Raw genomic sequence first — 60,861 nt, forward strand, 5'->3', positions numbered from 1 at the left:
ATTCAAAAATATTGTATTGCTCCCAAAGGGAAATATATAGATAAGAATATACTGAGGAAGTGCTACTCTTATTTTAGTACAATTATTTAGTAGGCAAAATGTGCAAATACTTCTGTATAATAGAGCTTGAATATCTGCATAATAGGAATAAATCTGCAGACTTCTGCATGTTAGTGTGTCAGTGTTTCATAAAAGTAGGAGGAAATCTTGTCAGATTGAGTTTATGTGTCAGTCACGTTTAAAAAATATTTTAAAAAATTATAGGTCTTTGAAAGGAGCGTTGGTCTGTGCCGCACTGTTTGCTATCAATTTAATCACGATTTGGAGCGATCGTGACGTTACCTGTTCTGATGGGCGGGGCTTGGCCTCAGAGCCAATAGTATACGCCATTGACTTGATTGACAGCCGTGACACCCAATCAGTGTTATTTCTATTACGACAACTCCGCTCTTGGACCCTGGCGCTGGAGTTTTTGTGGCTGTGAGAAATCTGTCGGCCTCTGGGAGTCTGTTGGCCACCAACATCCTGGAGACGTGAGAGGAGGATATCATCCTGTGTGGATTATATTCACTGAGTTGTCGCAGAGACTCTGCGTTCATCTCGGAGCTACCAGGTTATGAAAGCAGGGAGCTGCTCGCGCCTCCTAACCCCGTTTAAGCTAGCTGTCTCCAGTAACAAACGTCTGTCATATCAGTGGGTTTTGCAACCAAACCCTCTGAGGATGAACTAGCTTAGCTGGGGTTTCTTTATATGGACCTGGAGTAGCTGTGCTGGATATTTCTCATCGGATAATCCAACCGTTACCCAGACTGGCACACCCTCAGCCGGGTCCGGATTCCTGGCCGCTGGAAGCCCTCTCAGGTGAGGTGAATGATTAGCCGGCAGCTAGCCAAGGCTAACACCTGGGTAGCTTACGGCTAACGGCAGCTCAGGGTGCAGCGTAAAAACCGAATGAGCTTAACGGTGTGTATGTGTTGTCGGTATTTTAAAGTGACTCCCAGCAACGTCGAAACGTGTCTCTATTTTGTCGTAAAGGACTGTGTAATCACGGCTGTCTCCACCCTTATTTTTACAGCATAATTACCCACATCGATTCCTTAATGATTGGATAAACATTATTTAAGAATAATATTGATTCCGTTGGCCAATTTTCCTGTCATCCCAGAGTAACATCCGCACCCCACGGCCCACTGTGGGCGTCGCTGTAGTTTGCGCACATAAAAAATCCATCCAATTCCTTCAATCAAACACGGATCTTTTTTATTATTACATATTTATTGTTTATTTTTCTATCCAGAAACGTGATAGAAATCGCTGGAGCATCTGGATGATCCTATATTTAGGCCCCATCAGCAGATGAAGCCACCTGGTTCATGAGAGATCTGAATTGATCAAATCTGACAAGGAATTTTGCTGAGTTGTGAAATATTTTAGAGCACTTTGCAGTGTTTTTCCTCAGCTGATGAGTAAAAAGTAACCGCTGTCGATGGTAGCAGGAACCTCCACTGCTTCTAAAATGAACTGTTCAGAGTTCAAGAGTCATTGGACAGGAGCACCAACACACACCTAGTCCTGTCACGGCAAATTGTCCCAGAAGTTATTGCGATAAACAATAATATTGTTGTTTTGAGACCATTTTCAAGTAATATAATGGTGGTGGCATAATAATGCAAGAACATTTTATTCTCCAAGATCAATAACATTTTAATTCTAATGAATATTTAACACTAAAACTGGCATACCTTTTATAGATCCAAAATAGACAAACAAAACAACAGAAATGACCAATAAAATTAATTAAGCCTCTGAAAACAAAAAGGTGCAAGTTGAGACCAAAGAAGACCTGTATCATCAAGTTTTCGGTAGAAAGAGAAAAACAATAAATTATGAAAATGGAAGTTATTGAGCATGTTTTAATTTATGCAATTAATTGATTTATTTTGACACACTTACACACACCTAATGTGAATTTGGAGCCAAGCTGATGATGCTGTGGACTTCTTCACATGTAAGAAGGTAACCACAGTATTAGAGAATGAATAGCTATGTAATCAATCATGGATGGCGGTATAATTGTTTCTTAATATGCGTAAGAAATATTACGCATATTAATATTTGCATAATATTAATATGCAATAGATTAGATAGAATAGATAGATCGATATGAATTTTAGAATATCAATCTAAAATTGATATTCAGAATCAGCTTTATTGGCCATTATCATGTACAGAAACAGAATTTGGCTGGGTCTGCACATGGACATAAAGAATAAATATATATAATTTACAGGAATGAAAGAAAGCTAGTATAGGTGGACAATATGGCTGAAAAATATATCACTGTATCAATCAATATTGATAATTATTGATTAAATTTTTGTTTTAAATATGTGAAATACTGCCAAAAGGCTGATGTGGCCTTTCCTGTTTTATCCAGTTTCCTTTTAAGCCGTTTTACTCTTTTCTACTGTCACTCCATGCTGTTGTTGTTTATTTTCAAGCTGTTAAGAGGTATTTTGGTGACACTGCAACTGCAAAGTTACTGAACAGGTTGTCGCTCGGTAACCAAAGCATAAATGAGTTAGTTAATGACATGACTAAAGCCTTTCCTCTGCCTACATCCCCCAGAATGCTGTGCAGTTCTGGATCAAACTTCACTGAAATTATTGAGCATTCTATTGATTGCATTTTCTATTGGTACTGATCGCTTCTCTATTGTGATTTTAGTTGGGTTTTTTTCATGTTACAATTTTTCTGTATAATGTTTTCCACTTTTCTGTCGTCACATCCTTGCCTCTGTAGCAAATCAGTAATTTCTCCGCCATGCATCTCGGCTGAGTGAGCACTATTTAGATGAAACTTCAGGAGCTTTCCGAGTGTTGATATTTTAAAACGAAACCACATAAAGTGGATCCTCCAGAGGCTTGCGGTGCATGAACCTACTATTCGGCCACCCCTAACCAGAGCTCACAAGCAGAAACGGTCACAGTGGACCCAGCGATACGTGAAGATTCATTTTCAAACAGACTTGTTCACTGATGACTGATGTGCAACCCTGGATGGTCCAGATGGACGCAGTAGTGGATTGGTGATGGATGGCCACCACGTCCCAACACGGCTGTGACATCAGCAAGGAGGTGGTGGAGTCATGCTTTGGGCTGAAATCATGGGGAGAGAATCATTGGTCGGCCCCTTCAGAGTCTCTGAAGGTGTAAAAATTACCTCAACAAAGTATATGGACTTTCTGACTGATCACTTTCTTTCATGGTTCAAAAAGAAGAGCCGTGCTTCCGTAGCAAAATCATCTTCATGCATGACAATGAATGCTGCAAGGAATACCACTGTGTCATTGGCTGATGTGGGCATGAAAGGGGAGAAACTGATGGTGTGGTCACCGTCCTCCTCTGACCTCAACCCTATTGAGAACCTTTGGAGTTTCCCCAAGCAGAAGATCTGAGGATGGAACGCAGTTCATATCAAAACAGCAGCTCTGGGAAGGTTTTCTGACATCCTGCAAAGAAATTCAAGCAGAAACTTTCCACAAACTCACAAGTTCAATGAATGCAAGAATTTTGCAGGTGGTATCAAAGAAGGGGTCAAATGTTAACATGTAACTCTGTGTGTTAAGATGTTTTTGATTGAAATAGCTTTTGATTTTAGTACATGTGACCACTTAATGCTGCATATTCAATAAATGACCGTTTGCAGTTCTTTTTAATCCATAAAATGTTTAGAAAATCTGCTGTGCATAATAATTTGGAACATTTTGAGTTTTTGTTTTTGGAAAAAAATACTGTTCTCATGGGGAGCTTTGTTCAGGAAAATTTGATTTATACTGTAATAGTTCATGACTTGAAAATTATACTGACCATCATTTGCATTAACCATTTAAGGAAATCTGAGAAAATGTCACTTACATAATAATTTGGAACATGGTGTAATTCTAAACTAAAATAGTATTAATTGGGAATTAATTGTTTGCATCCCTACTGTAAATCTAAAATTCATATTCAGAACCGTTTTATTGATTAATATTGTGTGCACAATCAGGAAATTTGACTTTGGTTTTCAACTGCTCAAATACAAACATAAAGAAAACATCTGTAAACTTTTTACAGGAATAAAATAAAGATAGGAACGATATGCACTTATATTTGCAGCCATTTTTTCACATATATAAGTAAAATAAAGCCCAGAATGATTGTTGAAGCATTGCATTAAAATTACTTACTTTTTTTCCCAAGAGAGAAGAATAAATCAACGCAGGCTGTAAGGGGAGAGAAACTCTCTGTTTCCTTAAACCTTCTGATATGAAGGTTTAAGTTTAAAGTGTCCAGAATGTGTAGGATCAGCAGATATGGTAGCTCCCCTCTTCCTGATCTCAAACCTATGAAAGTGCTCGATGGAGGGGAGGCCGGCCGTTGTAGTTTGGACCTGTCTTTTCTAGTACATGAGCCAAACCACACAGCGATGGACGAACACAGAACAGACAGAATAATGGCCGTGTAGAAGATGATCTGCAGCTCCGTTGGCTGTGCTTTTTGTGTTGCCGCAGGAAATACAGCATCACCTCAAATCCTAAGACTCCCTTATGTTGGCTCAGATCAGTCATCACTTCACCGCTTGCTCATTGTACAAAATGCTGCTTCTTCTCTGTGACCAGAAACTATAAAACAGGAACATAGAAATCCATTTCCATCTGGAGAACTCTTCATTATGGGCAATATCATTATGAATACGATAGAAATACACTTTATTGTACTTGGTAGAAATGGAGAAAAGAGAAAAACGATAAATCATGCAAATGGAAATTATTGAACTCGTTTTAATTTATTATGTGATTAATTGATTTATTACTTATTGTGACAGGCCGAGTATCTCATGTTTTCTCATTGTGTTTTATTGCTGTAGGTGGAGCATCCTGACCAACCATCAGAGTACGGGATTGAACGAGGAAGGAGGGAATCCCTTTGTCCTGTTTTTCAAGAGGAAACTCTGAACCCATCTGTCAGGAATCTCTTCTTCTAATTTTGTTGCAGTTCGTTTTAGCACTTTCCTCCAGAGAGGCGTATTCCCTAAGGGTCAAGTTTGTAGCGCTGTTATCCAAGCCTCAGTTCTCTCTGAAGGGCCGAGCGAGTAGAGGGAAGTCCCTGGAGAAGGAGGCAAAGAGGAAAACTGCCTATAGCTGTTACATAACCAACAGCCACGGTCAAGCACACCGTCATCAGCGACGGCTTCAGTCCTGCCATATTCCTACTCTGAAATGAGATAATTACCCTACATCATCACTGAGTGTAACGACTCAGCAGCTGCACGTGCATGGATACTAATGGATGGTCTGCCGGATATAGCCCTGTGTGTTTTGGGAAGAAGCGCTCGGTGGCTTCCTGCTTTTTGCCCTGCGATCGCCTCGGGAATGTAGCCGGCAGGTGAGGTGGTTTCAGCCGGCCACCGCTGGGGTTTAGGGATGCCCCGACACAGGAAAACCAGACTCCTCCCGCACTGGCCCGCGTACAGACTGCTCTGTCTGACACACGTCCTGGACTGAAGCTCCAACACGCTGAGAAAAGGGGGGTTGGCATAAGTTTTATTTTTAACTTTTGCAACCGTTTTGTTTTGCTGCACTTCTTTTTTGCTGTTTTTTTTTTATGCGGATGTGTGGAGCTGTCGATGTAATCTGAAGAAGACCACAGAGAAGAAGAACACAGCGCGCCTCAGCAAATCATTCCTCTCCTTTCTTTGTTTCTGCCTCACTTGGTTTATTTTTTTTTCTCTCTTTTGTTTCCATCTGAACAGGTCTACCTCTGCCTACATACCTCATTTATATTCCCAATCAAGCTACATCTGGCCACATCAGGGTGATGCTCTGCTGGAATGACTTTCATTCAAAGGGTCCAAACACTTTTTTAAAAAGAAATTTTATTCCACCACAAAGATTTCTGCCAAGCTTGTGATCATTGAGTTGCAGATCATTCCCTTCGACTCACTTCTACTGCTAGAAGAATAGTTTCTATTCTTTGACATGTTTGTTTGCATTGTTTCGGGCAAAAACACAAATTCCTTTGGATAATCTGTGACTTTTGCAGTCGGGAAAGTAAAAACACCCAGAGGAAAAAGAAGCGTCCACTTTGCTTTTCATGCTGGATGTGGTGCTACCTAAAAGTCAGACCCCTCCTCTCCTTTGCATCCACCCTGTCCCTGTTTTTGCTCTAGAGTCCGCTTAGCGTTAATGACGGACTCCTTAACGTAGTGGTTGGCGAGCGAAAGCACCAATCGCAGCACACAGGAAGTGATGCCAGGTAGCAGCAGTAAGACCGGAGGGCGGGGTCCATCCTCGTCGCCTCTGCCGCACGCTGTGGTCACACCCACTAGGCCCCTCAGACCTTCCCGCTACGTCCCAGTTGCAGCCGCCACTTTCTTCCTTGTTGGGTCCACCACGCTTTTCTTCTGCTTCACGTAAGTCACATTAATACACACGCAGAGCACCCAAAAAATTATACTTTAGTAAAAGTAAAAAGTAGCCGTCCAAGAAATTACTCATGTAAGAGTAAAAAAAGTATTTGGTAAAAAGTCTACTAAAGTACTGAGTAACTAATCAAATTATCAATCATTTAACATTTAAAAATTGTATTATCAGACGGACCAAAATATAAAGTTAAGTGGGAATTTTGGTATTTTGAGGACGAAATGACAATAATTTTCATAAGTAACAAAGTTACACAAAATAATTTTTTTCCAAATCAGTTTATTTAAAAAAAAAAGAAAAAGAAAAGAAAACATATGAAACTTTAACAAAAATTGCAGTGATTACTGTGTCTGGTGAATTTTTGGTTAAAACATGTTTGTTTTTCATTCAGAGGGTAGAAAATCCAGAAATTTTAGTCAAGTAAGAGTAAAAATACTTCATAGTAAAATTACTCAAGTAAAAAGTACAGCGTAGTAAAAATACTCCTAAAAGTAAATTTTTTAAAATAAAAGTTGTAAAAAAAATAAAAATGTATGTTGTTAGTACACTACTCTGGCAACAAGGCAGTTCAAAAAGCTTTACATCATAAAAACACAAGAATACAAAGTCATAGAAAACACCACACAGTCAACAATTGACAAACCTAGTAAACATTATATTTTGCCATCATTACACATCAAATCATTGGTCAATGTTTAATTTTTATGGTTCAAAAGCAACTTTAGTCTAGATTTAAAGGAACTCAGCGTTTCAGCTGGTTTGCAGTTTTCTGGAAGTTTGTTGCAGATTTGTGATGCACAGAGGCTGAAAGCTTCTATTTATGGCTGAAAGTGTTTGTTTAATAGCAGAATTCATATAGTTTAGTTTTTGTTACAAGAATAAAGTCATAATATTATGAGAATAAAGTCGAAATATTTCAAGTATAAAGCCCTTATTACGTTAGCAAAAATATAATCACAATAATGTTTTTTTTTCTTTTTTTAACTACACATCATTAAACGAAGTATGAACTATTTAATCGAGAATAACCATAGTATGCTTTAATAATATTTTACCAATCAATTGGAAGCAGTTTTCAATGGAAGAGGATTAGGGTCACAAAAAAAATATTTCTTACAGTTTTGACTTTTTTTTCTCAGAATTTTGACAATTTGAAAAACTAAAAGAATTCTGACTTTAATAATTTAAGATAAAAAAAAGTCAAAATTCTGTCAAAAAAAATCTAAATTTTGAGGAAAAAAGTCAAAATTCTGAAATTTTTCTCAGATTTTTGACTTTTGATGTCAGAAAATTAAAGCCAGAATTGTATTATTTTTTCAGTGGCCACAATCTTCTCCTGTAGTTTTCATATGTATTCTGACGAAATACAATGTGAAATGATGTTCACACTTTTTTTTTTAACTTTAATAAGTATTCATTGAGTGCAGAGGTAGCTTTTATTCAGGCTTTAGAGGTTTGTTAACAGGTTTTATCAACCCGTTTTACCACAACCGACCCTTTGAGGACATTCATAATGTTGATTTAGCCCAAAGTTAAAATGAGTTTTTCTCCCTGCTCTGAAGGAATCAGGAGTAACCATTTCAGACAGTTTTATGGGGTTTGCAAACATGATCGGTTTAATCTTTTTGATGATTTCCCACTCCCTGCTGCCGTTTCTGGTGGCACAAAGCTAAAACCCAAACACTCGTTCTCCACTGCTCTCTGCAGTTCAGCTCGGCTGCTTGTCACAAAGTGAGAATGTGGAGAAAAGAGGCAAAAGAGCAGCAGTGGGGAAAACGTGAGAAAATCTGCTGGAAAGGTGTGATTGTGTACGCAGAGACGTGCCTCTCTGCATGAATACATGTGTGTGTGAGATGTAATCTGTGTGTGGTCAGTGCGGTGGCCGGTCAGATCTGTGGATTAGTGAAGGGAAAATAGGCCAACATCTGTCACCCTGACAAAAGCCCATCATCCAGTCTGTCACTCCGTCTCTGTTCCTGCAGCCCGTCTCGGTCTCAGGTGAACACTGAACATCGGAAATAAAAAATTAAACTTCTGCTTACAGCTAGGCTTGTCGCAATAAATCATGTGACAAATTAAAATAAAAATCAATAATTTCTATTTCTTTCCAACAAAAACTGGGTGATAAAAGTTTAAAGATAAAAGCTCCTGTATGTTGCTGAGAGGTTTTCTATTAGTTAGTTTTGTCTTATTTCAAGTGTACTGAGATATTTGCATTAGAAACTGGAACTTGATAAGATTTTATGTTTTTGCAGTGATTGGAAACAAATAGCGCACTGAAAACAGTAGTTGAGCTGAAAGTATTTTATCCACTATTTTCCTAATTTAATTGGTCGATTATTTTTTTCCCTTATTTCATTAGTTTTATCTTGTTTAATTTATGCTCGTGTCTTTAAACTCTTACTCTTGATTTTTCTGTGAAGCACTTTGAATGATTTTCTACATAAAATGTGCTATATAAATAAATTTTCCTTGCCTTACCGAACCGCACCGACCCATTCTGCATCAGTCAGAGAAAACGTGTGGTATTTTGGTTTTGACGCGGTGCTGTCGGCGTTTCAGGTGTCCGTGGCTTTCTGAGCAGTTCTCTGTCGCCGTTCCCATCTACAATGGAGTCATTTTCCTGTTTGTGTTGGCTAACTTCTGCATGGCCACATTCATGGACCCTGGCATTTTCCCAAGAGGTGAGCGAATGAAAGTAGTCATAGAGGAGACGGTAGCCTCCAAACTTAACTTACTGGTTTCATTTTTAAATCTAAAAACGTGCGCTGTCCCTGCAGCGGACGAAGACGAGGACAAAGAGGATGATTTCCGCGCTCCGCTCTACAAAACGGTGGAAATCAGAGGGATTCAGGTCCGGATGAAATGGTGCTCAACTTGTCGTTTCTACAGACCGCCGCGCTGCTCCCACTGCTCAGTCTGTGACAACTGTGTGGAGGTGCGTTCAAGGACACAAACACTCATAAAAGCTGTTCTTATTGTTTATCATCATCCGTCTCTGTCTAAATCAGAGTGATCGAGTCAAAAGTACTAAAAATAAAACTAAAATCAATCAAAAAAAGTAGTTTGGTTTCAAAGGGATGTTGTTCATTGTAGATCCAAAACTTAAAAATTATTTTTCATGTATACTCTGTTAAAAGAAAGGAATTTAGTTTTTAAATTCTTAATTGCTTATTTCATTCTCAGTTATATGACAAGATTTAATTCAAAAGGCTTGTTAGTTTGGCCAGGTTTATAGATGAAATAAAATTCGTTTTGGTTGCAGCAAAGTTGACTTTTCAGTAAAATCTCTGGCTTGACAAGGTTTATGCTCATTATAAAAGCGTTGTTATTAAAAAGACAAATTCTTTGTTTTGTACTTATAAGCAATAAATAAATTTATCCCATGAAAAATTTAAACAAACTCAATTTCCATTTGCATGATTTATTGTTTTCCCTTTTATCTCTTTTTCTACCAAAATCTGAATGATAAAAGTTTTCAATCTGGTGCTTTGGTCACAACTAACCTTTATTTTGAAGGAAAACTTTGTTTATAGAGACTTCAGAATTTATTTTATATGTTGTTTCTGTTCTTTTATTTATTTCAAAATGTTTCAGTGTTACATGTTCATCATTATTTAAAGTTTGACAATATTTGAAAATGTATTTTTGCATTATTATGCCATTACTTGAAAATGGTCTCAAAACAACAATATTATTGTTTATCGCAATAACTTCTGGGATAATTTATCGTCCAGCAAAATTTGTTAATAAAGTTGTACTTAACATTTTCCACTGTAAGAAAATTGTGTCAGTAGTAATTTTACCCTGATTACAAATACAAGTCTCAGTTTATATCATATACTTGTGCTGGTGGGGCCAAACAAAGTTAGTCCAGGGGCCACAATAGGCCCATGAGCCACACTTTGGACACCCTGAATAATTTGACACCATTCTGATTTAGAGATTAAAACCGAAGCAACATGAGGAGCCTCCAGGACAAGTTCACCTTTCCTCTGAGGCTCAGTTTGGAACAGGAGTGTCAGATTTGGTAAATCTCTCAGTGGAAGATTTTAATGCTGCAGAGCAAAACGTGTAAAAACTATTTTTATCCTGAGGAGGATATTTACCATTCAGAGTTTTAAGAACAGGGATCAGCTTATAGGGTCACAGTGTGAAGCATCGGTAATTTTAACAAATCAGTGGTATGAATATGATTAGACAGTACGGTGAAATAACAAACTGTGTTACATGTGAAATATTTTTATTACAGTGGGCAAAACGCAGCAGATTTTTAAAGTTCTCCCAATGAGGGGAGATGTTTGTAATTTTCATTATAGTTGCACTTCAACTGTGAGGGACAGAATCCAAAAGAAAAACCCAGAAAATCAAATTATTATTATTAATCGAATGAAATAAATATTTAATACAGTTTTGTTGAGGCAAAGGTGGATCAGCCTGCTTCTTCAAGCAGATCTAAATGTGTTATTCCAACTATTTATTTTCACAGCTATAAACTCAACACTTTAATAGCTCTAACCAACGATAACTGAGGGAATCCTGTTTTATTTGTGACTCTTCAGGAGTTTGACCATCACTGTCCGTGGGTGAACAACTGCATCGGCAGGAGGAACTACCGCTACTTCTTCCTGTTCCTGCTGTCTCTGACGGCTCACATCATGGCCGTGTTTGGGTTTGGCCTGCTCTTTATTCTCTATCACCGGCAGAACATCAACCACCTGCACGCCATCGTTACGTATCCTTTAACGGTGATCCAGAAAGCTTCCTTAAACAGGTTAAGATAAGTCGATGCACGATACAGAACATGTTCAGTACATTTTCTGCACAAAATCATTCTTAGATAATGAGATTTTAGTTGTTTTAGGACATCTTGTCACTTTAAATCCAAATAAGCTGCTGCTGGCCACAGCCCCAACTCAAAGTTTCACTCGCATGTGAAAATTATTGCAAACAAATGCACAACTATACAACCATACATCTTTGAAAAGCAGAAGTGTAGCCTTCTGCACAAACAACAAGAATGCAGAAAGTGATTCTGGGTGGTAAGTCAACAACAAAACTTAAAACTTTTCCAGCAGCCATTGTACAGCAGTAAAACCAGCTCACAAATGTGCTGGAGATCTGCTTGGGTTGCTAGGTAACGGCACAGTGCCTGTGGAATGTGACCCAACAATCAGGAAGTTTTTAAAACGGCTCATTTTCTAGACAGTGAAAAACATTAACTTGAGTTTTTTCTTTCTCTTTTTAAAACACTTGGGCTGTTTTTAGAAGTAGTTGAGACCCAAATTGAAATAATAGAAACATGCAAAATGCTAATTTTGCATAATAGGTCCTGTTTCCTTAAATGAAGTCTGGATTTTGCCAGATGTCCTGGTGAAGTTTTTTTTTTTAACTGTTCCATTTATTCACCGATTGGTCTGTAATTTTTGGTTTATATGCACTAACAAACAGGTATTGCTCTACCAAAAAAATGACTAATTATATAAGAGAAGGATTAATGTCAACAACAAAAATAAAATAAACACAACAAAAGTAGGCACACATTGAAATGAATACATTTAGGACAAAGACGAACCAACATATCATAACATGGTGTCACAACAAAAACAATGAAATTATTAAACATGTGTTGATTAGGATAATATAAAAGGTGCTTTAGTGTGCTATGGGGACATTTTGCTTCATGTCCTTGCATATTTATTGAAACTAAATGAAAAACTAAAGTATAATCCAGTGTGTGCTCCACTTTAGGCCTGTGTTGTTCATCCTCCTTGACCCGCTGTGCTGCCAGGCTGGCTGTAATGTGTGTTGCAGGCTTATTCCTCATTCCTGTCGCCGGGCTCACCGGTTTCCACGTCGTGCTCGTGGCCAGAGGCAGAACAACCAACGAGCAGGTAGAAAACACGGAGGATTGTTCCCACTGTTGGCTTCAGAGATTACTCACCAGAACATTCACAAGGTTTTCAGTTCTGACGCTGCGGTTTTGACGACCTGTCGCTTCGACTTTAGGTGACAGGAAAGTTTCGAGGGGGAGTGAATCCTTTCACTAATGGCTGCTGGAGGAACGTCTCTCATGTTCTCTGCAGCTCCCAGGCACCAAGGTGAGTTAGTAGAGTTTCTGTAGGTACAGTGTAAAATCTGTGGAGAGGCCGAATCCATATGTACCCGGACATTTGAGAAAACGAATAATTTTTTTTTATGTCTTTTGACCTTGCAAAAGCAGAGATTTTGTGTGGGTGTTTCTTTTTATAACAAGATGCAAAATTCCTTAAAACAAAGTACCTCATTATAACAAAGCGACTTTTAAATCTAGATATAACAAGAAAGTTTCTTCTTTTAAGGAGATAAAAATACACGCCACTGACAGGTTGACTTGTTAAAAAGGCATAAAGTCTCACTTATGACTCTCCTTTTCACCCCAATTCTTCTAGACAATGTGTAAGAATCCCAAAAGGTGTTGCTGTTTTTCTGTTACAACCTTTCTTATTTAAAAGAGAATATATATACTGTATATATATATAATATATATTTGTTTTAATAAATAATAAATGTTAAGTGACAAATGTTCTCCTCACACTTCAATGTGAGGAGAACATTGAAGTGAGTTCTCCTTTCAATGAGTTTTGCATCTTGCTATAATACGGTTTTCTCGTTTTTAACACGTTTTTTTTATTTGGCTAGAAAATTTTCTTGTTTTAACAAGTTTTGCATCTTGTTAAAACTATGACTTTTTTTTCTAATTTCATCAATTTTTTTTAATCTCTAAAATATGAAAGTTTTCTTGTTTCAAGTTTTGCATCTTGTTAAAATAACATTTTTTCTTATTTAAAGAAGCCTTCTATTTTTTTCTAATTTTTCTAAACTGAAAGTTTTCTTGTTTCAATGAGTTTTGTACTTTGCACTAAATTTTCTTTTTTTAGTTTGGCTAAAACATGAAAGCTTTCTTTGAGTGATTTTTGAATCTTGCTGAAAAAAGGTTTTTCTTGTTTTAAACACTTTTTTAAAAATTTGGTCAAAAATGTAAAAAAAAAAAAAAAAAAAAAAGGTTTTCTCATTTCAGCGAGTTTTGCATCTTGTTAAAACAACCAAATTTTTTACGTTTGAACAAGCTACTGCTCCTGGATTTATTATCAGTCTCTGGCAATTAAACTGTAAAATGTCCAAACAGGTTAATTTCTCTAAATGTCTCAGACCTCCCTGATGTTGAACAGAATCTCTGCTACTCCTTGTAACATAAGCTCGCCTCCTGTGTGCTGGTTAGCTTCACCGCCATGCTGTCTCTACAGGTACTTGGGCAGGAAGAAGTGCGTGCAGAAAGTCAGTGTGCAGCCTCCGTTTCTGCGGCTGCAGCTCACCGAGGCTCAACTGGCAGCCAAGATCCTGGACAACGGCATCCAGGGAGACCTGCACCGGGTGAGAGCGACACGCCTCCTGCTGGGGAAGCGCCTCCATCTTTAGCTAATTGTTTAGTTTGGTGCTGAACAGATGCTTTGCATGTGTGGGTAGTAGATAGCTTTGCATACAGGATGGCAGCAGGAGGTTTAATCATTTAGTTCTGCAGGTTTAAATGACTTATTGTATGGACGTGGCACACATGAACATCTTGCAGCCTTACTATACACGAGTGGAAAGGGAGGAGGAAGAAGAAAAATCTTTTATAAACCGGACCCTTTCTCAATAATTACACAATTTTCTGGGCCACATATACATTAAATTAACAATATAAACTCCTCACTGTTGACTCAGAAGTGTAAAAGACTTCATATATTTGTATTATGAAATATTTTTGATTTATAGTAGAGCATAATTTCCAACTCCTCATCCAAACTACTCCATCATTTTACTCCATTTGTTTTAAAGTAGCATGCAGTTTTACTTTTGAAATAACATTTCCTTCTTTTATTTCTGTCACTTGAGTTTAAGACAAAGAATATTTGTAAATTAATTGGAAATGATCTCTTTCTAGCTTTAAACGTAACATCTTTAAATTAATCAGGCTATTTAAACAATTTATTGGTATGTACTCTAGCAAAAAATTCTCATAGCTTCTGGTTTAGTGTTTTTATAGATGTTGCTCCATACATCTAAACAATAAGTCAGATATGGAACAACAAATGAATAATATAATGTTTCAAAATTATATTTTGAGACAAGTTTCTTATCATCATGTGTGCTCTGGTTCTGCAGTCCAAGTCCAGTCTTGAGATGATGGAGAGTCAGTCATGTGACGCCGAGCCGCCTCCGCCTCCGAAACCAGAGCTGCGTTACCCTGGAATCGGCCAAAGGAACGCCGAAGGTAACGAAACATCACCGACCTCTGACTGCAACTTTTCCTCTTCCATAAATAAAGAAGACATTAATCTCAGTTTTAATTGAATTTTTGGTTTTTAACAGATTAATTTTTGGAAAATAAGAATCTTTTTCTCAGTCTGAGCTAGTGAAGCCAGCATGCTCAAGGCCTACCATCTTGTTTGACGTGTGTGTTTCACAGATTTTATTTATTTGAAATTTGAATTAAGATCAACTCTATGATGAAATATTAGTGACATTTACTAAAAAGTCAAAATATTACAATAATATAGTTGTACTTTCAATGTGAGAAAGTAGGAGTAATACAAGAAAAAAGCCACTATTACAGAATAAAATCGGAATTTTATGAGAACTGCTTCACGGAAAATAGCAAAAAATTAAAAGAGCCTGTTTTGAAGTTGCACGTTGATTCTGGTTTTACAGATAAATAAATACTTCATTTTTTAACACATCAGCATCAAATTGTTATCAGTAGCAGGACTTTGAAATGATTATGCAAACAACTGAATCACAGACTGAGGTTTCAATTCATTGAAGTAACTTTTTCTATTAATTTCTAAGACGTTCTTCTGGAAAAATCGCATCTTTGTTCTGCTAATATAATTATATTCTCATAATTAAACAAAAAAAATCTTGTAGCTTGGTCATAATACTTCATCATGATTGAAATAAAAGCCACTTTTTCAGATTTTCTTTTTAAGAAAAGACGGGGAGAATTTCTTTTTATTAAAATCGGATCTGGTATTAAAAATGAAAGATTTTATTCACATTTTTCGCTGCGACGTGTTTCTGATGACCTGTGTTGATGCCTTCCTGCAGAGTGCAGCCTGCTGGGCAAAGCTCCTCCCACCCCCACCATGTATAAGTACCGGCCCACCTACAGCCCGGGGAAGAACCACACGACGCTCACTCATGCTTACGCCAACCAGGTAACGCTGTGCCAGCGGACAGGCAGAAACCAGGGAGAACCTGCTGTCTGTTTCTGCTCCATTTCTCTTTGTTTCTGCTTCTTTTATCGCATCAATTTAATGCATTTCCATTTTTTATTTTATTTTTTTCCTTTCGATTTTCCGTTGGCCATCTTGGTTTCAGTGGCTTACATTTGATCAGTATCAGTAAGTGATTATTTTAAAATCATTTTTCTCTCTTCGTTTGGAGCGTGGTTTTCCTGTTCCCTTCCTGTTTGATCTGGACATGGGTCAAATACTGAACAGAACCTTTTCCCAGATGAAAATGGCTGCCTCTAGTAGTACACTGCAAAAGCACACATTATCTTTATCTAGTTTCTCGTGCAAATGTCTTAGTACACTTAAAATAATACAAAACTAACTTATCTGGGAGAAATATGAGCTTTTTTTAACTCAATATATTTTTTTTATATTGATGAAAAAGTATTTGTTCCATTGGCAGATTAATTTGTGTTTCTGCATTTAGCTTCTACATCTTACCGAAAGGTTATTTCAAGTGTATTAAGCTGTTTGGAGTAGAAACTGGACCGAAATTACTTGGCACCATTTTCAGTTTTTACAGTGTAGCTGCGTTTCCATTGACCATATAGTTGCTCAAATACAAATTACGGAAATAAATTTGCGTAATTGAAACACGCCAATTTAGAAAAATCTCATGTTTTTTGCTAAAACCAACCAGCTATGTTAAAATAAATGTATTTCTCAAAACGCCAATTTAAACACTTTTTTGTATCATGTGAGTCACATGATCAACAACCAGATATTACAACTACAGGTGAGTTTCAACCTTCATTTAGTTGAAGGAGCTAAGTGTTTCAGCAGTTTTTCAGTTTTCTGTAGGTTTGTTTCAGATTAAAGGAGCATAGAAGCTGAATGCTACTTCTCCATGTTTGGTTCTGGTTCTAGGAATGGAGGGCAGAACCAGAAGACCTGAGAGGTCTGGAAGGTTGCTACGACAACGACAGGTGTTTAATGTGCTTTGGTGCCAAGCCATTCAGTGATTTATAAGCTAACTGAAGTATTTAAGTCTTTTAGATTGTCTCTAATGGTTGTACCTACAATGAAAAGTTATCAGCTGCCTCTGTACATTAATTTGGATTTATTCTCAGTAATTTAACTCAGTATTTGTCCCCATGTCTGGTCCAGATCCACCCGACTCTCCAGCAGTATCCAGAACTCCTCTCCTGTTTCTCCAAAATAAAAAGTTTTTCTTTCTGATTAGAACCAGTCTGTCTCTTGTTGCTGTCATCATCAGTTTATTATTAATGTGTCATCAATGTCCTAACAGCCTCCATCTTGTCTGTCTACTTCTGCTGTCGTCTTCCTCTGCTGCAAATGCAGAGAATATTTAACTAAATCAGATTGTCCTCACATCATTAAAAAGCTTTAAATACAATGTATCTTAAATTAAGGCCTTAAAATGTCTTAAATGCATTTAAAAGGTTTCTCTTTAGCATCTTATTAGCATTATGTTATTTAAAAATGGTCTCAAAACAATAATATTATCATTTATCACAATAACTTTTGGGTAAATTTATCGTCCAGCAGAATTTATCGTGACAGGCCCACATGTGTCAGTGAAGCGCTGGTAAAAACGTTCTTAAAGGGTTAATGGAGGATAAATGGTGAGTTTCAGAAACAGCAGGAGTTTTTAAAGAGCATAATCACAATTTAAGGTGATAAATCAGGGGAAAAAAATATTTTAAATCATATTTAATAAAAATATCATTTTAAAAACGAATAAAAGTGACATAATTACTTGATTTTTTTTCTTTATAAGTTCATTATATATATTACAAGTTTCTAGCTGTAATAACTGAAGCTGTGCATTGACTCTAGATCTATCACAAAGATAATAACTTCAGTTTTGTTTCTGTACATCCACACATTTATCTGTCCAGTTTTTGGATGGGTTCAGAGTCACCTGTTAAAATCGTAATGCAGAGTAGGTCTCATCTGCTCAGATTATTTCCTATATAATCTGAGCTACTGGGAACGTACAGATATTAAATATTAAGGGTCCCAGGATTGAACCTTGTGGAACCCCACACGTGATTTCTGATGAGACGTTATCCATCGACACAAAGAAATCCCTGATCTTTAGGTAAGATTATAACCAATTAAGTTCTGGACTAGAGTCGCAGTCGCTTCAATATATATCATAATTAACAAAGTCAAATGCTTCATTTGGCAGTTAAAAGATTATGCTATAAAATGAAACTGTGCACCCAGAGTTGGGTAGTAACTAGTTACATTTAGTCAATTACAATTTACCTGAGTGACCTTTTTTGGAAAAAAATTTACTTTTAGGAGTATTTTTACTACGCTGTACTTCTTGCTTTTACATAAATAATTTATTATGAGTTATTTTTACTTACTAGAGTAAAATCTCTGCATTTTCTACCCACTGAATGAAGAACAAACATGTTTTAACCATAAACTCACCAGACACAGACACACACCTGCAGTTTTTGTTAGTTTCAAAAGTTTTTCATTAAAGTAAAAATTTTGTTTTGCTTGACTTTTATTTTTTTTTACTAATATGAATTATTGTCATTTTGCTCCTTAAAATCTCAAAATTTAAACTTAACTTTCTATTTTTGTCTGTCATTTTCTTAAACATTAAATGATTGATGATTTGATCAGTTACTCAGTACCTGAGTAACTTTTTACCAAATACTTTATATTCTTACTCGAGTAATTTCTTGGATGGCTGCATTTTACTTTTACTCCAGTAAAAACATGTCGAAGTAGAGCTACCTCTCCTGAAAACATGACGCCGGCCCTTTAAGTTCCTCCTCCTTTCTGTCTCCTCCCTCTTCTGCCTCCTCCAGTTGAGTCGAGGGGAGAGCGTTGGCAGCGCCAGGGACTCCTCCTCCTCCACCTCCTCGCTCCTCCAGGCCAGCCAGCAGCCTGGTTTCCGCTCGCAGCCCAGCCTGGACCGCCGGGACGTGCCGTCGGACCGGGCGGTGGGCGGTGGCGGCGAACGGAGGGAGGCTGGGCGGGAGGCCGGTGGTGGCGGCGGCATTCCTGGCTACTCGCTGGGCGGCCGCTCCTACCCGTCCTTCTCAGACCCCACTGTGCTGTCGGCGGTGGCGTCCCGGTCCTCCAGCTCGGCTGGCGCCGCCCACATCTCCGAGGCGACCACCACTTCCACCAGCTTCAAAAGCTTGGCCAATCAGACGCCGCCGCCTCACCACCCGTCACGTAACGGCAGCTTGTCGTACGACAGCCTGCTGGCGGGCGAGGACTTTGACAAAGCGGCGGCGGCCCCTGAGCCCCCCGCGGGGAGACCCTGTACACCAGCAACAGGCGGCTACGGCTCGCCCTTCCTGTCCCAGCAGAGAGAGGCCGACCTGCCGTCCCAGTCCTCCCAGTCTCCCCATCACCATCACCGCTCCTCCCACCACCACCATCCCTTCCTTCATCGCTCCTCCTCCTCGTCTTCCTCCCCGCCTCCTCCGCCGGAGCGGGACCGCCTCCTTGGCGACCCCCACACCGCCCCGGCCACCAACTCCTCAGCCCCGCACCATCACCACCATCACCATCACCACCACTCCCACCATCATCACCACCATTCCTCATCCTCTTCCTCATCCTCGCGCCCGCCGCGCTTTGCTGCCCCCCACCACGCCTATCCGTACCGGACCCGCTCCACCGACGTCCCGCTGGGCTCCGGCAGCGCTTCCGCTCGCTCGCCGCTCTCCGCCCACCCCCCGCCGCTGGGCAAGTCGCTGTCGTACTCGAGCGCAGCGGCGGCTGAAATGCAGTACCGTCTGGTCCGCAAGGCGTCGGCATCGGCCGGCGCGAACGCCGCGGGCGTAGGAGGAGGAGGGGAAGGCGGAGGGATGGGAGGAGCCATACAAGCACCAAAGTGAGTATGACTTTCACCTTTGACCCTGACGATTGGTTTGCTGCTAACTCAGAGAAGCTACATGCCTGCCAGAAACTGGACTGACTGCTCCTCCTGCTCTTCCTCCTTTTCTCCCTCTCTCCTCCTCTTCCTCCTGCCAGATTTCCTGTGAGTTCCTCCTCCTCTTCCTTTGCTCATCTTCCTCTCGTTTGTGGACGTTTTCAAACTGAGTGAATTTGGTGCCTCCATTTTCTTCAAATCTAACAGAATTGCTGTCAAACATTTGTGCAGCAAATATGAAAATTTCTGCCGCTATAATTTTAAAGATATATAATAAAAGTTCCCAGAGGTCATGTAAGGTCAACCAGTTCCCCATTTCCTTCAACTCAGACAATATTGGTGTCAGTTAACTCAACTAAGTGTGTGCAGCAATTTTTTTTTGTTTGTGCTGCTTTTGCTTTGAAGAGATTAATGAAAGTTTAAAGGTCCAAAGGTCAACCATTAGATTTGAAGGCGTGGGGTCAACTTCACTCGAGTTTGTTTTCATCGTTGTGTTTGATGCTGTTGTTCTTGTGCAGATCTGTGTTTTTTTTTTTTATGAGAATGCATTCAGCGTTCTCACTTCTTAAGGTTTTATTTCTCTTTAGAATCAGTGAGAATGCACTGATTCTAAATGGCAGCAACGGATGTAAACGGTTACATAAGATGTATTTGTAATTCAGCCATGGCACTAACATCATCTATCAGCCAATCAGAAGAGACGTCAGGTCTTATTAAGGTGTTGGAGCGACAAACTCCTGAAATCTAAATCACGATTTAGCAATCTCATTCCTTAAGATTGTTTCTCTTTACGTTTATTATTCCACGTTCCTTAAGTTTTACTGCATTTAACTACTTCCACGTACTTCAACCGATGTCAACAATTCATATTTCAAAACATTCAGCTTCTGCTGGAGACTTATGTAGCAACTTTTGGTAATTTCAGCTTTCAAACTTCTTAAAATATTGTAACTTTCTGCCCCATTGAAATACAGTAAAATTCTTAAGAATTCTACAAAATTTTGCCCACTTCTGGAATTTGATTAGGAAACACTTTTGCTGATGTATCACAGAAATTACAGCATCTCTGATTTGTTTGGAGTCTGCATGACCTTTTCTTCATATCAACATTCGTTTTGAGTCCTTTTCCTTTTCACCGTTCCACCCTGCACACCGCAGAATTTGTCTCTCATTAGCGTGCTTCAGAGCAGCTGTTCACCATTTCTACTTAAAACAAACAATTTATATTTGAATATTAGCTCATTAGCGGAGCGCTGTAGAGCTTGACTGCATGTTAGTGAAGCTGTTTCACCACTTAACCGTCTCACTGTCTTAGCGTAACGGTTGGACAGCGATGAGGCAGAGTCTGGGTTGTCCTGTTAGACTGTCAGTTCCCAAAAGCACACAAAATAATTAGTAAAAGCGCACGCAGGGTCACTGCGACCCTGCCGCACTGCGCGCAAAGTAAAAAACTTAAGAGTCCATCTCTTAAGGTCAATTCTTGGTGTAGCGCCACCACAAGTGAGGAGGGGAATAGGTTTTTTAATTAGGCTGGATCCTTTGACACTGCAGTGTGAAAGTGAACCGCAGCAGCTGAAAATGTAACAAATGTTGCAACTTTGGTCCCCAATCAAACCGAATCTACCAGACTATCAGGTGTGAAAACACTCTAAGTGAATGGTTTTAGCTAATTTTTATTCTAGTGACAGTAGCGGCGTTTCCTTTAAAAATGTGGGCAAATCTTTCTCTATGTTCTTCTAAGGTTAAAAAAACCCAACACAATTTCCAAAGTGCGTTGTTTCTATTGAATAAGAATTTAAATAAAAATTACATGTAAATAAGTTTGCAGCTAGTCATCAAAAATTATGGCAGCAACGGATGTAAACGGTTACATAAGCTGTATTTGTAATTCAGCTATGGCACCTTAATTCAGACATCACGTCTTATCAGGTGTTGGAACAACAAACTCCTTATACCTGGGAGCGGCTACGTATCCAGCGTTTTGGGGAAATTGTAGTCAAAAGAGCATTAGATTCAACATGTTATGAACTGAGCAGTACTGAGAGATGGAGCCAGCCGCTCATTTTCTGAAATCAAACTAAACAAAAACAAACCATCATCCTCTTACCACTTCCTGTCGTCGTCTTTGTTGTTTCCGCCAGTAGTAACATCTGGGTATTGATCAGGTGACTTTGTGTGATGTGAAGAAGAGTTTCTGTTGCAGATTTAGCACAAAAACGTCTTATTGACATTGCTGTGTTTCCATATACAATTCCAATTTGCGCAGTTGTATATGTTTTAGCAGAACAGGAATGAAATAGTCGATTATCCTGATCCTCCTCTGAGGAACTTCCATCATACCCTAGGCTCTAAATCCTGGTGTTTTTATATATTTTTCTCATGAACCCAGAGGTGAGCTGATCCAGAGGAAACCTCGGAGTCGGACCAATGGTGGCCAGCTCTTCTCCTCCTCTTCCTCCTCCTGCTCCGCCCCTTCCTCCCCTTGTCACCTGGTCTCCTCACCCAGCAGACCTGCCGCAGACCACCTGAGCTCGCCGGTGACTCAGAGTCCGGCCCACAAGCCTCCGGCCGGCGGCGTAAAGAAGGTAACCGGCGTCGGGGGAACCACCTACGAGATCTCCGTATGATTTCCACTTGACTGTTCGCCTGAGGAATCCAACTGGATCGTCCTGCCGCCCCCCTTACCTGAAACCATGAATCTGATTTTAAAAAAAACATTTAACTCATTTCTTGAGTTTTCATCCTTTCAGGAGCTTTAGTTTTTTGGATCCGGATTCATTTTGGGCCTCCAAGAACCTCCTAACATAGGTTTACAAGTGTAGCTTTTCCTATGGTTCAGATGAGCACTTTGGACTTTGTTTAGATCAAATTTGTTTTTTTTAATATTTTAATAAAAACGTCTGGTTTGAGTGACGGTAATCCTGCGCAGACGGTAGGAACCTCATCGGATCGAGTCGAAGGGCTTCTGCGGGAACTAGACGTAAGATCAGTCGGACGATTATCGGCAGAATCTCCCTCCGTAAATGCAGTGGACTCAGAGCGGGAAACACTCATGTCGCCACATGTTGCCTGATGCAGGAGAGTCCCTGTAACCTCTGACCCCTGACTCTATCACACAGAGAAAAAAAAGGTGCAGCTCTCTGAACTCTTGATTCCAGGGAACGCGACATGTTAGCATTGAGGGAGTAAAACAAAAAAAAAAAAAAGAGACTATGTTCTGATTGCCAGTGTTTTGCTATTTTACTGATTTGCTCATTGTGAATTTAATTCCATGTCTGTACAGGATGATGTGTTTTATTATTTTTTTAAATGTGGATTTTTTTTTGGTAAAACGTTCTTGACAGACTGGAGCATGCACTGTTTGCCACCATAGGCTGCTGTTATCAGACTGAGGAACATTTCGTCTGTTTTTGAACAAACTAAAGTGAATATGGAAACTATGTCTTGGCTCTTGAAGGAGCAAAGTTTTATAGAAAAATCTGAGCATTTGCCTTGAAAATGAACATTTCAAGTTATTCTGTTCCTTTTTTAATTTTATTTCTTGTATTTAATTTGACCCCTGTTTTATATCAATTTATATGGAGACATAGCTGTTGATAAATGAAGAGTTTTTAAATATTGAAGCGAATGAAAGGAAGAAAGCGTCCCTTCTGATTGGCTGATTTGCTTCAGCTGCTTTTTTCCCAGAATCTCAGCTGGAAAATGATCTGGATCCCTGTGAACGATTCAACACGGAACCATTTGGGGGAAAATAATCCCAGCCACATTTAGAAGAAGACGCCTCACCGGAGGATTTCGGTGGAAATTTGGATTTTACATCAAATGGTTCTAAGCAAAGTTGATATTTTGTGTGTATGTGTGTGTTGGGAGGGACAAAAACATTTCAGATAGAAAGTAATGTGTCAACCTGAGTCTGAAAATAAATGGTTAAATGTGGACAACACCAGGACATAGTACCTGTGTTATCACGGTTATTTTTAGTGCTTTACAACGTTTAGAATGATGCTTCACAGAAGCAGAATTTGCTGGATGATAAATTGTCCCAGAAATTAGTGCGATAATTGATAATGTTTTGAGACCATTTTCAAGCAAGTTTGCCATCTCAAAGACCAATAAACTTTAATTTAGTAAAAAAAGAAACAAAACACTGGAACTGGATGACATTTCAAATATCCAAAATAAAACACAACCATAAACAATAACTAAAACGTAAATTAGGTCTTGATGCTAAATTCCGATTTATTTTTAAAGAAAATGTGACGCTAATGGATCTAGTTTATAACGTAAAACGGTCAGAAAAATTCAGCGACCAAGTTGGCGTTTCTCAAGAGCCACACCTGATTGGTCGAAATTAACGTCCGCCATTCCACTTTAAAATAAATAAATATATATATATATCGCTAGCTTACCTCTCTCTGGCATCGGATCTTTGTTTATTTTTTATTTTTATTAGCTTACAATTGTAAGCCAGGGAATCACCAGACTTACAAAGAAATAGTTAGATATAATAACGGCAGGCAGCTTGTGTAGCCGGTCTGACTTTCAGCGCTGTCGCCATAACTTCTCCTCTCGCCTCTCAGAGAACTTCCGGTTACACTTCAAAATAAGAGCATCGACATAAATCGCACTGTTTTAATAGTAATATTACATTAAAACAAAATCAGTTTTGGTTACTGAAATAATGTAAAACTGACAGTTAAAAACAAAGGTACTAAAAAACATTTAAATTTCTTTTACTTAAACTGATCTTGAGAGAAAGATATTGTATCCTTAACTTCTTGTTTTCTTATTCAACTTGTTTTGTAGTTTGCTGAGAGATTTCTGCTGCTGGAACTAGCCAGTCAGATTTTGCTTACTCCACTGTGCCACATCCAAGATGGCGTTAACACTGATGTTGGATTCAATGTGGCATCTATGATTAGATCCAATAAGATACTAATTTAAGCAAAACCCAGACAGAGAAACATCCACAGGACATCGGATCTTGAGGACCGTAGTTGTATGTTTTTTTAGGGGGAAAAAAGAGTAGTTTAGAAACTTGTGTGCATATGGTTTTATTTTTTGTGTAACAAATGAGGCCTAACTTTTCTAAGCCAGTAACTCCTGCAGATAGTTTACACAAGTATAAATAACTAGAGGTCTGAAGGAGGCTGTAGAGAAATGCAAAAATGACACAAATCTAACATCCACCTCCCAAAATAATATGCTTAGGAACAAATATACAAGAGGAACAAAATCAGTGCATTTAAAAACAACTAAACTGTAACAGTTCATGACTGGAATGTTAAAAGAAGCTTGATGTTAACTTGATTAATATTAGAAATGTTGATCTTTAAAACTAAAAAAGTGACTGCATAAATGTCTCAAACCCCATCTGGTCTCACAACAATGTTTGGTTCTGTAGAGACAGTAAATATCCACCCAGTTTCTCCAGTGCAGGGTCCATGTGGGAATGTTAGGCTGCTCCTAAAGCAGGCGTGTCCAAACTTTTGGTCACATGAGTCAAAGGTACTAATGGGCCAAAAAACAACAAAAAAACAAAACTAAAATCAAGCAATTAAAGTAATGTTTTCCTGTAGAAAAGAAATATTAATCATTGTAGATGCGAAACGTAAAATTAATTTTGTATGTTTGTATCCAGTTTTCAATTTCTTTTTATAACTTTAGTCATAAAGAACATGATTTGGGTCACTTTCTTTCAAAATACTTGCTACATTTAGCTAAGCTAAATGAATTAAAAGTTGATTTTGATGCAGCAAAAAAGCTTCAGCTTGGTTATGAAAAGACAAATACTTTATGTTGTACTTAACATTTTTCATGTTAAGAATTATGTAATATTTTCACCCTGATTAAAAATAAAAAGCCTCCATTTGCATCTGCATGCTAATTTATATTGTTCTTCAATTGCAGATGGGGCCTCACAAAAATCAGTCCAAGGACCACAAAATTGCCCCTGAGCCACACTTTGGACACCCCTGCTAAAACCCTCGAGACCAGCTGAAAACAATCAATACCAGCAGTAATATTTACTGTAACAGCAGAGTTGGGGTCAATTCGGAGTGAATTTGTAACACATTTAAATCTTAATTAGTAGCATAAAAACAGCAGGACAGCCGTGGCTCATTTATGGAATAAAACTTCACATGAAAGTCAGATTCAAAGCTTCACCGCCGCTGAAATGTAGCGAGCAGACTGGTGGGGAACAGAAATCCCCCCGTTCTCCCTCGCCTAAAGATAGATCACATTAGTTCTTTAAGGTTTTCTATAAATGAAGACGAACGGTTAGGAAGAGAAATGGAATAAAATAAAACGAGGGAGAGTTTCCGCTTTCACCACACCTCTAAATAATCTGAGGATTTTGATAAGAGGAGTGGAGATGATGCAGATGTTTTAGTCTCCCACTATGAGTTCGGGTTCTGTGATGCTAACCGTCCTATTTGTCTTTCTTGGATTCGGCGTCGGCCCCTGGCTGCTCGGGCTCCTCCTCCTCCTCGGGGACCGGTGGGAACTGCGACGGGCTCAGCTTCTCCGCTTTGTTCCTGCTCAACTTTTTCGACTTCTGGTAGAGTTCGTTCAGGTTGAACTCTCGGATTATGTTTTCCTAAATAAAAAAAATGCATCAACAATTAGCCTCTAAAAATGCAAATTCTGATCAACTTTGTTACTCAAAAATCTAATAAGTTTAAGTTGGACAACTTTAGTTTAATATCTTTCTGGAAAAACTAAAATTATTTTATGAAAATAAAACCTCAGTGAAGCTCCAAGACACAGCTCTGCCTTTCTTGTCCACCTGGGGGCGCCGCATCACTTCCTTCCCCCCCTGAAATAACACCAAGGAAGGAAGCTGCTTGGACAGAGGGGACGTCGACACCTTGTACCTAAAGGTAAAGCAAAATTCAGTTATTAAATATAACATAAAACAACATAATGTAGATGTGAAGTTTTGTCAAAACTGGTTTATTTATTTAAATACATTTTGTTTAGTGAAGTTATGTTGGCTTGACTTTTATTGCTTATCGCTTTATAACAGGGGTGTCTAAAGTGTGGCCCGGGGGTCATTTGCGGCACTCTTAATGATTTTATGTGGCCTCCGATCACAATTCTGCAACTGAGCAAAGCCAGCTGGTTTATTTGTTTATTACAGAAATAATGAAATAAAATATTGTTTCAATATTGGTAAAGTATTTCTCATTCATCAACTATGTTTCTGCATTTAAAGCTTTTACTCAAAAGCATCGCTACATTAACACAGCAAGACCGACTTCCTGTTCTTATTGATGAACAGGAAAATAAAACAATAAAAATAAAACAACAACAAAAAAACAACTCCAAAAAACTGTGTGTGTCAATATAATAATTCATTATTTGGATCTGCAATCATATATGGATAATATTTTTAACAAATCTGAAAATTTTGTTTATTTGATTTTTTTTTAAATTAATTAACTAAAAATATTTTTCAAAAGTACAATCAATTTATTTAAAAAAAACAACAAATTTGGCCATTCATGTGCCTTTATTTTTGGCCCTCGCGGCAATTTTATTTTATTTTTTTGTGCTGCTTTAGACAGTTGGTGGTTACCACAGCAACCAGTAACTGTCAGCTGTGTAATTTTGCCTTGTTTTTATAATTAATCTTGTGCATTTCAGCCGTGTTTCATTTTTCAACTGTCAACAGTTCATTGGGAGCCATCGGTCTGTAGTTTGTTTAGGTTTATTTGTTGTATTTTATTTAATGCAGGGGGGCAGAAGCTGCTGGAAACTCAGTTGTCAAACTATTGGACCAGAGAAGAACAGAGAAAGGCTTAATACATCAGTCCCTCCTGGATTTTGCAATGTTTTTTATTTCTATGATTTTTTGTGACCTAAAATTATTAATTCTGTGGCACTGTTTTTAAAAAGTTGCTTTATTTTAGCCATATCATTGTCTTACACAAAACATTGAAATTGCTGCATGAAATCTTCCCTTCATTTCTCTTTTTCTTATAAACCTATAATCCCTCCTTACCTGAGAAGACCCTGCATCGTCGTTCTGCTGCTGGTCTAATGTCTCCTCCCTCACTCTTTGCTCTTTCTATTGCAACAATAAAAATTTATTTTGAATGTATGGAAAGGAGCACAACTTCTTAATAGAAATTAAAGATAATCCTGGCCTTAACCAACTAACAAGGGACGTAAAATGGGTAACAACAACATTAGTAACCTTGTTCACTAGCTTAATGTGATATACGGGCATAGTTTAATCATTTAGCTAACATTATCTGAATACAGCAGCATCACTAGACTGTTTATTTGGATGAAAACTAATTTTACCGTTTAGCATCACACATGCCTCATCTTGCAAGGTTCGGCTTTCAAGAGACGTCGTGAAACAGGAAGTGAAATTAAAAGGGGATTGGTAAAAATTCAGCCGAGTTGCAGTGATTACGTTGACTGGTCAGATTCGCGGAAAACCTGCGAATATTGAGTAAATTTGCATAAATAGTTGCGATTGCAACAATGCAACTCCCTGGAGGGACTGATGTTTACATGTAGACATGTGTGGATGTGTCTTACCTTTTGGAAACTTCTCCATATCGTCCAATGTCTACCTTCCCAAACTTGAGGCCAGAACAGTTATACCTGAACCGGAGCAGAATTAGCAACAATAATGATATTTTACTTGTAAAGACCTTTTCTAAAAACTCAAAGGTACTTTACAGAAATCAAGCAAAATTACATACAGAAAACAAAAATACCGTAAGTACATTTGGGCATAAAACAAGACATTACAGCTGTTCTGAACAGGTAAAAGTAGCTGAAATTAGTGATGGGTAGTTTCTATACTTTGGTTTTCTGTACACAAAAGTGAGTAAAAAGATAGAAATTAAACTACAAATCCATTTTGTCTTCATGCCAGTGCAGGATTTGCTGAATGAACACCCAGATTTTGAGCTGAACTTGCGGTTTTAGTCATAGATTACACATCTTCCTGTTTCCACAGTGAAACATAATAAATGGATTCTTACTTAAGCGACAGATCGGCATACACTGAAGCGAAGGACTGACACTCCGGAGACCAGTTGGCAAAAAATTCAACAATCCACGTCACACGGCTGTCCTTGTTCAGCTCATCCTGAACCAACACACAGTTAATACAGTTGGGATTAAAACGAGTTTGTAGATAAACTTTTCTGGTGACAGATGTGTGTTTACCCACATCGATGGTTTTGTCACTGAAGTATTTGATGTACTCTGGTCCCATGTAGAGAGGCGGCTTACAGGTCATTAGAAACACTGGAAAACACAAGGATCAGCAGAAATCAGATAATTTAAAACATTGAAGCTGCTTCTTTACATCCTGACATTTTTCTCACAGAGCAAGGCGACTACATAGTCGTCGAAGCAGCCAATCACACGCCAGGGTCTCTATGAAGCAGCCAAGTTTTTCTTCTCCATCTTTTAATGCACTTCTAATATTGTACTAAAAAATTGATTGATAGTGCCCTCCTACAACCAGAAGTAAAAATACAGAGGAAATGCCTGAGTTAGCATTCCACCGTCACTCCAAGCAGCCTGTCCCAAATGATCAGTTGTGAGTAAAGCGTCTGTGTCGTGTCTCGCCATTTTAAATCCAAACAACTCACTGAAGTAAAACAGCAGCTCTGCTGACAGTAAACAGGAACTTCACTGTCTGTCGATTGATTGATTGATTGATTGATTTGATAAACAGAAATATTCCTTGAGTTTGACACGTGTTCTAGAGGAATCTGTAAAGTTGGACTGACCTATGCAGAGCGTCAGGTAGAGCAGGCCCATCCTGATGTCCAGTCGGAAGAACAGGATCACATTGGCCACTTTGCTGAACAGGAAGATGTTCCCCACATGTTGCTCCACAGTTACTGAGAACGACAGACAAACGGGCCTAAAATCAGTCCTGAAAGTTTGCTAAATTTATCAGATTAAACAACTTGGATTTTAAAAAAGCAAGTTGAGTGTTGCTGAAGTAAATCTACTCACTTGCTCTGCGGTTCTTCATCATCACGATGGCACTCAGGAACATGAGGATTTCCACTTCTCTCTGAAAAACACACATAATCGTCACCAACTGATCATCTGAATCCAACCAAAGCCCAAAGTCACAACTTTTACTCTTTAGCCACCGTTTATAAAAACATTTCTACTTCTATTATTTAACCATTCAAAAGCTCATGTTTTTATGTGTGATTTATGTCCCCACAAGTTATTCAACATTTTGGGTTTTTGAGTTACTAATATTTAGATACACAGTGAAAAACAAAAAACCCTACAATTTCACCGCTTTTATACCCTGGAGATTCTTTTACTTCTGGATTGTAACCCCAGAGTTTGATTTAGCTCCAAATCAAAGCCCTTTTTTCTCTGTTTATTTTTCTATATTTCAGTCACATCCAGATTTTCTAAATATTTAATATTTAAAAAAGAAAAGAGTGAAATGGAAGTAAGCCCCAGCACTGTTTTATTTCAGCACTGTTTTATTTCTTGACTTGTTGAAGAAAAACATAATAAAATCCAACTCAGAGGTTGGTAGTAACTAATTACAATTACTTTACTTTGCAAATAAAAAAAGATACTGTACTATTACTCAAATAATATTACTATTAATTATATCTACTCTTACTTGGGCAAACTCTCTGGATACTCTGCCTACAGTGAATAACTTCACTGAATAAAGAAACATACTTTAACCAGAAATTTATTAGAAAGACACAACCTACATTTTATGTCAACATTTCATGTTTGTACCCAACCTTTGTTGTTTCCTAACAACTGATCATCTCTGCCTCCTGAATATTGACCTGTTAGCATGTCTTGACAGCAGTGACTTGTCTTCTGTCAGAGGCCTTTTCAGAATAGTTGCAAGACTGACTGCTACAGCATAACCTTTCGCAATGACTCGTAAGATACTTGGATGATTTGAGTTGAGGCAATATTTAATTTCCCTTTGGCTTAAAAAAAGTATTTTTGAATTGAATATGAAAACATTGAATTTTTGATGGTCCTGCTCGTTTCTGAATTTGCTGTCAAAACCACCTCCAGTTTGTTTACTAGACTCTGCAAATTAAAATTAAATTAATCTGGAGCTGATAAATGATCAAAACTCGGCGGTGGAAACACAGAAGCTGTATTTCTACTTCAACTACTGTCCCTCCAGAACAACTTTGTATTTATGTCGCAGAGTAAATACATCTTGCTTCATTGCTAAACATCAAAAAGCACAACTGTGTAGGTGTTTGGCCTGACAGAACCACCACTGTCCCACCAATCAGCAGGGCGGTCGGTCGGTTCTGAAAGCCCCGGTTCGTCCGCTGTAGGGATACAGACCCAGTCAAAGTCACAGGAGTTCCCGTCCTCCCGCTGTGAGGCCAGATGGTCGCAGATTCCAGGCGTTTTACGGACCGCCAGGAAGGCTACAGACATGAAGAGAGAAGCTACATAGTACGGCTTGAGCAGCCATTTATACACCTGCGGCAGGTGGTAGAGGAAAGCAAATAATGGCGTCAGTAAAGCCATGTTAACAAAATGTTAAAAGGTGCCGCAGATTACTCCAAAACTCGAGAGTTCAACTTTTAAGAAACCGTTAGCTTGCGATGAATGGTACTGTTAGCCGTGGCTAGCGAACACACACACACACGGCCGGAAGTTGCTTTAAGTACGGTGTTCTTTTAAAATAAAAGCATACGTAAATGATGCCTTCATTATAATTACACTTGTATTCTTCGTATTTATGGATTGAATTATGGTTAAATTGGTATGTAATTTAATGTATTAAAATATATTATCCTGTTTCTAGTCTCTAAATGGATCTCTTCATCGTTTATTTTGAAACTTGATGTGTCGCGACGGTTAACGGAACAAAGATTAACTCTTGTCCTTTTTCGTCGGCACACATAGCAGCAACCCATGGCAGCAACCGAGTTAAAGGGGGTGGAGATTTAAAGGGTTTGTTTACCTACTGTGGTTTCTAAGTGTTTTAAAAGATTGTTGTCAATGCATTTATTTATTTAATCAGTTATTGTTTATATTTAAGATACTCATTTTGTCCTAAATTAAAACCCTGCCTCTCACTAAATGACAGCTGGAGATAGAAACTAGTAACCCAGGTATTGATTATAGATATATGATTTACATTTTTCACAGTGTGGCCTGGGTTTTTTTCCCTGCACATTCACTCTTTGTTTGTTTGCTATTTTTTTTCCCTGTTCAACGTTCCTTACCTTCCCTTACCACTAAATCACCAAATAAATTTTCCAAATCCATTTATTGACTTTGGTTCAACATGTACATATAGTCTAAAGATGCCCACAAGATAACCTAATTATTTTTACTGTGAGGTTATCCCAATCCCACACTACTGACACCATTCCCACTACTTGGTTATTTTTGAGTGATAAAACAGAAATGTATGTTTAAGTGACAGCTCTATATTAAGCAAACTGAGTGACTATATTCACTCAGTGGATTTGTGAGTATATAAATCAAAGGGTTTCATTCCAGGCACGCAGGCGGCTGACAGCATCACTTCCGCCTCCGTCATCTCGGAATCAGTGGGAGGAAGCAGAGGATGAGATCCGCTGAAGATGCTCCGTTGCGTCTGTTTTCTTACTTTATTTTCCTTAAAATAAAAAAGAAGAAGAAAAAAAGTCAAATAAAAAATGTAAACGGACTCTCTTTGATCTTTGATGCCTTTTATTATATTACTGCGTAAGCTGTTGCTTATTTCGCATCCACGGAATCCACAATTCCTTGGTTTATTATTAATTTAATTAAAAATCGCATCACTTCCGGTTCCAGGCTGGAAATCTTTAGTGAGCCAAGCAGAAGCTGATCTGGGTTCAGCTGCAACAGTCCGGCTGTTGCTCCAATCAGAGCCGGTCAACAGGCTGCGGCGCTTCTACGTGAACCGCAAATTTAGCGAGTTTATCGAAGGAAGTTGTAACGCTACTTAAGGCTAGGCGCCTGACTACGGCCAAATATAACAAATGGATTTTTCTTTCTTCTCTATCTATCTATCTATCTATCTATCTATCTATCTATCTATCTATCTATCTATCTATCTATCTATCTATCTATCTATCTATCTATCTATCTATCTATCTATCTATCTATCTATCTATAAGTACTAGTTTCATAAGTTTTATATTAACAAAAAGATTTGGAAAATGTTTCTTCTGTTTGATTTTGTTGGATTGAAATTGTGTTTTTTTTTTGTATACTTTTTTTAATTTTATTTTTTAAATACCAGAATTTTCACCTGGCATTTCAAACTATTTAATTAGGAGCTTTAAAAATATATATATTTAGGTAATTTTATTGAAGGGCAACTTTTTACTCGAGTATAAATGTGTGGAAATAGTGCTCTCTTGCTTCAATACAATACAGATATGTTTTGAATAAATGTTCGTCTGAACCTTTATTTTGAAACTCCGAACAGGAAGTCACCGACATCCCGCCTCCATACTTTACTCCAGAATAGATCCGTATTGTAGACATCCCAAGAAGCGACCGGGGAAACAAACCCAGACGGGATTATCAGGCTGACGCCGTCGAGGTGCCGAATGATAAAAATCTCTGGGCCAAACTAAACCTCCAGCAGCGGAACCGCGGACATTTTCCTGGCCAGGCCGACATTTGGACCGAGCCGAGCGGCCAATCTGACCGCTGCTGCCTGCTTGTCATTGACTGCTGCCGTTTTAACAGAAGCTAGGATTATATTGGTAAGTCGCGCATTAAACATTTAAAGCGCCACATGGTGCGGTTTGTTTAGCTGTGTTATAAACGCTGTTTGTCGTGGTGAAAATAAAAAATTTAAATATCTACACAATGGCTGAGTGGGGCCGTAGATGATGGCAGGTCGGTGTCATCCCGCTTATCTCCCTGTGAGATGGAGTCCCTTACGCGGAAAAGCGGCCTGTTACGGCACCTGTTAAAGGGAAATATTGGCATATTTCCGCGCTGATAACATCTTTTTGCTGTTTCTACTCTCCATCTTTAGGGGGAGGAACCCTGATTGCTGGTGCAGTGTGTTGGGACTCCTCCAGGGCCTTCTGCCAGCAAGTCCTCCAAACTAACTGGATGCTGATGGAGGCATTCAGGGACCGCAGGAATTCCTAACACCAAAGCCTTCCATGTTGGATGCAGCATTTGGAGAGCTGTGAGGATGGGTAACTTTTGCAGGAATATTGGGTTTTTCTCTAATAGTTTACCTGGAGTCTACTGCATCCTCCATTAAGGTGGAAAATTATGGCATTTTAGTTGGACCTATCAATAAAATCCTATATAACTCCTCACCCTGATTCTTCTGACACAATGATGGCGAGAGGCACCATGTGGGAGTGCCTCAGGACTACTCAGGTGTAACTGCTTTTGGTAAGAACCAAATATCTGGACTGTAGTGGTCCACCAGCACCATGGACCATCACAATGAGTGCTGCCTCTGCAACCCGGAGGACGGGCCAGGAGGTCTGGATGAGCCGCCGCTTCACAGCATCCACGCGCCCAACCGGATCCGGCCATCCTCATACAGAGCCCTGAGGAGCGCGGTGTCCAGCCTGGCCCGCATTGACGACTTCTTCTGTGAAAAGATTGGCTCAGGCTTCTTCTCCGAGGTTTTCAAGGTACGTGCCGTCCTCTGCTTTTCACTCCGTTTGGAATAAAGTAGGTGAGAACAACAACGTCATTAAATGACTTTAGGATTATAATGAAACTCCACTTATGAGCTTGTTGGATGAGATTTTTTTTAGTTTTATTGTCCTCAACGTTGCCAGTTTATCTTGTGCATTTCAGGCAGCAGTTCAGCTAAATCCTGTTTTTGATTTGACAGCTAGCTTGCAGTTTAAAATCTTAGGGTGCATTCTCACCAGCCCTGTTTAATCTGTTTTAATCAAACTTTGGTACGTTTGTCTAGAAAGTCCGGTTCGTTTGGGGAGGTGTGAATGCGCAACTCTGATGCTGACCAAAAAAGCGAAATTTTATCCGCCTAAAATCTGACGCTACTCCATTCTTGCTTATAATTTGTGGGGAAGGAAGTTGTGCTTATTGTCTTTTTCAGAGGTTTTCACACCATTTCCTTCTGTGGTTCTTGGTGCAGTGCCACCACAGGCGAGGATGGGAACCGCAGAAGCTGAAAATGTAACAAATGTTGCAAATTTGGTCCCCAACCAAACAAAATTACTTTTACTCACAGCTCACGAGAACTGCCTTTTAAATGCTTTGCTTCCTCCCAAACACTAGGTGCCACTATAGAGTTGAATGGACACATTAAAATGAAAACATAACTGTGTGGTTTGTATTTCCCTGCTGTGTTTAATTAAACACAGTTTTATAAATAAACTAGCATTACTCCTCATGTTTTTCTAGTTTAATATGTGCACTGAAAATAATAAGATTTTCTTTTATTAACCACACTCTCTACTTTCAATTTTACTCAAAAACACACCTGGGCACACCTGTCCAGTAAACATAGCAAATTACTGCAAGTTTTTTTGATGTAAAAAGTGACACACATTCAGTGTTTTTGTTGCTCAGCCACATTTTTTGGCTCTAAACAATAGAAGAAACAATGCACCTCAAAAAATGTGGAAATTTATTTTAGGTCAAATAAAAAGAAACACATTTACATTTGCCTACTACTTTACTCTCAGTTGGCTGCAGCTCAAAATGTCAAAGGTCACAGAGGGAAGGAAGGACAAGTCCGCTACGCTTATAATACCGGGGAAAACCCTGAATATGACTATTTTCTCCTAATTACGCAAAAAATCTCGTACCTTGGCCCTAATATTCAATCATACAACCCACAAAAGGGATAATTGAAATAAAAAAAAAAACACTTTTTAAAAATATTTTTTGTCATTTATTTGAAAGAAAGTGAGGAAAAAAGTCAGATTAAAATCAGATCTGTTACGACAAAACCTAAGATTTTATTTGTAACCCACATCGCCCAGCTCTGTTTTAATTTCCACCAAATTATCCTGAAATTATGGCAGAATAAACTCCTCATGCACCTGATGACCTTGTGACTAGATTAATAAAATTATTCAGTCGACCTTTTAACTGGAGATTTTCCTCAAACATGTTGGTTTGATGTTATTAATACCAGGAGTTTGTTACACACACCTGTGTGTTGTCTGCCTGTGTGGGAGCTAAGAGGCGGATTGGAGGGCAGGACTCACTGGACTAAGCAGCTTACTCACACACCACCTGCGTGTGTGTGTGTGTGTGTGTGTGTGGGTGGGTGTGTGTGTGTGTGTGTGGGTGTGTGTGTGTGTGTGTGAGTACCTTTGTGTTGGTACATATGTAAATGTTCACAGCCTGCTGCTTTAAATGCAATCAGAGATGATAATCTGCAGTATTTCTCCAGGGTGAAAGTTGATTTGACTTTTTTTTTTTCTTTTGCTCCCAAGCATCTCTGAGATCAACGAAAACGGTTCAGTTGAATGTTTACAGACCAGGAGTGTCCCGCATGCGGCCCCTGCATTGATTTTATTATTATTTTATTTTTTTGTGGAGCCTGACTGCAATTCAAGAATGATTCAGATCTGCAGAGGAGGCCTTTTGTTTTTAATTCTTGCAAAGTCACTACCCACAAATTTTCTTGAATGCAAAATGTTGAGAACAGTAAAGTGTTAGTCTTTTAATCACTGTTTGCATTTTCTTTAAATTCATAGTAAATTTGGGCACAGTGTCTGTGGTGCACACACATTGGGGCTGAAACGATTAATCAAATTAATCATGATTAATTGATTTTAGAAGTAATTGTCAACTAATATAGCAATCAATTAACCATTATCAAAAAAATATATATTTTGTATTTAAGATAAAAAGAAATCTGTTAACATTTTCTACCCAGAACTCCAGTGACCTGGTTGAAGCTTCATCAGGTTCAAATTCCGTAAATAAACAAACAAACTAAAACCTACTAAATACATTTTGCTTTCTAATTATTTAGTCAAAAACAGTCAACATATTAATAAACAGTATTGTTTTTTAATTAGAGATTCAGCCTTTGCTAAGAATGATGAAGCATACGCTTTTACTGTTTTTGCATTTTGGGCAATAAAATATTTATCTTCTTATTCAAAAAATGATAATAATAATAGGATTATTTTCTTACTTGCATCTTTTAATGTATTTCTAAAAAAAAGAAAAAAGAAAGATGGAAGGTAGGGGTGCACCAATTGGATTTTTCTGGCTGATCGTTGATAAGCAGTTATCAGTTTATTTTTTTATTTTTGTAATTGACTCGGTTAGATGTTATAAAGTTATAAGGTCAACTGATCGGCTGGCCATGTGCAATTCCACAATCAAAATGTCACTCAAAATACTTTAGAGAGTTAGAAAGGTGATGGACGTCTATTTACACGGATTACAAAAGAAATTGAGTAATTTTTTATACAAGCTGTTTTCCTGCTCTGCGTTCCTCAACAAAAAGTGAAAATTCAACAGAGGAAGAATCAAACAATTTAACAACATGGCATTGTTCTCTCTTTTTTGCCATTCCGAGTATAGATTGAATTAATTTTATATTAGAACCATGAAAGTTTATATATTTCTTTCAGTCTTGTTCACTGTGACTGGAGTCATGTGTTTTGTTGGCGCTGCATCTGCTGGCGTGTGCGTGCAGCTGGGCGAGGCCGTTGCTAACGGCGCGTTGGATTTCTGCAGATCAGGAGGGGTGATGGGAAATCCATAAAGCCTATTAGTGCTACACTATTAATACACACACATGCAGACACACAAACCCAGACGCACCGGCATCCTGTTGCAGCTCCTGACTCCGAACTCTGCAGGCTCTCAGGGCGAAACGGTGACCCGATCATCACACGCGGGATGCTCATCCTCCCATAGGATTCTACCATGATATTCAACACGTTATGGTTGATAACATGTTTCTAGATCTGTTTTACGTGTCATTACTTGAGCTTTTAAGATGCTAATCAGCTGCTCCAAGTTGTAAAAACAATACCTGCCTGTGTATGGGTTTTATCCAAAACCAGCGGGGATAAATGTCCAAACATGCAGCGCCTCAACCAAAAACCTTAAGAACAAAAGTCTAGAAAAATAATAAATCAGACCTAATATAACAGAGCTGGTCCAACATCTCATTTTCTCCCTGTGCAGTTTGAGTTTTTTCCCTTGATGATCCTGTTTGCTCTCCAGGTGCAGCACCGCATCACCGGACAGGTAATGGCCCTGAAGATGAACACGCTAGCAAGCAACAAAGCTAACATGCTTCGAGAAGTGCAGCTGATGAACAGACTTTGTCATCCAAACATTCTCAGGTTGGTCGTTTCCTCACTTTATCAACCCTCTGAGGTTTCAGGGATTTATTTATGCAGATCTTTGGATAATTACCTGCAGATTGTCGTCATGTTTTTTTTTGCTGTTTCCTCAGGTTTATCGGGGTTTGTGTTCATGAAGGCCAACTCCACGCTTTGACCGAGGTACAGGCTGAACTTTTCCAAGAGTTTTACCACAAGATTTGATTATTTTTTCATTTATGTGCCATATCTGTTTGTTTCCTGGTGTTATTAGCCTTGTTTTAATGTTATGGAGATAAATTAGAGCGTGAAAATTTAGGAAATTTTCCTGATGTTCATTCAGATATTGATTAAAATCTCACTTTTTAAAAGACCTTTATTTAATTTGATTTTATTTTTTTGAATGTTTGTCATGCTTCTACAGTGGCATACTACGACCATTGAGGTAGAGAAAAAAAAGAGGTATACATTTAAGCCAAAAATCTCAGAAATTTTGAGCCTAATCTCAGAAATATTCTAGAAAAAAACAAAGAAATAAATGAATTTTAAAAGTAAAAAAAATGGTAGGAAAAACTCTTACATTTTCAGATCAATCAGAAAATTTCAAGAAAAAAAACATAGAAATTTCTGTTTCAAAAGTCAAAATTGTTCACGTTTGAAACTCAGAAAATCTCCAAATCTCCTTTTGAAAATCTAAAATTTCCTTGGTTTTTCCTTAAGATTAATCTCAAAATTTTAGTTTCCTATCAATTTTCTTGGCTTTTCAAACTCAGTAATTTCAAGTTTCTTTTCTAGAAAATTTCTGAGATGAATGTAAAAATTTCTGCCTCTTTTTCCCCCTCAAATTTTTGACTTTTCAAACTCAGAAATGTCCTTGTTTTGTTTTTTTTCTAGAAAATTTCAGAGGTTAATCTCAACATTTTTCAGTTTTTTTGTGGAAATTTACTCCTTTTTCTTCTACCTACAACCGCACTAATAAGCTGTTGTACATTCAGTGTTTCAGATCATTAAATAAATTTAAATAGTAGTCAAAAACAGCACAAGTAGATGCAAAATGCAACTTTTAAATGAATGCATTTATTGTTAGACTTACATGCTGAGATCTCAAAATACCTGGATTAGATTATTGTCCATTTGTGTTTTATCCTTGCTGGTGTTTTTGCTGCTGCTCTGCAGTGCTTAACTTCACACTAGCTATCACTTTCACCACCAGAGGGCGGTGTTCTTCCCGAAATGACACAGCTCGCCTGGTTGATAAAAGCATAAAAGCTGTGGAAAAAGAAAAAATCAAAAGATGAAAATAGGGAACTCCAGCTGTGATTTGTTCTGTTTATAATCTAAATGCTGTTCTCTGTCCACCGTGTTCAGTACATAAATGGAGGCAACCTGGAGCAGCTGCTGGACAGCGACCTGTACCTGTCCTGGAGCGTGAGGGTCGGTCTGTCTCTGGACATCGCCCGAGGACTCGACTATCTGCACAGCAAGGGCATCTTCCACAGAGACCTCACCTCCAAGGTAGCTGCAGCCTGATATCAGAGTGTTTTCACCTCTGAATCATCACGTTATTTTTGTTATTAATGGAAGAATCGGACCTTGAACCAACCTTTAACCTTTCTTTGTTCTTTCGGTTCATCCAGCATGAATTCATTGTGAATTCTTATGAAGTCTTTAATTCATGTATCTAAAATTAAAGCCTTGAAATGTCATGCACACATGTAAAAAAAGAAAAGGACTTTGGCCTTTAATTTGTTATTCACAGGTCTTAAGCTTTTGTTGTGGCAGGACTATTTAATCTTGTATATTCTATGGGAATTTTTTGTTGAAAATTTCTGACTAATTAGTTTTTTCGTACAAATCTCTGACTTTATGAAGTCATAAAAAATCTTAATTTTCTTCTTCTAATTTAAAACGTCTTGACATGAGATAATTTACTACTTTTTTTCTTGTAAATATGTGAAATTATTCTAAAAAAAATTTTTTGTTTTCGATGGACATTTGTTTTTATTGTTTCGATCTAATTCTCTAATGCTGCAGTGTTTTTTCATCCAGACTGAGAAGATGAGCTGACTAATCTTGCAGGATTGCTTTGTTTGTTAGCCCTGCAGTAGCTGAGATGTTAGCATCTGTTTTTAGCTGAAGTCAGTGTGGATGTCTGTCTGTCTGTCTGTGCAGAACTGTCTGGTTCGCTGTGAAAACGGGACGTTCACCGCTGTGGTTGGAGACTTCGGCCTGGCAGAGAAGATCCCAGATTACAGGTTTAGGATCTTTTTCTCTGCTCTTTCCTGTTGCTGTGCCTTTAAAAACTAATCAAAACCCTTTTGTTATGATTTTACATTTCTATTTTTAAGTTACTACAGGCATCAAGCTTTTATATATACAAAAAAACATTTCATAAATCTCATGTTTAAGTGTATTTTTTAATAAACTAATTTAAAAAAACGCCTTTGACTTTTCAGTCACAAAGAAACAAACGCATAATAGATATGAAGCTTTAATTAATTCAAAGAATTAAGACTTTTACTTTTCTCATTGTATACATCAAAGCATTTTGTATACAACATTAAAAACATTTTGAAAAACTTTTTATACAACATAAAAAAATTAATTAAAACTTTTAATTATGGTAATTAATTCACCGAAAAATTAATAGACTTTAAATTGCCTCGTTGTATACATTAAAGCATGATTTAAACTGTCACCCTTTTTTAAGTGCATTATATTTATTTAGCTATTTTTTAAATGACAAAACAACCAAGTGAATAGTGGTACACTTACATTAAAAAACCTGATCCAAAAAGTAAACAAATATAAATTTTTAATGTCATTTTATATTTTAAAACAAGGTAACTTAATCAGTTCTATAAAGTTCAATTGTAGTCGTTTAAAGATGACGATGTGGGTTGGTATTTTCAGTTTGGCCTTGCTGCAGTTAGGTGGTATATTATTACAGCCCTAATAACGACCTGTTCACTCTGTAGCGATGGCGTGGAGAAGCAGCCGCTGGCCATTGTGGGCTCTCCGTACTGGATGGCGCCAGAGGTTCTGCGAGGAGAGCTGTACGATGAGAAGGTGAGGAGCCGATCGTGTAAATGTCTCCTGAAGCTCAGAACCGCAGCGCTGTGGCGCAGCGGTTGTGTTCCTGTGTTTGATGTCGTCGTGATGCGGTTTGGACTTTCTGCTCTCCTCTTCGGTTCAGGTCGATGTGTTCGCGTACGGCATCATCCTGTGTGAGATCATCGCCCGGATCGAGGCAGATCCAGACTTCTTACCAAGGACAGAGGTAGGTCACCGCTGGTCGGTTCTGATCCATATGGTTGTGGTACCATAGATCTGCTCTCACGTATAATCTACTGAGATTTACACACGATACATTTGTTTCATTTCAAGCTGGTGCAGTTCGCTTTCACACTGAATTGTGTCAACCAAATTAAACCCTTTAAAAAACACTTTCCCCTCCTCGCCTGTGGGGGCGCTGCACCTAGAACTACTGAAGAAAATGGCACAAAAACTTTTGAGGAAGACACTGAGCACAACTTTCGTAACACTCAAGACACTGTCACAAACATGCCATGACATCGGTCAGGAAATGTTAAAGTTTATGTTTCAGATTTTGGTTTCACTTACCCAGTGGAGTGAATAGACCTCCAATGGGCTGTAACTGGTTCCCGACTCAAAGCCCGTCTCTCTTTCTGGGTTTGTGTAGGACTTCGGTCTGGACGTGCACGCATTCGAGAACATGATAGGAGATTGCCCAGCTGCGTTCTTCAGCCTGGCTGTGACCTGCTGTAACGTAAGCAGACCTAGCCTCCACTTTACATAATAAAAACATAAATGATAAACACACATTGATTTTTTGATCGTAATGGTAACTAATTTTATTACTTGTTATAATTTGAGCTAGAAGGACCATGTAGATATTAAATAGCAGGGGTCCCAGGATTGGACCTGGTGGTAACTCATATGCAACTAATGTTTAATTCAACAATGTTCTTTAGGTAATACCCCAACCATTTAAATATTGTACTAGAGCTCTTCATTAATATGTGATGGTCAACGATGATGAATGCTGCATTGAGGTCCAACAGAACCAGAACTTAAATAAACGTCAGTTGACCTTTTCTTGTCTTTCTGATTGTCAGATGAGCGCAGAGAGACGACCTTCATTCTCTGATATCGTCTTCACATTGGAGGCCATGGGAGGAGAAGACAGACAGATTCCCATCACTCTTGGTAAAATAAATAATAATAATAATAATAATGTAGAGGTTTAAAATGGTGATAAATCTACAGGCAAACTGCCTGAAACCAAACTGTCAGGAATCTTTTTAATTTAAAAAAAAAGTTTCTGTTCTGACCACCAAATAAAGACATTCAGTTATTTTTTTGTCAAATTTTAACCTACAAAAACTTCAGGTTGTTTTAATTAACACCTTTTCCTTTAAAAAATGGTTTTTTATGCAATTAAGATGACAGAATTTTCTCATATTATTATGACTTTATTCTCATATTCTTATGACTTTTTGTTGTACAACTTTATCTTTGTATTATTGTCACTTTATTCTGGTTTTATTTTGACTTGCTTTTATATGAATTTATTCTCATAATTTAATGGGGGGGGTTTTCATAGCCTGACCCTAATACTCAGTCATACACTGCAAAAACACAAACGTTTACCAAGTAATTTTGGTCTAGTTTCTAGTGCAAATATCTTAGTACACTTGAAATAAGAGAAAGCTAATTTAGAGCAAGATATAAGGTAACATGTAAACATTTTTATCATAAGTGAAATAATCTGAAAATGGAACTAGTATTTTTCCATCAATATTAAGGACTTATTGACTTTAAATAAGTTAAAAGTTCTTTATGAAAATTACATGTAACTGTTTTCTCTTATTTCAAGTGTACTAAAATATTTGTACTAGAAACTAGACCAAAAGTACTTGGTAAGATTTTGTGTTTTTGCAGTGTAGTATTATTATTTTTTGTATTTCTTTATCTTTGTTGCATATTCTGACTCCTGTCTGTTGTACATTTGTTTCTCCTACTGCTGCTCAGAGCCAGTAATGGTCAACGTCAGCCCATACCGGCGCCGCAGCTCCCCCTGTCACCCTGGAGACCACAGTCCACCAAGGAAGGGCCTAGCGAGGAGCCAGTCGGACATGTTGCCCCCAGCGGCCCTGACGCCTCCTCTCCTGGGTACTCCGCCGCGGGTCAACCCCTTCTCTCTCCGAAGGGACCTAAACGGCGGCCGGTGTAAACTCTTGGACACGCCTAGCAAATCTGTCATCTCCCTGACCTTCACCCTGCCGGCGCTCTGCGACCCGTGTGCCTCGCCGCGCCTCCTCCGAGGTACAACAGGGATGCTAGCTCCACCGCGGAGGTGCCAGTCGCTCCCCTGCACGCCGGAGATCAGCCGGACCGCGGCGTTCCCCTGTGATGCTGAGAAGGAAAAGGACAGGATCGGCCAGGTGGCAGGGAATGAGGGTGACGAGAAGGAGTGGGTGTCAGAGGAACGAACGGTCGGACAAAGTTTGGATACTACCGAAGAGGATTCTGGTCTTCCTCTTGAGCTGGAGATGGTGTCTCTAGGACGTCTGGACGAGGAGGAAGAGGATGAGAACAACGAGGAGGGCGTCTGTCTCGCCGAACCAATGGACTGCACCAAGTCGCCAGAACCGGCAAAGAGAATCCTGAACTCCACTCCTCTAAAGCCACTGCTCACCTCTACCTCCTGCTCTTCCTTACGGACCAAAGCTTGGCGGCTCCCCTGCTCCAACGGGCCGCCATCTTTTCCCGCACTGCCCAAGCTGGACAACAACAACCTGTCGGAGCTGGTGATTGGCCAGCAGGTGCAGTGGGGGAGAGGACGGCACTCTAACGGCTACGGCGAAGGCCAGGTCCCGTCCTCCGACCTCGCTGGCTCCTCAGAGCGAGACGAGGTCATTTCCTGTCCCAGCTGCTGTTTGGTGGGTTTGAGTTTCCCCTCAGTGTGCCTGCGTGGTTCTGCCGCTGTGCCGGTCTCCCGACGCCGGACTTCGCTGCCCCGTCAGCGGCAGTACCAGAACCTCAACGGTACGATAACGGCTAGCAACGCGACCTCGTCGGCGGCTGCCGCCACGGCCGCCAGACCGCTCCTGTGTCGCAGCACCAACGGACTCGTGGCGGACCAGTCGGTACCGCGTGAGCCCGGTCGGACTCTGCCAGAGGCGCAGTCGTAGAGTTCAACCTTCAGAGGTTTCTCAGGAGGACAAAACACAACAACTCGCAGTCCGGAGGCTCGGAGTCAAAATGACTGCCTCCAGCCTTGTTCTCCACAAACTAAAGATTCAACAGCATGTCTTAACGAGGTCGCATTCTAGTTCAGTGTAAACTGGCTGCTATTCCTTCTAGTTAGAGCCTTCGTCCTCTTACCGTTTCTGAGATCAGGAGTTTAGATGTAATAAGAAGCGATGACCTCACCGGCCACCGCAGTTTACCCGTTTTCTGGCTCTACGGCGCCGTGACCGAGGTGAATCTGTACAGAACTGTTTGCTATAGAAGTTTATATTACCTCATTTTGCCTCCGTTTTTTAATAGAGGAAGTTTGCAAGGCAGCTGCGGCAGCGCCCCCTGCTGGCTCTCACTCGCATATCAGTGTGGCTGCAGAGACAAAATGTGTTTTTAATCCCGTTTTGCTGATTACTGCGGCTGCCGAAGGAATATTTATAGACCTAACAAAGTTTATTCTTTCTACATTTTTCTAATAATCGACCTGTATATGTGAATGTGAGAGAGATTAACATTTATTTAAGGGAAATTTTGGGCTTTTAATGTAAACTTGTTTTTGTTTTTTTGCACTTGAGTTTGAAGCACTTTGTGATAAAACAGCAGCTGTTTCGTTGTGTTTGAGTTTGTGATCATTTCTGGCTCAACAGGCTTCATGTCATCCTTTGTAACAGTGGCGTGTAAAGCAGCTCTGGGTATTTATTGTAAACATCATCTCACACACTGTGTGTGTATGCGCTAATGTAGAGTGGAGTGACTGATACATGCAGATCATTTATTTTCTAATTTCCTCGTTTTCTTTTCTGTTAGAAAACTTTAGATATGTGTGGCATTCATCTGGTAAACTAGGGATAATAAACTGAATTGGCTGAAAAAGATCTGTTTTGTGTCTGTACTGTTACAGTTTGCGATTAATTGGTTATCCTGACAATTAATTGATCATTCTGACGATTAAACAATTAATTGAATTAAAATTTGGCACATTCTGCAGCTTTTTCACTTAAGAAAGCTGCAGTTTGCCAAATCTTGTATGAAAATACATTAATTAAAAGATGCAAATAAGGAAATAGTTTAGTTCATTTGTTAAAAAAAGAAAGTCCACATTTAATTGCCTAAAATGCAATAACATGCATCTGCTGAAAAAAATTACTAATACTTGTTAGTTCAGGTCTTTCTCTTTAACTTTTTTTAGAGGATAAAGCTAATACTATTCCACTTGAGGAGTTTTGAAAATAACATATTTACAAAGGGATTTTTTTATATCTTAAATGCAAAATATAGTTATTTATTGTGCAGCTTTTGCTCAATTTCAGCTCAAACTGTGTTGTTCTTTCAACAAAATGGCCTTTTTTGATTCTGTATACCCCAGCTTGGTAAATTAGTTGACTGTTATTTCAATAATCAATCAAACTGATTACTTCAGTCTTATTATGCACCTCTAAATATGGAGCTTCATTTCCCCTAAATGGCATTTTGTTTCCCCCAAAACAGTTTGTTTTCACATTTTGTTAATTAAAGCAACAATTCAAATCGACTCGGCACTAAAGAAAGAAATTGTGATTTTCCTTCTAAACGACTCATTAAATCATCCTAAACTAATTTAGCGTAAAGTGAAGCAAGCTGTGTCTCTGGAAACGGGAATAAAACAGAAGTGCTCGGAGTTTAGTTAGGCTGCTTTTCCTTTCACTTTCCTTCTCCACGTTGTGCTTTAAAATAATCATTGACTGTTTTCAGTTTTACTTTAGGAGCAGCCGTTTCTCGGAAATGCTGAAAGGAGGGGGAAACCAGCAGCAGATGAAAACTCAAACACACTGCATTTAAAAATTATTTTAAAGAAAATACGTGCAGAATCTCACATTTAAAACCTGTATTTGTGTAAGTTAAAACATCAGTTTGAGCACAGAAAGAAAAATCATGCAAGGACAATAAACCATTTAGAAATGCACACTTACACAACAACCAACTAAAGAGGCTTTAAGCTTGTACAAAGGCACTGCGAAAGTATGTGTGCAAGCTGGGCTGAGTTTCAGTTTCATTTTGATAGCAGGGCTATAAAAGAAGGGCCTCCTGCAGGAACATTTCTATGTAGCTGAAGTTTCTGCTCTGCACTTTCTAACCTGATCATGGACAGAAGACGCTACAGCTCAGACAGAGCCAGTGGTGAGTCAAGATGTTATCTGTTGTCTGAAGGCAACTTATAGTATTTTAAACACCGCATGCTTTAGCTTTCCTATATGAGTAGCTTAGCTGCTATCATTAGCATCTGTTGTAATTAGCTTACGTCGTACAAGAGTTAGTATGGTTGGTGATTGATTTTAACAATAACCATAATATTGTTGTTTGTATCTTAGTTTGCAAGCTTAGTAGCAAACTAAGAAAAATATATTTGGATTTTGAAATGCAGAGTGGTACTTTTATTTTGACTATCTGAAAATTACATAAACTGATAAACACGGAATTTACCGTATTTACAAGTTAAATAATTGATTTGGTATCTTATATTTCTCCAATAGTGGCAGCAACGGAAAGAGATTCACCATTATTTATGTAACAACTATAAAAACAAAACAAAAAAATTACACGTGTAATAGCATTTAGCTTGTATTTGTCAATATTTTTTTTAACATATAACATTTTTTTGTCATTTTGCTAGCTTGAAGCTCCTGGACGCCCCCTGGTGGTAGGAGGGTCCAAAGCAACCGCTTATCTCAACTGTGCTTGGATTTTGACCTTTTGCTTTTTCAGCTTGAATCATCATTAAAGTTATTTTTAACTTGAATTATGTTTTTATTTCCTTTTAGAAATAAAAAGGAGGAGTAAATTTTAGTCAAATATTCTCAGAAGTTTTCTAGAAAAAAAACTTACAAATTTCAGAGTATGAAAATTCAAATATTTGCTAAACAATTTTTTTATATATCTATAATTGCTCTACTGCAGTGTTGTATTTTCCTGAGCTTCATTTTCTACAGCTGAATACATAAAAATTAAGTCTTTAATATCTTTTTTTACAGGCACATACTTTACGAACAACAACGAATTGAGGATCGTGTTGGTGGGGAAGACCGGATCTGGGAAGAGCGCCTCTGGAAACACCATTCTGGGGCGAAAGTGTTTCGATTCAAAGTGCAGCCCCAGATCTCTGACGATCAACTGCTCCAAATGTAACAGCGAGCTGGACGGACAGCAGGTCGCCGTTATCGACACGCCGGGCTTGTCGGACACCAGGTTCGACGAGGAAAAGACTGTTAAAGATTTTAGCCGGTGCGTCCCGTTTGCCGCGCCTGGCCCCCACGTCTTCCTGTTGGTCATCGCACTGAACAGATTCACCGAAGAGGAAAAGAAATCCGTGCAAAAGATTCAGGAAATCTTCGGGAAGACTGCAGATAAATACAGCATGGTTCTCTTTACTCATGGAGATCTCCTTGAAGACACCAGCATAGAAAATTTCTTGTCTGAAAGCTCAGAGCTGCAGGATCTTGTGAGAAGATGCAACGGCCAGTATCATGTTTTCAACAACAAACTGGAGAATAAAAAGCCTCAGGTCACTGAGCTGCTCCAGAAGATCAGAACCATTGTTGATAAAAATGGAGGAAGTCACTACACCAACGAGATGTTCCAGGAGGCCGAGAGGATAATCGCAGTGAAGAAACAACAGATCCTGAAGGAGAACGAAGAGAAGATGCGCAAAGAGAGAGCAGAACTAGAGAAAGAAATACAACTACAGTATCAGAAAGAGATGCAGAAGATCAATGAGCTTTTCGAGGCTGAGAGAGCGAGGGAAAGACAGGAGAGAGCGAGGGAAAGGATGGAGGAAAAGAAGATAAGACAAAGAGAAAAACAGGAAAGAGAGAAGGAAAGAATGGAGAGAAATAGGGAAAGAGAAGCAGAGAAGATGATGGCTAAAATGCAGCTGGATGAGCAGAGAAGGATGGACGAGCAATGGAGAACACAAGAAAGAGAGAGGGAGAGACAGGAGAGACAAAGAGAGATGTACGCCATGCAGGATCAGATGAACAGAGAGAGAGAAAAAGAACGGAGAGAGCAGGAAGAGAGACTGCAAGCCTGGCATGCGTCACAACTCCAACAGCAGGAAGAGAGACTGCAAGCCCTGCATGATCAAGCAGCCAGAAGACAAGCTGAGGAATCCACCAAATCTGACTCCTTCTGTGTTATTCTGTAAACATTTGACAGACATCGTCTTCCTTACAAGGTTAAACAATTATCTTTTCTTTGTTTCTTGTCATAAACACCAATCTGAACACGTTAGCAGTGTTGTGCATTTAAACATGCATGTTGCTTCACTTTGTTAAAACTGTAGAAATTATTATTTGTTCTGTGAATGGAAGATAAATAAAATAAGACTGAAAGAATAACATTTATATCTTTCTTTTATTCAGGCTCATAGATTTAAAAACAAAGTAATACAAGATGAAATAAGACGAATGAACACTGTAAAGTTTAAAGGAGACTGAAAAGGCTTTAGGAGAGGTGCACAAAGAGCAACTAAAGAAATAAAATAAACTCAATAGCGCTGCAAAAGAAGGTGTGTGTTGAGTTTCAGTTTCATTTTGGTAGCAGTGCTATATATGCTTTAAGATTTCACTACAGCTGTTTCTGCGCCGCACTCTCAGGGTTCAACATGGACAAGCAACAACCTGCACTATATACACTGCTCAAAAAAATAAAGGGAACACTCAAATAACACATCCTAGATCTGAATGAAAGAAATATTCTCATTGAATACTTTGTTCTGTACAAAGTTGAATGTGCTGACAACAAAATCACACAAAAATCATCAATGGAAATCAAATTTATTAACCAATGGAGGCCTGGATTTGGAGCCACACACAAAATTAAAGTGAAATAACACTACACGCTGATCCAACTTTAATGTAATGTCCTTAAAACAAGTCAAAATGAGGCTCAGTATTGTGTGTGGCCTCCACGTGCCTGTATGACCTCCCTACAACGCCTGGGCATGCTCCTGATGAGGTGGCAGATGGTCTCCTGATGGATCTCCTCCCAGACCTGGACTAAAGCATCCGCCAACTCCTGGACAGTCTGTGGTGCAACGTGACGTTGGTGGATGGAGCGAGACATGATGTCCCAGATGTGCTCAATCGGATTCAGGTCTGGGGAACGGGCTGGCCAGTCCATAGCTTCAATGCCTTCATCTTGCAGGAACTGCTGACACACTTCAGCCACATGAGGTCTAGCATTGTCCTGCATTAGGAGGAACCCAGGGCCAACCGCACCAGCATATGGTCTCACAAGGGGTCTGAGGATCTCATCTCGGTACCTAATGGCAGTCAGGCTACCTCTGGTGAGCACATGGAGGGCTGTGCGGCCCTCCAAAGAAATGCCACCCCACACCATTACTGACCCACTGCCAAACCGGTCATGCTGAAGGATGTTGCAGGCAGCAAACCACTCTCCACGGCGTCTCCAGACGCTGTCACGTCTGTCACATGTGCTCAGTGTGAACCTGCTTTCATCTGTGAAGAGCACAAGGCGCCAGTGGCGAATTTGCCAATCCTGGTGTTCTCTGGCAAATGCCAAGCGTCCTGCACGGTGTTGGGCTGTGAGCACAACCCCCATCTGTGGACGTCGGGCCCTCATACCATCCTCATGGAGTCGGTTTCTAACCGTTTGTGCAGACACATGCACATTTGTGGCCTGCTGGAGGTCATTTTGCAGGGCTCTGGCAGTGCTCCTCCTGTTCCTTCTTGCACAAAGGCGGAGGTAGCGGTCCTGCTGCTGGGTTGTTGCCCTCCTACGGCCTCCTCCACGTCTCCTGGTGTACTGGCCTGTCTCCTGGTAGCGCCTCCAGCCTCTGGACACTACGCTGACAGACACAGCAAACCTTCTTGCCACAGCTCGCATTGATGTGCCATCCTGGATGAGCTGCACTACCTGAGCCACTTGTGTGGGTTGTGGAGTCCGTCTCATGCTACCACGAGTGTGAAAGCACCACCAACATTCAAAACTGACCAAAACATCAGCCAGACAGCATAGGTACTGAGAAGTGGTCTGTGGTCCCAACTGCAGAACCGCTCCTTTATTGAGTGTGTCTTGCTAATTGCCAATAATTTCCACCTGTTGTCTATTCCATTTGCACAACAGCAGGTGAAATTGATTGTCAATCAGTGTTGCTTCCTAAGTGGACAGTTTGATTTCACAGAAGTTTGATTTACTTGGAGTTATATTGTGTTGTTTAAGTGTTCCCTTTATTTTTTTGAGCAGTGTATAAACAAACTACTGTTCTTTCAATAAAAATAATACAAACCTTCTTTACTTCACGTTTTCATTTGAGAGAAAAAAATCATTTAATCTCAGACATTTTCTAGAGAAAAATTGGAAGTTTCTGAGATGGAAAAGTTGAAAATATGCTAGAAAAAAAAACTTAAATTTTGAGATTAATCTAAAAAAATGTTCAAGAAAAAACTTGGAAGTTTCACATTTTCAAAAATTGATCATTTTTCTACTTTTGAAACTCAGAAATTTTAAAATGTTTTCTTGAAAATGTCTGAAATCTCTTTTCCACGGAAATGTTGAACTTTTCAAACTCAGCAATTCTCTTTTCTGTAGAAAAATACTGAGATTAATTTGAAAATTTCAGAATTGTTGTTTTTTTTAAAAAAACAGTTTTTTTCACTTTCGGAGCTCAATATAGAAATTTCCCATTTTTTCTAGAAACATTCTGAATTTAATCTTAACATTTCAGGGTTTGTTTTGTTTTGTTTTTAGAAATTCCTTGACTTTTGGAGATTTGAAATACCTTTTGTTTTATCTAGAAAGTTTCTGAGATTAATCATAAAACTTCAGAATTTTTTCTAGAATTTTTTTTAAACTTTTGGATTACAATATATATTTTTTTTTAAATTCTGAGATCAATCTAAAAAATTCTGAGTTTTTTTAAAGTTGACTTTTTCTCCATCTCCAGTGGCCCTAATGCTCGGTGCCGTCCTGCGGCCGCATGTTCCGGACCATATGCCCCATTTTCTATTTTTCCAGACAGGAACCACGGCGGCGGCGCGGGCGCGCGGACGCAGCGCGGGGGCGCGCCGCGCACGGGAACATTCAGTTCAGCATCTCTCCATCTTTCCAAGGACAGACAGCGGACTGCCTCTGTTCACAGAGGAGAAACGTTACAGCGCTGCCGCTGGGAGTAGAAATGTAAGAGCTGGAAAGGAGCAACACGGCGGACCGAAGCGGTTCGTGTTTCCGTTTTTTTCTGTTTATTTATTTCAGACGGGACGGGATTGTTTTCAATGGCGCATAGAAAAGGGCTTTGCTGCAGCTGCTAACTTGATGGGCGTGGATGTTTGATGATATTATTCCACACTTACTGTTTTAAATTGTGGCGTGTTTGATTCTCTTGCATTGATAAATGTGTTTGGTAATCAAACATGCGGAGCTTTAATGTAAATGTTAAATATTAATCCTGACAAACAGTTTTAAAATTGATTAAAATTTAAATTATATCCAAGTCTGCAACATAACTAATTTATTTATGTAAAATTACTTTCAGAGTATTGCAAAACTATTCCCTCGAGACGTTTAAAACACGATATTTAAAATATTTTAAAGGGATTTTATGTGATTCACCAAGAAAGTAGCAGACAACTAATGATTAATCATGATGAATCAATAATCATCAACTAATTTAGTAATGATTAATCGTTAACTGGAGCATACATAATCAGAAAATGCCATTTAGAATATGAAGTTATTGCATGTTTATTGTCTCAAAAAGGAATTTAGTTATTTCTTGATTTGCATCTTTTTATGTGTTTCTAATATTGCATAAAAACTGAAGTGGGTAAATAAAAAATAAATATTTTTTTATTTAAATCAGAGTAATTGATTGTAACTATGTTAACACAAAAATCAAACAATAAAGATAAAATTTTGCACTTCTACAAATTAAATTTTAAATCTGGGATGTAAATTTTAATCTCAATATATATATTTTAATTTATCTATACTGAAACTGTCAAATCAGATTCAATACTATTTTCATCCTCAATAAAAATGTAAAAATTCTAGATCTATAGTCTGTTAAAATTGAAGCATTTATGAGATTCACACTTTAGTTTGCACAGATCAATAATCTCAAGAAAATTAATAATTTTAAAAATTTTAATAAACTTAAAACTAATTGCTTGGAAACATGTTAATCCCAGATTGGCTGAAATTGCTGAAACTCTGATACTGTCTCTGTTTGTCCTCAGGTCAGTGATGACAACACCAAAGTACAATCTGAAAACACCCAGATCATAACCGCATCACCATGGCAACGGGAAGAAAAGGTAAGCAGGAAACTGCTTACCTTTTGTTCGATCTCACTGAATGTGTCGATTCTTTCCAGGATTCTTCCTGCAATCCAAAACATGATTGTTGAAATGTTTGTTGTTTTTATCTCTTCAATAATATGCTACTCAGATCATATTTTATTAGTCTAATTTTTGTATAAAAAGGAATCTGTAAATCATAGTTGATCCAGAATATTAACAGGTTTTTTCACAGGTATTAAATAAAGGTATTTATGTTTTCCAAAGCTTTTTTAGGGACATTTTGTCCTGATTTTTTTCTTTTACTTTTGGCAACAAAGATTTAGCAGCAGTTTCTGATTTTAGCAATGAAAGCAGAAACATTGTAAACAGCGGCGCCGCATAGGGAGGAAAGTTATGACGATTCTTAGGGCCCCTGACCAACCGGGGGCCCTCCACAGTTTTTTTTAATTATTATTATTTTTCTTTTTTGTTCATAGAAATTTTAAAAAAAATGGAGCCCTGTCAATTACAAAATCAATAATATTGTGTTTTCTAAAATTGTTCTTAGCAGTAAAATTTAAATGTTGCCCCTCCCAGACCAAAAAGCAAACATTTGCCCTGAACCTCCTGGATCTGCATGAAATGGTTGTTCCTGCTTGGAGCTCGACGGTGATCAGCAGCAGTCAGTAGAAAACACGAACCACTGTGGCTGTTACTATGCTGCTAATAAAAATAATAAAGTTAGAGAGATAAGAGAGAGAGAGAAAGGTTAAAGTATCAATTTGTAACCCAGTTTTCTCCGAGAGGCGGGTAGACTGTGTGAGATTATCAACCATTCAGCATAGTTAGGTTGGACTCCTGTCTGCCTCCATTTCACTAGCATTTAATGAATTAAGGAAAGAAATTACCAACATATTTATATATTGAACGTGTCTCTGTACCTTTTACCACTTAACAACAGGTGAGTCAGTCAGCAGCAGCTCTAACCCTCGTCCCTCCTGACCCGCCCTCTCCTGAGTGAAATTAAAGCTGCAGTATGTAACTTTTATACTTTTTTATTTGCATATTTGTTAAAACTGTCATTATGTTGGGACAGTATGGCACAAGAGATAATCTGTGAAAAATCCATTTCATCTGCTTTCTCCCAGTACAATCTAGAAACGACTAATCAGAGACAGGAAAGTTTTAGTGCTGTCAATCACAATCTCATGCGGCTGCTCAACCCTATGCTGCAGCGAGCGCAGCCTGTTGTAAATGCTTGGTCTAGTCTAGGCTGTAAATGGCCCCTGGACCACATATTGGACATCCCTGTCCTGATAGTTTTTCTTGTTTTCTTTCTAATTTTGAATTGATTAATTGTTTTCTCCGTCTCCAGGCTCCACGTCCAAAGCAGGCGGGGTTCGTTTCCCTGACGATGACGAACCTCCAGGTTCTCCGACCCGCAGGGACGACCAGTCCAACCTCTCCACCCTCGTTGCTGTCCAAGAGAAAGATGGAAGCTACTTGGTTAAGGTGTGTGTTTATGAGTTAGTGTATAAAGAAACATAAATTCAGTTTGTTGCACATGATTTAAAGCTACAGAAAAAACCCTGCACTGCCGCTACATTGTTCGTTGCTGTAGATCAAATTCAAACATTAGCAGTTCATTTCCAGCTTTACGTGAGAAACTGTTCGGTCCAGAAACTGTTCGCTCCACTTCATTGGAACTTCAGTTTGTTTACAGAGAAAGACCGGTTCGTTTGGGGAGGTGTGAATGTGTGAAAACAAAAAACTGAACTGGTCCACCTAAAAACCTCGGTCTCAGTTCCGTTGAAGTGAACTCGGACCAGACACCGCTCCAAGAGCAGGAAGCTAAAGCGCAGGGCATTCTGGGTAAATACAACCAAAACAAATGAGCATGTTGAGAGCTAGCATAAGGCTGGACAATAAATCAATAACAATATATATCACAATAGACACGTGATCAAAATCAATAGATAATATATCTGACAGAATATTTAATATTCACTGAACTATAATCCAGAACCACACAGCATTCTGGGAGATGTAGGCAGAGGAAAGATTTTAGCTACTCAACCTCTTATAGCTAGCTTAGAAAGGTTGGTGGAATTAACTAACTCACTCACTGTTTGGTTACCGAGCAACTCACTCACTGTTTGGTTACCTAGCAACAGCTTGTTGAGTAACTTGGCAAGTTTCGACACCATGCCTCATAACTGCTTAAAAACAGTGTGGAGTGAAAACAGTGGATCAAACAGGAATGGTCACAGCACATATTTGGCAGAATTTTAGATATTTAAAACAAAAAACTAATAATTAACTATAGATTTACTATATACATTTTCCAGTCTTACACTAGCGGGAGAACTGGCTCGTAGTCTTTCACCTAAAACAAAAGAGAAATCCTACAACTGCTGAAATCTGACTCCACTCCTTTTTTGTTCACATTTCGTGGAGAAGAAATTTGCGCTGAGTGTCTTCTTCAGAGGCTTTCGTGTCATTTGATTCAGTGGTTCTTGGTGCAGCGCCACCACAGGTGAGGGAGTGAACTGGTTTTTCAAAAGTAAAAATGTTGCAATTTTGGTCTCCAGTCGAACTGAGTCTACCAGGCGATCAGCTGTGAAAACTCACTAAATTGGGTGTAAGGGGAAAAAGCAAGTCAGGTTAAGGAATACTAAAAAGATTGTGTTATAATTTTGTTTTCTTTTAATAGTCAAACCTTGGAAAACCATAACCTGTTTCTTCCTTAAGGCCGGTTTCCTTAAGAGTCACCACTGCTATGAGATTGTCTTCACTGTCCCAGATGTGCCCAGTCTGGGCAAGGAGCTCACCTGTCTCCCGTCCCTCTCTCCGACTCGGCGGGCCCAGAACCTCCGGATCCAACGCATTAACTCCATGCTGGAAGGTCAGTCTAAGGACAACATATCACAACTTCCTGTTTCTGTTTTTACCTTCAGTAAAATATCTTAATATGCACAGTGTTTTCCAAATTCTTCTCTTCTTTTGATGAAGCCATAGTGAGATGCTGAGCCTGGTATGGAGCCCCCTAGTGGACATTGTTTTCTTTTGCTTTACCTCTCAGTACTAGTCAGTTCAGTCTTTTTGCTACTATACAAAAAGACTAACTTCCTTCTTCCCAAAATATGAACAAAAATGGAATAGAGTCAGATTTCAGCAGTTGTAGGATTTCACTTTTGTTTTTGGTGAAAGATTACGAGCCATTTCTCCCGCTAGTGTAAGACTGGACGACAAAGCTTAAAAACATACGAGGATATAAAGGTTTCATATTGAAACCTTTATATCACAAAGTACATGTAAAAACTTTGTGAAGTTTTTACATGTAAGTTAGTATATCTGAAGTCTTAAATCTTTTTCTTTTGGTTAAAAATTAGCCAAACACTTATGTGCAAAATGTTGGAGGCAAAACAGTTCATCCCTTCTGTAACACATAAAAATTACAACGTTTTTTTAAGAAAAAAAAGGAAAGAAAAGATACATTAAAACTATTTGCACTACTTCTGAGTAATTTTTACAATCAATCAATCAAATTTTATTTGTATAGCACATTTTAGCAGCAAGACATTTCAAAGTGCTTTACATCATTACAAACACAGAAACACAATGCAATATAGAATCAATCATTAAGTCAAGTTCCATCAATAAATTTGTAATTGATTACATTTCAAATACAATTTTAAACAGGTAGGTTTTTAGTCTAGATTTAAAGGAAGTCAGTGTTTCAGCTGTTTTACAGTTTTCTGGAAGTTTGTTCCAAATTTGTGGTGCATAGATGCTGAAAGCTGCTTCTCCTCGTTTGGTTCTGGTTCTGGGGATGCAGAGCAGAACCAGAACCAGAACCTGAGAGATCTGGAGGGTTGATACAATAAAAGCAGATCTTTAATGTATTGTGGTGCTAAGCCGTTCAGTGATTTATAAACTAACAACAGTATTTTAAAGTCTATTCTTTGAGCTGCAGGGAGCCAGTGGAGGGACTTTAAAACTGGTGTTATGTGCTCTATCTTCCTGGTTTTAGTGAGAACGCGAGCAGCAGCATTCTGGATCAGCTGCAGCTGTTTGATTGATTTGTTGGACAGACCTGTGAAGACGCTGTTGCAATAATCAATACGGTGTAATATCACTATTTTTGTTTTTATGTGCTGTCCTATATCTACTGAAGTACATTACACAAACAATCATGAGCGCGCAGTTATTAGAAAGTTGGAGCTGAATAAAAGTTGGTCCGCCCTTGGGCGCCCCTTGTGGCCGAGGCACCAAACATCTCCCTTCCTTTCCTCTGTTTTAAATATCTCCGCAGCTTTTTCTCTTTTTTCTCTGCTGTGTTCCTTCATTTTCATGATACTGCTTGTTTATACATTTTCCGAGGCCTTCATATTACAGCTGAATTTATACTGAGATAAAATTTCTCCATTTCTAAAATATAAAATCAGATTAAAATAAGATGATAAAAGTAGTTGAATTAGCTACATTAAACTTGTTACCCAGAATTACAAATAATATAAACAATATATAGCTGTTTTTAAATATATGTAGCTCTAAATCCCCCAACAGGAGGAGTGAAGGTGACATGTGAGTACAGGACTCACCAGGAAGGAGTTGTCCAGGAGGAGATGACTGTTTCGGCTAAAGGACGAAAAGACAGCAGCTTGAAGATCAGACTCCAGGCCAAAATCATTGGTAAGTCTGTGTGGTAACTCTGGTTTACCAGCTGCTGGAAAGAACAGGATCAGAAACAAAGATATCTGATCCTGTTTGGCCTCTTAGAAGGTGAAACAATCACACATTTTTTCTTCCTTTCACACAACTCAGTCAGAGAGAAATAACATGATTCACAATTAAATGTTCACACAGGATTATGAAACATTCCTGGAAATGTTTCATGTGACAGATTCATCTTGTCAGATTTACTTCTTACTTTCGCTTCCTTCTCTGTTCAATCTAGGGCTGAAATGATTAATCTGATTAATCGTAATTAACCCGATTAATAATAATAATAATAATCGATCATTGAAATAATCGTCAACTAATTTAGCAATCGCTTAATCATTAAGTGGAGGATACAGACACAAAAAAGGCAATTTCTTAAAAAATGACATATTTGGAGCAGTAATTAAGCCAAAACGATATATATATATATAAATAAAATATTTTCTTAATTGAAAAGGAATTGAATTATTTGTTTGTGTCTCTTTATGTAGTTCTAACATTGTATAAAAAGGCTTAAATGGTTACATGAAAAATCTGTAAAATGGGACGTTTTTTATCCGATTAATCGATTAATAAATACATTTACACCTTCATTCTTTTGCTTATTTACTGCTCTGAGTGTTACTCTTTCAACAAATTGCCATTTTTAGAGTGTGTAAACTCCAGTTAACGACTAATAACTTACTAAATTAGTTGACGATTATTTCAATATTCAGTTAATCACAATGAATTTGATTAATCGTTTCAGCCTCAGTCTGTACCACTAAATATGAAGCTTCGGTTGTTTGGGAGGAGACTTGTGCTGAAATTACATCTTGTTTAGCATTTTGTTTCCCCCACAATATGTGGTTTGTCTTGACATTTTAATTAAAGTACTAAATTAGTTGGTGATTGTTTCAATAATTGATTAATCACGATTAATCGTTTCAGCCTATAGTTTAACATTTAAGTGACATGTGTAATAACAATGCTTTTCTGTTGCCTTTATCCCCTGGCAGACCCTCACCATGGGACCCCCATGCTGCTGGAGGGGGTTCGGTGCCTGGGGGCCCAGAGAGACCCCCACGCCAGGCGCAGCAGCGAGCGGAAGAGGATATGACAAAAACAGACTCAAAGCCACTATCTTTATACATGTATATGAAGATGTAATAATTATTATGTTACAGGGTCAAGGCTCACAGTGGGCTGCGGAAACGGCCTCATGTGTGTCCCTGTTTACAAACCGTCATGGATTTGTGATGCTGTTAAAAGTATTTATGGAAACAGTGGGAATGATGCAGCATGTTGAATTTCCACTGTAGTTATGCTGGATTATGGCTCTAATATACATATAAAATGTTTAAGTAATGATTCCTCTGCTGTGAAAAAGATGAGCTAGTTACACTCTGCACTTTTTTGGGTTTTGTTTGATAAGCCACGAAGCCTCCATGCTGGAGAGGCTATAAAACCAGCATGAACAGTAGCCAGCGTACGATCTATCACCCAAACCTGCAATCACTGCCAGGCGAAAATCATCATCAACATCATCATCATCATCAGCAGCAGCAGCAGCAGATGACATCACAGTCATAAAGACAGCAACCCATCAGAGGGACCAAAATTAAAGGAGACCTATCATGCAAAATTTATATTTTGCATGTTTTTGCACTTCCATTTAGGTTTCTACTGCTTCTAAAAACAGACCAAAAAATACTCAGCAGTTTTTTTTAGCAATACGTTAATATTTTTGGTGTCTGGAAAATGAGCCATTTCAAAAACCTCCAGAATGTGGCGTCACAAATCAACAGGCACTACCTGTTACCTGTTATTTGGAGTTAAAGTGACAGACGCCCTAAAACAGCTCAAACTAGGCAGAACTGATCAGACTAAAATCCATTTTTTTTGTGCAGAAAACGTAATGAACATGTTTCGTATTGCTGACAGATCTATCCTAACCTGTTCAAGGAAGCACAATAGGCCACCTTTAAGAAACTGTATGCAGTTTGGTTTGTAAGTGTAACTCATTATCTTATATTTAACAGAAAGTTGTTAGAGATTAAATAAAATTTCTGATGATTGCACATTACATTTAGCTCACTGCCAAATATATAAAGTTGTACATTTGACTTTTCTGTTGAGGCAGCCTGGGACTGCTACAGCAATATTCACCTGTCTGTTATCAAACCTTTCCAGAAAATCACAGATTCCTTCACGCAACACAGAGGCTTACGTTTCCTTTAACTAGAGTCTGTTTGTGTAAATTTAACTGTCTTATAGTAAAGTTGTTTATTTTTTAAGTATTCATCTCAAGATATGTCAATGCATGGTTGTGTTGCATTTCCCACTAACTCAAAGAGCAGAGTCCTTTTTATTTTACTATTATCCAGAATAAAGTCTTTTAATTTGAAGAACAAAATAATTACATATGGACTTTAAAAACATTAAATTGCATCTGTTTTATTAAAACAATTTTCTGTGAATAATCAAAATCAGAATTAAATACATAAAACCGGTGATTTTTTAAATACATTGGGACAATCTGATCACTACCATTCATCCTTTAACAGTGCCTAAGGATAAACATTATTTGCAAAGCTAAATTATTACTTTAAATATTATTTAATTCAATAAAATAGTCCTCAGTTAAAACACTATTGAAGATTTCCATCCTTCCTTCTGTTTCCTAAGTAATGAAAGATTATTTTCCAGATGAATCATCTATTTCCATTTTGACAGACAGGCTTGATATTTTTAACGGATCCAATCTGGATCCGGCGCCGGGCCAAACTCAGACCACATGGTGACAGCAAATGTTGGAGTCCAGCTCTGATACCAGACTGAAACTAAAGTCACTTTCATCATCAGGGATCTGAAGACTTCTGCTGTTTTTCTTCTGTTGTTGATTTTGATTTGTCAGCCTGGAGTTTACTGTTGCTGCTCTGTTTAAATTAAAGCACTCGCTCAAACACCATTCTGTCTGCTCGGTTCCTGCTTTCTGGGGTGAACTTTAGCATGGGCATTTAGAGGAAGACTAAATGTTTTTATGATATGTGGGTGTTTCAACTTTGAGTTTTAATTTAGATACATTTTTATGCCTTATTTACATAGATTCTGCCATTTATGTTTCATTTTTTGTGTTTGTTCATTTGCTCCTCTGTGTTGTCCTTTGAGACTTGGATTAGTGTCATTCTCTTCTTCCTCACTGATGCCTCTGCTCTGTTTATCTTTCATTCCTGAAAGAGGCGATTATCATCTGAGCCATTGCTTCCAATAACTTCCTGTTTTTTTGGGCCTGTCTTTCTGTGTTAGGAAGGTATTTAACTGTTGAAACAGTTTTTTATAAATCTTGAGATTCACCTGTAATTTTGTAATCATGACTTGTCCAGATTGCTCTTTTTCAGCAGTGGTTAGATAACTGCTAGCCTAGGGTAAAAACACCCAGTAAGAGGGATAAGTTTACTATTTGGATTAGATCAGAGGCAACGACAGTTTAAACTTGTTTCAAGAAAATATCAAGTCAGCAGGAAGAGGAGCTTAATTAAGCTTTTGTTAGTCAGTTAGCTGAATTCAAAGAGTGAAAGAAAAGGACTCAGTTTAGCAGAGAAACAACATTAATTTCAGAGGGAGAACATGATTTATACAGTACAAGGATATGTCAACAAGACCACAACAGTACATCCAT

At 38.6% G+C, this 60,861-nt stretch overlaps 5 protein-coding genes and 2 long non-coding RNA genes across 11 annotated transcripts; 5 read left to right on the top strand and 2 right to left on the bottom strand.

The window, feature by feature from the left end:
• Nucleotides 1-434: 434 nt before the first annotated feature.
• zdhhc5a (zDHHC palmitoyltransferase 5a) lies at nucleotides 435-23,611 on the top strand. Of its 3 annotated transcripts, XM_032562384.1 has the most exons (13): nucleotides 435-861; nucleotides 4,912-6,456; nucleotides 9,029-9,150; nucleotides 9,247-9,404; nucleotides 11,029-11,201; nucleotides 12,258-12,360; nucleotides 12,476-12,567; nucleotides 13,753-13,879; nucleotides 14,654-14,762; nucleotides 15,596-15,705; nucleotides 18,579-19,618; nucleotides 19,759-19,765; nucleotides 22,047-22,210. In XM_032562384.1, the coding sequence occupies exons 2-13, from the start codon at nucleotides 6,293-6,295 to the stop codon at nucleotides 22,050-22,052; spliced, it is 2,211 nt and encodes a 736-aa protein (XP_032418275.1). In that variant the 5' UTR covers nucleotides 435-861; nucleotides 4,912-6,292; the 3' UTR covers nucleotides 22,053-22,210. The 3 variants fall into 3 exon arrangements, with proteins under 3 accessions (XP_032418275.1, XP_032418273.1, XP_032418274.1); XM_032562382.1 differs by lacking the exon at nucleotides 19,759-19,765 and having other exon boundaries at nucleotides 22,047-22,284; XM_032562383.1 differs by lacking the exons at nucleotides 435-861; nucleotides 19,759-19,765 and having other exon boundaries at nucleotides 6,293-6,456; nucleotides 22,047-23,611.
• Nucleotides 7,495-20,478, bottom strand: LOC116719741 (uncharacterized). The gene is made up of 3 exons (XR_004339260.1): nucleotides 19,825-20,478; nucleotides 10,378-10,380; nucleotides 7,495-7,504 (listed from the first exon to the last, which is right to left on the bottom strand). It is a non-coding gene; the product is annotated as an uncharacterized LOC116719741 (long non-coding RNA).
• A 1,084-nt stretch (nucleotides 23,612-24,695) lies between the features above and the next one.
• Nucleotides 24,696-31,323, bottom strand: tmx2b (thioredoxin-related transmembrane protein 2b). The gene is made up of 8 exons (XM_032562385.1): nucleotides 31,001-31,323; nucleotides 29,657-29,717; nucleotides 29,425-29,538; nucleotides 28,857-28,933; nucleotides 28,666-28,772; nucleotides 28,214-28,279; nucleotides 26,406-26,535; nucleotides 24,696-26,258 (listed from the first exon to the last, which is right to left on the bottom strand). The coding sequence occupies exons 1-8, from the start codon at nucleotides 31,187-31,189 to the stop codon at nucleotides 26,091-26,093; spliced, it is 912 nt and encodes a 303-aa protein (XP_032418276.1). The 5' UTR covers nucleotides 31,190-31,323; the 3' UTR covers nucleotides 24,696-26,090.
• A 113-nt stretch (nucleotides 31,324-31,436) lies between these two features.
• On the top strand, nucleotides 31,437-32,343 carry LOC116719740 (uncharacterized). Its single transcript, XR_004339259.1, has 2 exons — nucleotides 31,437-31,618; nucleotides 32,174-32,343. It is a non-coding gene; the product is annotated as an uncharacterized LOC116719740 (long non-coding RNA).
• Nucleotides 32,344-33,128: 785 nt separating this feature from the next.
• Nucleotides 33,129-45,077, top strand: tesk1a (testis associated actin remodelling kinase 1a). Its single transcript, XM_032564046.1, has 11 exons — nucleotides 33,129-33,393; nucleotides 33,672-34,293; nucleotides 37,835-37,956; nucleotides 38,070-38,118; nucleotides 39,304-39,450; nucleotides 40,108-40,190; nucleotides 40,914-41,004; nucleotides 41,132-41,215; nucleotides 41,639-41,725; nucleotides 42,075-42,165; nucleotides 42,991-45,077. The coding sequence occupies exons 2-11, from the start codon at nucleotides 34,087-34,089 to the stop codon at nucleotides 44,151-44,153; spliced, it is 2,124 nt and encodes a 707-aa protein (XP_032419937.1). The 5' UTR covers nucleotides 33,129-33,393; nucleotides 33,672-34,086; the 3' UTR covers nucleotides 44,154-45,077.
• Nucleotides 45,078-45,868: 791 nt separating this feature from the next.
• On the top strand, nucleotides 45,869-48,572 carry LOC116719452 (GTPase IMAP family member 9-like). Its single transcript, XM_032561966.1, has 2 exons — nucleotides 45,869-46,359; nucleotides 47,211-48,572. Exons 1-2 carry the CDS (start codon nucleotides 46,323-46,325, stop codon nucleotides 48,377-48,379), a joined length of 1,206 nt encoding a protein of 401 aa, XP_032417857.1. The 5' UTR covers nucleotides 45,869-46,322; the 3' UTR covers nucleotides 48,380-48,572.
• A 2,671-nt stretch (nucleotides 48,573-51,243) lies between these two features.
• Nucleotides 51,244-60,150, top strand: adisspa (adipose secreted signaling protein a). Of its 3 annotated transcripts, none has more exons than XM_032564134.1 (6): nucleotides 51,244-51,413; nucleotides 52,434-52,511; nucleotides 53,851-53,987; nucleotides 55,227-55,380; nucleotides 57,045-57,170; nucleotides 58,199-60,150. In XM_032564134.1, the coding sequence occupies exons 2-6, from the start codon at nucleotides 52,493-52,495 to the stop codon at nucleotides 58,297-58,299; spliced, it is 537 nt and encodes a 178-aa protein (XP_032420025.1). In that variant the 5' UTR covers nucleotides 51,244-51,413; nucleotides 52,434-52,492; the 3' UTR covers nucleotides 58,300-60,150. The 3 variants fall into 3 exon arrangements, with proteins under 3 accessions (XP_032420025.1, XP_032420027.1, XP_032420026.1); XM_032564136.1 differs by having other exon boundaries at nucleotides 57,048-57,170; XM_032564135.1 differs by having other exon boundaries at nucleotides 51,252-51,375.
• The last annotated feature ends 711 nt before the right edge of the window (nucleotides 60,151-60,861 follow it).

This window comes from Xiphophorus hellerii, chromosome 5 (genome assembly GCF_003331165.1).
Source record: "Xiphophorus hellerii strain 12219 chromosome 5, Xiphophorus_hellerii-4.1, whole genome shotgun sequence".
In the NCBI taxonomy this organism is placed as follows: Eukaryota; Metazoa; Chordata; class Actinopteri; order Cyprinodontiformes; family Poeciliidae; genus Xiphophorus; species Xiphophorus hellerii.

Bases quoted from the DNA above. Each gene is read 5' to 3' on its own strand.
- zdhhc5a (XM_032562382.1), top strand. From the start codon at position 6,293: ATGCCAGGTAGCAGCAGTAAGACCGGAGGGCGGGGTCCATCCTCGTCG. The intron at 13,880-14,653 runs GTGAGAGCGACA...CTGGTTCTGCAG, and splicing joins TCCAGGGAGACCTGCACCGG to TCCAAGTCCAGTCTTGAGAT. The intron at 14,763-15,595 runs GTAACGAAACAT...GCCTTCCTGCAG, and splicing joins CGGCCAAAGGAACGCCGAAG to AGTGCAGCCTGCTGGGCAAA.
- tmx2b (XM_032562385.1), bottom strand. From the start codon at position 31,189: ATGGCTTTACTGACGCCATTATTTGCTTTCCTCTACCACCTGCCGCAG. The intron at 29,718-31,000 runs GTCTGTATCCCT...TGTGTTTTTCAG, and splicing joins ACTCCTGTGACTTTGACTGG to AGAGAAGTGGAAATCCTCAT. The intron at 28,934-29,424 runs GTCAGTCCAACT...TGTGTTTTCCAG, and splicing joins CTACCTGACGCTCTGCATAG to TGTTTCTAATGACCTGTAAG.
- tesk1a (XM_032564046.1), top strand. From the start codon at position 34,087: ATGGACCATCACAATGAGTGCTGCCTCTGCAACCCGGAGGACGGGCCA. The intron at 39,451-40,107 runs GTAGCTGCAGCC...CTGTCTGTGCAG, and splicing joins ACAGAGACCTCACCTCCAAG to AACTGTCTGGTTCGCTGTGA. The intron at 41,726-42,074 runs GTAAGCAGACCT...TCTGATTGTCAG, and splicing joins TGGCTGTGACCTGCTGTAAC to ATGAGCGCAGAGAGACGACC.
- LOC116719452 (XM_032561966.1), top strand. From the start codon at position 46,323: ATGGACAGAAGACGCTACAGCTCAGACAGAGCCAGTG. The intron at 46,360-47,210 runs GTGAGTCAAGAT...CTTTTTTTACAG, and splicing joins CAGCTCAGACAGAGCCAGTG to GCACATACTTTACGAACAAC.
- adisspa (XM_032564134.1), top strand. The intron at 55,381-57,044 runs GTCAGTCTAAGG...ATCCCCCAACAG, and splicing joins CATTAACTCCATGCTGGAAG to GAGGAGTGAAGGTGACATGT. The intron at 57,171-58,198 runs GTAAGTCTGTGT...ATCCCCTGGCAG, and splicing joins ACTCCAGGCCAAAATCATTG to ACCCTCACCATGGGACCCCC.